A 72,089-nucleotide genomic window follows, 5' to 3' on the forward strand; every position below is an offset into this window, starting at 1 on the left:
ATCTTGGTTAGTCTACTGAGCCCAGTGGTTTGGTCCACTGCTAGTCTAGATATTGCTGTAAAGCCAGGAGTTTGAGACTATAGTGAGCTATGATCGTGCCCCTGGACTCCAGCCTGGGTGACAGAGTGAGAACTGATTAACGTCTATAATCAGTTGACTTTAAGTAAAAAATATTACCCTTGATAATGTGGGTAGGCCTCACCTAGTCAGTTGAAGGCCTTAAGAGCAGACACCAAAGTTTCCTGAAGAAGGAACGATTTTCTCTCAACTGTAGTAAGGAAATCCTCCCTGAGTTTCCAGCCCGCTGGGCCACCCTGTGGATTTTGGACTTACCAGCCCCTACAGTCACATGAGCCGATTCCTTAAAATAAGTCTACATTTCTATCCATTCCCTCCTGTCAGTTCTGTTTCTCTGGAAAACTGTAATACAACTGTCATTCCCATTTTACAGATGGGGAAGCTGAGGATCAGAGAAATTTGGTCTCATGGGCAGTGTCATATGCCACTCAGTGGCAGGGCTGGGACTGGAACCCAGGCAGCCTCTCTAGGACCAGCATTACAGATCACCTAGCTGATGCTGGGATCCAGGTCTTTTCACCTTCTTCAGGTGTTTCCAGGTGCCTAGAGCCAGCTTCCTTAGCCAAGGAAGCTAATGAGTGAAGCAGCCTCTCTTCAAAGTGCCCTCTTCTGTGCACCGTGTTTTCCAGAGAGACCTGGGGAAGCTTCTCTAGGTGTGAAAAGAAAAGAGAAGGGGAGGGCTGGGCGCTGTGGCTCCCACCTGTAATCCCAGCACTTCAGGAGGCCAATGCAGGAGGATCCCTTGAGCCCAGAAGTTCAAGACCAGCCTGGGAGATAGCAAAACCTTGTCTCCACAAAAAAAAGTTTTTAAAAAATTAACCGGGTGTGGTGGCATATGCCTATTATAGTCCTGGCTACTGGGGAAACTGAGGTGGGAGGATCACTTGAAGCCAGGAGTTCGAGGTTATAGTGAGCTATGATCATGCCACTGCACTGCAGCCTGGGTGACAGAGTGAGACCCTGTTTCTACAGAGAGAGAGAGAGAGAGAGAGAGAGAGAGAGAGAGAGAAAGAGAGAGAGAGAGAGAAGGGGAGGACCTGGGGACCTGGGAGTAAGTCCTTCTTTTCACTTCCTGTCTGTGTGACCTTGAGCAAGTACCTTTGCCTCTCTGAGCTTTGGTTTCTACAGCCTAAAATTATCTCCAGACAGTGGGACAAAGTCAAGAGATTCTCTGTGTATTGATATAGAAAGACCTTTAAGACAAAATGTAGAGGGAAGAGCAAAGTGTAGCACAGTGTTTGTCTTTTGTATAAGTAAAGGGGGACTTTTTTTTTTGAGACAGGGTCTTGCTCTGTTGCCCAGGCTGGAGTGCAATGGCATGATCATAGGTCACTGTAGCCTTGATCTCCTGGGCTCAAGCAATCCGCTCACCTCAGACCCCCAAATAGTTGGGATTACAGGTGTGTGCCACCATGCCTGGCTGATTTTTAAATTTTTTTGTAGAGACAAGGTCTCACTGTGTCACCCAAGCTGGCCTCAAACTCCTGGGCTCAAGCAATCCTCCTGCCTCTGCCTCCCAAAATGCTGGGATTACAGGTGTCAGCCACCACGCCAAGCCAGGGGGGATTTAAGAATATATTCTGGTATTTACATAAACAGACTCTCGGGGAATATACTAGAAATTAATAAAAATTATCCTTTAAAGGAGGAGAATAGGAGCAGGATGAGACTTCTCACTGTGTTCCTTTAATTTTTGAAACGTGATTAAATTATGTAGCAGAAAATAAATATTAATAGTTTTAAAATGAGGATAATGAGAGTATCTCCTTCAAATTGTTGTATGGTTAAGCTTAAATGTAAAAATAAATGTAAAATGCAAAGCACGCAGCAGGTGCTTAAAAATGGGAGCTGGTCATCTTGCCACAGTGACCCCCCAGGATGTTTCTCCAGGAAAGAGCAAGATGATTATAATGATGCTTTGATGTCCCAGTTGAACCCAATACATGCTTTCTGCTGAGCTGGGTCCCCTGGGTGACAGAGGAAATAGTCCCCATAGGCCCTTGCTCTCAAGGCTTTAATAAGCCATCTGGGGATCCTGGACTAACAGTCATGGGCTATGCAGTGCTCACCATTCATTCACCAAAGATTTGAAGAGAAAGAAGGGTCGCTAATGGGCAAGGGGAGGGGCTTTATCGGATAGGAACAAACATTCGTTGGGCTGTACCGGGTGTTCCTACATACATTCCTCCTGTAATCCTCATATCAACTCTGGGAGGAGCAGTGATTGTGTTCATTTCACAGAGAAGGAAACTAAGGCCCAGAAACTTGAGCTAGTGTGTGCAAGAACACACAGCTAGGAATTGGCAGAGTTAGGCTTTGAGGCCACATCTCTCCAGTTGCAGGTCTCCTTGTCTTCCTACTACACAACAATGCCTGGCCAGGGTCTAGAAGGATCCGGTGGGTTAAGTGAAGCGTGGGTAGGTGGTGGGATGGGAGTGTAGTTGTAGCAGCAGCTGAGAGCGATCCCATGATCCCCTCTGAGGACCACTTAAACTTGCCAACAACCCTACTACACAAGCAGAAGACATAGTGCTATCTTCCCCATTCCCTCAGGGATTGATTCATTCATTCATTCATTCATTCATTCATTCATTCATTCAATTCCTCAATTTAGCCAATCATTAACATTTTAGTGAGAACTAGTCCTTCCCAGGCCTTATGCTGAGAACTACGGACATCAAAATGAGTGGGTCACAGCGTCTGCACCCAAGGAGCTTATAGTCTAGCAAGAGAGAAAGACCCACAAACTGAGGTAGACAATTGAATGCTGGGATGGGAGATGAACATAGAGCCTAGAGCCTAGAGCCCAGAGGAGGTGACATTGCAGGGCAGGGGGTCTTGGAACATGTATGGGAATTTTCCATGTGTGGAGTGGGGCTCAAAGGGACAGCACATGGTAAGGACCAAGGGGAAGAAAGCACAGTGGGTTTGGGTAACAGCTAAGGCCTGGAGTGATTGGTGGGGTGCAGGTGTGGAGGGAAGAGGCTATGGATGAAGAGTTGGTTTGGGAAGAGTCAGACCATGAGGCATTGTGACAGAGACTGGACACCATCTTGTAAGCCACAGAGTTAAGCAGGGCAGCGGAGTAGCCAGGCCGATCTGGGCTTCGGAGCAACCACGCTGGGGGACCTGGGAGGAAGGGCAGGGACTGGAGAAAGAGGTCCTTCGTTCATCCTAGGGCACTCTCCAGTGCCTTGGGGTCTTCCAGGGTCTTATTTGTGCTACTTTCTCCAGCTTTTGTGTGTGTGTGTGTGAGACAGAGTCTTGCACTGTCGGCTGGGCTGGAGTGCAGTGGTGCAATCTCAGCTCACTGCAACCTCCGTCTCCCGGGTTCAAGCGATTCTCCTGTCTCAGCCTCTTGACTAGCTGGAATTACAGGTGCCCACCACCACGCCAGCTAATTTTTTGTATTTTTAGTAGAGATGGGGTTTCACCATGTTGGCCAGGATAGTCTCGAACTCCTGATTCACCCACCTCGGCCTCCCAAAGTGCTGGGATTACAGGCATGAGCCATCGTCCCCAACCACTCCCTGACTTTTGTATTGACAAACTTTGAGATAACTGCAGATTCACAGTCACAAGAAATGACTCAGAGAGACTGTGCTTTGTGCCCATTTCTCCCCAGTGGTCACATTTTGATTCCTTTGCTGCTTTTGAGAAGGAGGTGGTGGTGGGGGGTTGGGGGTGGGGGGCGGGCGGGCACCAGTATGTTGAAGGAGAAATGCCCAGAGAGCTCTGGTGAGAGTTGCCTCCTTCCCCATCACCCTCCCTCTCTGTGAGACAAGACTGTTTCATAGGTGTATCATGGAGCGAGTTTGGGAAGCCTGGTGTACGCAACTCACAAGTTTATCCTATCAACCCCTTACCAACCCCTTTGCCATCTTCTCACAAGAGCCCAGGCCACTTCCCTAGGGCACCACCCTTGACATGGCCCCACCCAACACACAGTGGATGTAGCTGAGAAGATCAACTGACCAACAGAGGATCAAGTTCCCTTTACACCATCTGTTTGGTTGCGGAGCTGGCTGGTAGGTTCCTGCCCAGCCGGGAACTACATTTCCCAGCACTCCTTGCTTCCCACATGACTAGTTTTCACCAATGCAGTGTGAGCAGAGGGATCCAGGTGCTGTCAGGACGCGGGGTTCAGTAGTGGCTATGCCATCTTCTCTTTCTTCTCCCAGTGGGCTGTTTGGATGACACCAGGACAACCTTGGGGCCACAAGATGGTAGAGGAGCCTCAAGATAGAAGTGGTCTGTGTCTCAGGGCAGCCATTGGAGGAAAACCACCCATGAGAGCCACGAGCCAGGGACACCAGCATTGGACTTTGTATGAGGGAGAAATAAACATGCATAAAAACTTCAAATATGCAAAAGAAGCAGAGAGCACACTAGAATAACTCATCCTAACCATCTATCATTCCGTTTCCAGAAATTATCAACATTTTTCCAAGTCTTCTTTAATATACCACTCTGACCACTCCCTCCCTCCACCCTTTTTATTTTATTTTGTTTTTTTGACCGAGTCTTGTTCTATCGCCAGGCTGGAGTGCAGTGGCGCCATCTTGGCTCCCTGCAACCTCCGCCTCTGGGATTCAAGCGATTCTCCTGCCTCAGCCTCCCAAGTAGCTGGGATTACAGGCACACACCACCATGCCCAGCTAATTTTTGTAGTTTTAGTAGAGACAGGATTTCACCATGTTGGCCAGGATGGTCTCAATCTCTTGACCTCGTGATCCTCCCGCCTTAGCCTCCCAAAGTGCTGGGATTACAGGCATGATCCACCGTGCCCGGCCTCTGACCCCATTTTAAATTGTTTGCTAGAGTATTTTAAAGTAATTACCAGACATCATGCACAAGGGCAAACAAAACCAAAAGGTAAACACCCTTTATCATGCTAAGCCACTGAGAGGAGGGGCCATTCATCACGGCAGTTAGACAGCCCTGACTGATGTGGTGGAGACTCTCTGTACCCAGCTGTGGAATTGGACATAACGGGCCTGTTCTCCTGGGCTGTGCAGTGCGCAGAGGAGTGTGTCTGGGCCCAAAGCAGCAAGGCTGCCAAGCCTTCCAGCCCTCCGAGAAGGAGTTCTCTTTGTTCTTCTGGCCCAGCTGCACCCAGCCCCTACCGCCCACTTCTTCCTCCTTCCAGGCTGGGGCTGCCCAGAGGAGAAGCAGACGAAAGGTGGGATGAGAAACAGAGTGTTTTGCAGACCGAGTCTGGCTTGGGCTGGGCTGGGTGTGGCGGGGTGAGGCTGTGCTAGAACAGAGAGAGCAGGCAGAAGGCATGGATATTGGAAAGCCAGGGCCTATAGCAGGGGCTGGAGCCAGGGGAGCAAAACCATTTTTTTGCCTTTTGGCTTGGCCTGTGTTCATGACCCTGAAGCTCAGAAGCTGGATGGAGCTTTGTGGCCAGAACCTCCAGAGAGCTTGAGTCCATGGAAGAAGGCATTACCGGGCACCAGTGGGGCAGCTCTGTGCTGTGGGCTGCATCCTGGCTTAGCTACTCTTCCCAGCCTCGTGACTTCAGACAGGCCCCTTCAACCCACTGAGCCACAGGCTCTCTGTATTGAAAGTGAGGATGGGAATATCAATTTTACCTGGTCCTGGGGAAATTAGACTTAATGTACATAGAAAGCCTGATACACAGCAGGTTCTCAATGACTCATAGCCATGGCTATTGATCTCTGTTAACAACATGACACAAGTATAGGAGTGCAAACTTGCATCCATCCACAGAATGGACCAGGGCCCCAGGATGCTGGGCCTCACCCTCTTGGGAGCTGTTTTCAGAGGAGGAGAAACACAAAATGCAGGGAGCCAAAGGGCTTGCCCTGGGAGTGGCCAGGTCTGGTTTTGTATGTCAGAGGATCAAGGGTGGGTGGAATCCTACAGTTCAGGGACTCTTTCCTGGAAGGAGCTGGATTGGCAACAAAAGACTCCCTCCCTTGGAAAGTAGCCCCACAGCTGTCAGGAAAAAACAGCTGTGTGGCTTCCTGTCAAGGAGGTAAGACCTCAGTCCTGTGGGGAAGCAGAGCAAGACATGATGGAAAACAGGAACTCCCAGGCCGGTTCTCTAGCAGCGATGGACCGGGTTCAAAGCCCAGCTCTGCTGCTTGCTGGCTGTGTGACCTTGGGCAAGTCACTTCACCTCTCTGAGCCTTAGTAACATCATGTTTTAAATGCGGATAATGATGCTCATCTCACAAGGCTACTGGGAGAAGAGGAAAAGATATTAAATCGAAAATGCCTTGCTCAGTGCCTGGTACCCTGGAAGCACTTAATAAATCGTCATTGTAAATCACTCATCCCTAGGGCTTAAAATGAACCCCTGTTTCTTCTCTTAAGAGACTTCTAAATATGGAAGACTCCATCGTCTCTTGTTTTCTCTGCATCGACTCCCTGGATGGGCTTGTCCTCTTCCACAGCATTAAACACTGTTCCATGACATCGGCTCTGGAGATGGCACTTGAAACCAGACACCCTTGCCATTACCCTAAACGGCACCCCCACCCCCAGCCCTTCCCATTTTGGGAAGGGGCCTCCATTTGGTTGTAAGATCTTTTTTGTGTGTGTGAGTACATATATATATATATATATATATATATATATATATAGAGAGAGAGAGAGAGAGAGAGAGAGAGAGAGAGAGAGAGATGGGGTACAGGAGATGTTTTGATACAGGCATGCAATGTGAAGTAACCACATCATAGGGAATGGGGTATCCATCCCCTCAAGCATTTATCCTTTGAGTTACAATTCAATTATATGCTAACTTATTCTAAAATGTACAATTAAGTTACTATGGCTATAGTCACCCTATTGTGCTGTCAGATAGTAGGTCTTATTCATCCTTTCTATTTTTGTTGTGCCCAGTTAAAGGATCTTGATTATTGTCTTTCCCCCAATCCCTCAAGTCCAACCCACCAGGAGGTCCTGATGGCTCCATCATCAGCATGTATCTCTCATCTCACCCCTCCCCACCTCCACCGCCACTGCGACGGTCCACCCTGCCATGCTCCCAGACCCCTCCCCACGCTCCCTGCTCTCACTCTCGCCCCTTCTACAGTCAGCTCGCCACACAGCAGCCTCACCTTTTTCTTTTAACTTTTAACAGAAATCCTAGACTTACAGAAAAATGGCAATAGTACAAAGCCTTCCCACACAGCCTTCCCTCTACTCCCCACATTTGCTTGTCTCTTTCTATCTACAGAAGTATTTTTTCTAGAACATTAGAGTCAGTTGCAAACATGATGCCCCTTTGCCCCTAAATACTCTAGTGGGACATTTCGACACACAAGGACACTCACATGGCCGCAGCATGGTGATCAAAAGCTGCGCTTGTGACATGGTCCTGGCAGCGGATCTGCAGCCCTGTCTCCCAGAAGGAGCGTCTGGCTCACGCATCACCTTCTGTCCTCCTGCCTCTTCAGTCTCCTTTACCTGGGAGCAGTACCTTTGTCTGTCTTCACCTGTCACGACCTTGGCATTTTGAGTACAGTCCAATTATTTTACAGCACATCCCTCAATTTGGGCTTGTCTAATATTTCCTCACACAGTGAGCTTTTAAAAGGAATAGGGAGCTGGGCATGGCGGCTCACACCTGTAATCCCAGAACTTTGGGAAACCGAGGTGGGTGGATCACTTGAGGTCAGGAGTCCGACACCAGCTTGGCTAACATGGTGAAACCTCGTCTCTACTAAAAATAAAAAAAATTACCAGGCATGGTGGCACGTGCCTGGAATCCCAGCTACTCAGGAGGCTGAGGCAGGAGAATAGCTTGAACTCAGGAGGTAGAGGTTGCGGTGAGCCGAGATTGTGTCACTGCACTTTAGCCTGGGAGACAGAGCGAGACTCCATTAAAAAAAAAAAAAAAGTGAAATAAATAAATAAATAAATAAATAAATAAATAAATAAATAAGGTATAGGAGATCTCCTGACTTGCTGGCTCTCAACCCTGCAATGGCTGGCTACCACATCCTGAGAAAATGCCAACTCCCCATCAGGCCCTTCACCAGGAGGGCTTTGCCCAACTCTCTCCCTCTGCTCTCTCGACACCAGCAATCTGACCTCTGTCCTCAGTGCCCTGGTCCTACCACTCCTCTCTGGGGACTGATGGGAGGTTTAAGGGGGCTACCTGTCTTCTCACTTTTCACTGACCATTGGCTCACATGAGTGCCCCCTCTCTCCAAGAAATTATCTTAACCTATCCCATGTGATATTGTAGAATTTGTCTTGAGCCCTGGTGTGTGACAGGGAAGACCCAGAAGGGACTCCTTTGTATGACACAGGTAGACCTGGCGTGTCATGCCCTGGTGTTACTTTTCAGCTGTGTGTCCTTGGACAAGTTACTTAACATCTCTGATCCTCTATTTCCTCATCTAGAAAGAGGGAATAGGAAGAAGAATTGAGATAGTAAACGTAAAAGTACCTGACACGTAACAAGTTTGTCTTGTCTCCGGATGGTGAAATTAGACCCACTGCGTCTTCTGGAGAAACTGGAAGGGGCTTGTAGTGGGTTGAATGGTGGCCACCCCAGAAGATATGTCCCTGGAACCTGCTAATGAAACCTTACTTGAAAAAGGCATCTTTGGGCCGGGCACAGTGGCTCACACCTGTAATCCCAGCACTTTGCGAGGCTGAGGACAGTGGATCACCTGAAGTCAGGAGTTGAAGACCAGCCTGGCCAACATGGCTAAATCCCATCTCTACTAAAAATATAAAAATTAGCTGGGCGTAGTGGTGGGTGCCTGGAATCCCAGCTACTCGGGAGGCTGAGGCAGGAGAATCACTTGAACCTGGGAGGCGGAGGTTGCAGTGAGCCAAGATTGTTCCACTGCACTCCAGCCTGGGTGACAGAGTAAGACTCTGTCTCAAAAAAAAAAAAGAAAAAAGAAAAGAGAAAGAGGCATCTTTGTCAATGTATTTAAGTTAAGGATCTTGAGATGAGATTATCCCGGGTTGTCCAGTGAACCCTGAATCCAGTGACAAGTGTCTTTAAAAGAGACACACAGAGGAGAAGACAGACACAAAGAGGAGATGGTGATGTGAAGATGGGGGCAGAGATTGGAGGGGCACATCTACAAGGCAAGAAAACCAAGGATGGCTGGCAGCCTCCAGAGGCTGGGAGACAGACCCGGGCAGAGACGGCCTCAGAGCCTCCAGAGGGAGCCTGGCTCTGCCGACACCTCAGTTTTGGAGTTCTGACCTCCAGAACTATGAGAAAATAAATTTCTGTTGTTTGAAGCCACCGAGTTTGTGGTAACTTCTCGTGGCAGACCTAGGAAATTAACACAGGAATGAATTTGGGCAGAACAGCGGGAAGGTCCTCGTCCAGTGGAGCCCTTCCTGGATGGCACTGTCCGCACCCAGGGCTTCATTCCTTCTCCACAGAGGCAGGAGTGGAGGGGGCCCTGAGGACTGAGAGTAGGAAGTGGCCCAGTCAGAAGTCTTCTGAGCCAGGGGTCTCCCAGTGCCCCCTCCTTCTCTCCCTGGAGTGTCCCTTTGAAAGGGCAAACATGAGAGAGTGGCTCAGTCCCTGGAGCATCCCAGGCTGCTTGGATCCAGGCGGAGTGGAGTTGGGGAGATGGCTGTTTGCAGAGGTTGTTCGGGGATGCTGACTGCCAGCACCCAGGGGTCTTGGGGATGTTGGGGGCCAGTGGGATGTTATAGTTCCCCTGCCGTGGTGGTGGGAAGAGGGGGCCATTAATCTGTGGAAACAGGGTGGTCCTCCTGTAGCTCATTGCTTAGACAACATGGGAAGACATTCTGGGGTCCTTTTCAGACAGTTCTGCTCATGATACCCATCTGTCTCCAAATCTTCACCGTTTCCACCACATTACACACTCTCCCAGACAACGCTGGCCCAGAGAACTCGGCATCCTTAGCTCGAATCTAACACTTGACTGCATGGCTCATGCCTGGGCTCAATAATTTCTGTGGAGCTCTAGGAAGCAGGTGCAGGCAGCATGGAGCCCATGGCCACAGGTCCTTGGTGTAATCTGTTGCCCAGGCTTAGGTTTACTGTCATACAGGGATGTCCCCCGAGTCTCTGCATCCTCTAAAGGAAGGCTCCAAAGCTCTGTGTGAGTAGCTCATAGGCGAGGTAGGGCTTGAGACCCCACTTCCTTTGCAATGTTCACTGCCTGAGCTTTTTTCCCCCTGGGAAAAGCCACTCCCCTCTTGGTGCAAGTCAGCTGCGTCAGAAGCAGGCTATGGCACCCACGGCAGCCTCAGATTCTCCCCACCGCGCCCCCACCTCTGTCAGGGCCGGCTCAGGGGCTGCTGCTGAATTCCCATGCGAGGCTCACTCGGCGGTCAGGAAGAGGAAAGCTGCTCTGGGAATAGCAAACTCCAGGGAGCCAGGATTACAGGCACGTGGGGGAGGCAGCGGAGGTGGCTGTTTCACACTCTGTCACAATGGAGGTAGCAGTTTCCTTTTGAAGGACTGGAAATGTGACCTACTTCCTTGTAACAAGGATGCTGCGTCAGCACTTGGATGGAAAACACAGGTGAAGGATGTGCTCCTCCCCAGACAGAACAAGAAAGAAAAAGGTCTGTGCCCTCGTTTTCAGCATGCATTGTTCTCCCTGCCTGAAACACTCCTGCTCAGCTTTTCCATCTGCAAAACCCCTCTTTGTGCTTTGTAAGCCAGCTGGAGGAATTTCCCTAGGGAAGCCTGCCGTGACCTGTCCATGCTCTGCTGCCCATGCTGGGGGAAAAGTCAGAGCCTTTAGAGTTGGATACTGGGCTGTTTTGGCCATCTGAGAAAGGGGCCATGTTTGCTCTGAATGTGGCCCAGCCCCTAGCACTGTGGCCTGCACACAGCAGGTACTCAGTAATGTTTGCTTATCAGCTGTGGAAGGTGGGCAGGTGGATTAAACTCTCTGAGCCTTGGTGTTTTCTTCTGACCATAGGACTAGTATATAATAGCTGCCTTTATCAAACCCTTTATATTGACGCATTTAGGAGGTAGGGGCTATGGTTAGTCGCATTGTGCAAAAATGTAAAAAACTTATCCAAGGTCTCACAGCTGGTAAGTGACCAGTATACCTCCTCATACCTTGTTTGAGGACCAAATGTGTGTGTGTGTGTGTGTGTGTGTGTGTGTGTATCTAATTCACAGCAGTCAGTGTTTGGTACATGGTAACTGCCCAATAAATGGTAGTAGTTTTGTTTATTACCGCTGCTGTCCTACTACTGCTCCCAGCATCTCCCCAGGCACTGATCACATCATGTCATACAGTCTTGTCCAATTCTCCCTGAGGCAGGAGATCTCTGTGCACAGGTCTGCCCAGACTAGATGCTAATTACATGCTAAAGGCATGAATATAATGAATGAGGAGGTGACTTTAAACCCAATTTCAACTCCTTAACTAAAAACGTAGTTCCCAGTGAGTATCGAAGACACTTCTATAAAAGCTCATTGTCATTGCTAAGTAAAATTTCATTGTAATCATCTCTGCAGTGTGCAGAGAATTTTTCACATTGGAAAATTCTTTCAAAACTGTAATGTCAGTTGATCCACCCAGACATGTGGTACAGAAGGGCATTGTGACTGTTTTGCAAATATAGTTGGCACCTGTTTTGTGAAGGAGGTGGTTAATGGAACTTTTGCTAATTGATGTCCAATTCATGCTCTACAACATCCTCTGTGCTATCTGGGGCAAGTCATTTCTCCATTCTGAGCCTCAGTTTCTACATTAACAAAATGTAAGTAATCCTATGTACTCATGTTGACCTAAAGGAAGAAATTTAGGCAAAATTAATATAAGTAGAGAGTTTATTTGGGTTAAACTTGAGGACTGCAACCTGGAAAACACTTCCACGTTACCTTGGGAAGTGCTCCAGAGAATAAAGGAGAGGCCCCAGCTTTAAAAGAAGACAGGGCGAATCAGGAGATGGGGTGATTCCAAAAGGTGTTTCTTGGGAATCCTCATAGGTTAGTAGAAATAACATTGATTAGTAATTGGCTATATATTAATGTAGGCTATGAGTTATAATGTCAATGTGCAACATTGTTAGGTTAATTTATAGTTTCTTGGGGCATTAGTGAATCTAGAGTCCAAATAACAAGTGGCTTCAGGAGATGATTATTTAGCTCAAGGGAGTGGGGTGGGATGTGACTACTGTCTCATTCCAATGCCTCCCTGGGCCTGATAATTTAAAGGGGGCTCACATTCCTCAGATAAAAAAGTTTCTTTGCTTTCTCACCCAATAGAGCTGCTGCGAAGCTTGGATGAGACACTATATATATAGGAGGGCAGTTAATTAGGACCAAACCATCCAAAGAGGATGATGGGAAAAGCTATATGGAAAATAACATCTTAAATGTATCAAAGAGCTAATAAGAGAATAAAGAATTAGCTGACTAAAATCTAGTAAAAAATGAGAACCCAGAGAAGTAAGCTTAATAGGTAAAGCTGTATTTTCCCTAAGGACATTTACTAATCCAGAAGAAACAGTTATAGTCTTGATGGCCTCAGGAAAAAAAATAAGGTCCAGAGTCTACCAAAAGTGGGGCCTGTGATAACTGTTCCTCTTTCCTCCCTTTCAGCTGGGATCCCAAATGGCTACCTCTGAAAGTTATGATGAAGCATAAGTAAATGAACTCCCACAGACTTATAGGTTCTAGTCATCTGGGTCATCCAGAAAACCACAAACCTAGAACTTGAATTAAGGCGGTTCCATGCTGGTAGAGTTCCCAGACTCTTGGTAAAAGCAAACAAAAATCCTTTCTGCAGAAAAATAGTACCATTTTAGGTAACAAATCATTCTTACAAATAATTTTTCAAATCAAATGTCTGGCACACAGTGAAAAATAGTCAGGTACTTAAGGAAATAAGACACCTGAGTGAGAACAACAGAAACACACACAAAACTTTAGTTATTAGAATTGTTAGACACAGACTACAAGGAAAGTGTGTATCATGCTTAAAGAAATACTGGGGGGCAAAAAACTATGAGAAACCATACAGTAAATTAAGAAAAATAAAATAAACTTTGAAGGCTAAATAATAAAAAATTAAGAACTTACAGTCTGTTTACTGGTACAATAGATACAGCTGAAGAGAAAATTAATTAACTGGAAGGCAGATCAGAAGAAAGTATCCAGAATGCATCCTGAGAGACAAAAAGACTAAATATATTTAAGAAAGAATGATAAAGCACAGTGAGAACATCTAACTATTGTAATTGGAGTGGAGTTCTAGAAAGAAAGAGAAATATAAAGAGATGATGGCTGAGAATTTTCAGGTCTGTAGAAAAAAACCAATTTGAATATTCATGAATTCAAGAAGCCCAAGTAGGATACAAAAAAAAAAAAAAATCTATATCTAGGTATATCATAGTGAATCTGAAGAAAACCACAAAGAAAACAATCTTAAAAGAAGCTGGAGAAAAGGGATAGTATTTTCAAAGGAGTGACAGAACAGCTGACTTTTCTCAATAGCAACAATGGAAGCCAGAAAACAGCAAAATAACATCTTTGATGTACTGGGAAAAGTACCCCAAACCCCTAACTTAGTATTCTATACCCAGGGAAATATCCTATAGAAATGGAAGTAAAATAAATGCAATTTTTGAACAAACACCCTCCAGATAATTGGTCACCAGTAGACATTCACTAAAGGTATTCTTCAGAGGAAATAATCCCAGACAGAAGATCAGAAATGAAAGATGAGCAACAAAAGAAAAAAATAGGTAAATTGGGTTTCATAAAATTGAAAATATTTTATGCTTCCAAGAACACTATAAAAAAGAAGACAACCCACAGGATAGGAGAAAATATTTGCAAATCATATGTCTTATAAAAATGTATATTTAGAACATATTAAAAACTTTTACAACTCAATAATAATAATAATAAATAACCCAATTAAAAAATGAACAAAGGATCTGAACAGACATTTCTCCAAGGAAGATATATAAGTGGCCAATAAGCACATGAAAATATGTACAATTTTATCAGTCATCAGGGAAATACAAATCAAAACCCTTCAGATACCTCTTCATACCCACTAGAATGGCTAAAATAAAGTGAAAGAATAACATGTCGGTGAAGATGTAGAAAACTGGCATTTTCATACACCGCTAGTAGGAAAGTAAAATGGCACAGCTACTTCAGAAAAAGTTTGGCAATTCCTCAATAATTAAACATAGAATTACCATATGACTCAGCAATTCCACTCCTAGGTATATGCCCAAGAAACGAAAATACATGTTCTCCCAAAAACACGTACACATATTTATAGCAGCATTATTCATAATAGCCAAAAGGTAGAAACAACCCATATGTCCAGCAATAGATGAATGGCTAAAAATGTGGTATATCCATACAATGGAATGTTGTTTGGCCATAAAAAGAAGGAGGGGGACTTCTAGTTTCTAGTCCATCATATAAGGAGCTTAGAAGTTGCCACTCTGTCTTAACAAGTAAAAAGCTGAACAAACTGAAAAATAACTCTTTGTGGATCTGTAAGAGAAGTGAGGTCACTGGGCAAACTGCTGCCCCCAAACTGGAGAGACAGATAGGTGAATATAGAGAATCACAACTTACCAGAGCAGAAACCCATGAGTAGAAACCTCCGTGAGAGTCAGTGCCAGGACAGGAAAAACTGTAACTGGTGAATTGCTGGAGGCTTAGTGTGGAGTCTGACTTTGACAGTTAAAACTCCAGGGGAACCCAGTCATAGAGGGACCACCACACTTTTGGGAGTTTTATCTCCAGGAGTTCTACTAGGTCATCACAGTAAAAAATCAGAGAGAAAATCCCCTCATGCTTCCAGCAGGGGAGGGAGAAATGAACCATTTTGAAATACCCCAGAGCAGGGGTCCCCAACCCCCAGACTGTGGACCAGTACTGGTCCATGGCCTGTTAGGAACTGGGCCATACAGCAGGAGGTGAGCGGCAGGTGACCAAGCATTATGGCCTGAGCTCTGTCACCTGTCAGATGGGTGGTGGCATTAGATTCCCATAAGAGTGTGAACTCTATGGTGAACTGCTCATGCAAGGGATTTAGGTTGCATGTTCCTTATGAGAATGAAGGCCTGATGATCTGAGGTGGAACAGTTTCATCCCAAAACTATCCCCTGCCCAACTCTGTCTGTGGAAAAATTGTCTTCCACGAAGCCTGTCCCAGGTGCCAAAAAGGTTGGGGACCACTGCCCCAGAGCATTATGCTCTTAACAGGGGTTACCTGCAGAAGAAACTATTTTACCAGACTCTAATCTGCTGGGCTATGTCAGAGCCTAATTGGCCTGGAGAAAGAGAAATACCCAGTTCCAGCCAGCTTTAGTCATCTTGTCACACATGGGGGAAAACACAAAACTGAGAGGCACTGATGAAGTTCATAGTCCAGAGGTACACGTTCATTAAAAGACTGAGACCTACACCACATGTGGTGGATCGCTCCTGTAATCACAGCACTTCGGGAGGCCGAGGTGGGTGGATCACCCGAGGTCAGGAGTTCAAAACCAGCCTGGCTAACATGGTGAAACCCTGTCTCTACTAAAAATACAAAATTAGCTGGGCGTGGTGGTGCATGCCTGTAATCCCAGCTACTTGGGAGGCTGAGACAGGAGAATTGCTTGAACCTGGGAGGCAGAGGTTGCAGTGAGCCGAGATCGCACCACTGTACTCCAGCCTGGGCACCAAAAGCAAAAAAAATAAAAAAGAAGATTGAGACCTAATTATGGAACTATAGAATAGTTCCCCTCCCCCACACCTTATTGCTACATCATTAAAGGCTGATTTACTGCAGTTACTTTTACCTAGTACATCAATCACATCCACCTTTCAACAAGAAATTACAAGACATACTAAAAAGCAAAAACACATTTTGAAGAGACTGGACAAACATCAGGACAAGAGTCAGATAGGGCTGGAATGTTAAAATTATAAAACAAATAATTTTTTTAAAAATATGATTATGCTAAGGGCTGTAATGAAAAAGGTAGAAGGTATATAATAACAAATGGATAATGTAAGCAGGAGGATGGAAATTCTAAGAAAGAATAAAAAAGAAATTCTAGGCATCAAAACCTGTCACAGAAATGAAGAATGGTTTTGATGGGCTCATTAGTAGACTGGACATGGTTGAGGAAAGAATCTCTGAACTGAGGGTATGACAGTAGAGACTTCCAAAACTGAAAGGCAAAGAGAAAAAAAAATACTGATTCCCACCCCCCACCCACCCAGAACACACTAACCAAGAACAGACTCTGAAGAACTTACAGAAAGGTGTAACATACATGTAATGGGAATATCAGGAGAAGAGACAGGAGCAGAAGCAATATTTGAAGCAGCAATGACTAAGAATTTCCCCCAAATTAATGCCAGACACTAAACAGATACATAAAGCTCACAGAATACCAAGTAAGATAAACTTCAGAAAAATGGCACCTAGGATATAATACTCAAGTTTCAGAAAACCAAAGATAAATAAAAAAACTTTAAAAAAAGCCAGAAGGGGAAAAATGCCTTACCCAGAGAAGCAAAGATAAGAATTACATCTGACTTCTCCTCAGAAACCATGCAAACAAGAAGAGAGTAGAATGAAATATTTAAAGTGTTAAGAGAAAAAACTCACCAACCTAGAATTTTTTACCCTATGAAGTTATTCTTCAAAAGTGAAAAAATAAAAAAAATAAAAACTTTCTCAAAAAAAAAAAAACTGAGGGAATTTGTTGCCAGTAGACCTGCCTTGCAGGAAATGTTAAAAGAAGTTCTTCAGAGAGAAAGAACATACATAGGTTGGAAGCTGGATCTACATAAAGGAAGAGCATCAGAGAACGAATAAGTGAAGGTAAAATGAAAACTTTGGTTTTTCTTAGTCATAACTGATCTAACAGATAAGTTTGTCCAAAATAATAATAGCAACAATGTACTCAGATATATATATGTGTGTGTGTGTGTGTGTGTGTATATATATATATATGCTTATGTATGCTTATATGTAAATGACATGAATGACAGCAATGGTATCAGTGACAGGAAGACAGAATCAGGAATATTTTATTACTATATAGTACTTGCACTATCCACAAGGCAGTATATTTTTATTTGAAAGTGGACATGGATTAGCTGTAAATGTATATTGCAAACTCTAGGGCAACCACTAAAAGAGGTAAACAAAAAAGTATAAATGATATGCTAAGAAAGGAGAGAAAATGGAATTATATAAAATGGTCAATTAAAATCACAAAAGGCACTAAAGTAGGAACAAAGAACAAGGGCAACAAATAGAAAACAGAAACAAACACAGTAGATATAATTCAACCAGATCAATAATTACTTTAAACATAAAAATTGGTCTAAGTACACCAATTAAAAGACAGATTGTAAGAGCGAACTAAAAACAAGACCCAAATATATATTGTCTGTAAGAAAACTACTTTAAATATAAACACACATAGATTAAAAGTAAAGGGATGGAGAAATACATATCATGCTCACACTAATCAAAAGAAAGTGGGAGTAGGTATATTAATTTTAGACAGAGCAGACTTCAGAGCAAGGAAAATTATTAGGATAAAGAAGGGTATTACAGGCCGAGCGCAGTGGCTCATGCCTGTAATCCCAGCACTTTGGGAGGCCGAGGCGGGCAGATCACGAGGTCAGGAGATCGAGACCATCCTGGCTAATACGGTGAAACCCCGTCTCTACTAAAAATACAAAAAATTAGCCCAGCGAGGTGGCGGGCACCTGTAGTCCCAGCTACTCGGGAGGCTGAGGCAGGAGAATGGCATGAACCCGGGAGGCGGAGCTTTCAGTGAGCCGAGATTGCACCACTGCACTCCAGCCTGGACGACAGAGCAAGACTCTGTCTCAATAAATAAATAAATAAATAAATAAATAAATAAATAAAAATTATAAAAAAAGAAAGCTATTACATAACGACAAGAAGGCCAATAATCCAAGAAGACAGGAATCTGTAATGTATATGTAACTAACAACAACAAAGTGTTAAAAGACATGAGACAAAAACTGATAGAGCTGCAAAGAGAAATAGATGAATACAATATTATAGTTGGAGATTTAAACACCAGAAATTGATAGATCCATCAGGTAGGAACATTCTTGAATTTGATAGCACTATCAATCAACTGGATATAATAGACATCTACAGACTACTTCATCCAACAACTGCAGATGATACATTCTTCCCAAGATCACATGAAACATTCGCCAAGATAGACCATATTCTGGGTCACAAAACACACTTGAACAAATTTGGAAGAATGAAAATCATACAATATCTTCTCTCAAACCACAGTGGAATTAAACTAGAAATGAATAACAAAAAAGATAACTAGAAAATTTCCCCCAAAACTTGGACATTAAACAACAAACTTTTTTTTTTTTTTTTTTTTTTTGAGACAGAGTCTCGCTCCGTTGCCCACACTCTGTTGTGTGGCACAATCTCGGCTCACTGCAACCTCCGCCTCCTGGGTTCAAGTGATTCTCCTGCCTTAGCCTCCTGAGTAGCTGGGATTACAGGCGCATGCCACCATGCCTGGCTAATTTTCATATTTTCAGTATAGGCATGTGCCCCCACGCCTCGGCCCCCCAGAGTGCTGGGATTACAGGCGTGAGGCCCTGCGCCCAGCCTAACAAACTTCTAAATAACATATGGGTCATCGAAAATATCATGAGAAATTGATTAATTGATTGATTGACTGATTGATAAAGTCTTACTCCATCAGGTTGGAGTGCAGTGGTACCATCATGGTTCACTACAACCTCAGCTTCCTGGGCTCCATTGATCCTTCTGCCTCAGCCTCCTGAGTAGCTGGGACTACAGGGGCACACCACCACACCTGGCTAATTTTTGTATTTTTTGTAGAGATGGGGTCTTGTCATGTTGCCCAGGCTGGTCTCAAGCTCCTGGGCTCAAGTGATATGCCCACTGTGGCCTCCCAAAATGCTGGGATTATAGGCATGAGCCACCATGCCTGGCTTTCATGAGAAATTTTAAAAATATTTTGAATGGAATGAAAATGAACATACAACTTATCAAACCTTGTGGAATACAGTAAAAGCAAGGCTTAGAAGAAAATTTATCATATTGAATACATACGCTAGAAAAGAAGACCTAAACTCAATGATGAAAACTTCCACCTTAAAAAACTTGAAAAAGAGCATATTAAATCCAAAGTAAGCAGAAGAAATAACAAAAATTATAATAGAAATCAGTGAAATTAAAAACAGAAAATCAATAGAGAAAATCAAAATCAAAAGCTGGTTATGTGAAAAGATCAATGAAGGTTATAGACCTCTAGCCAGGCTAACTAAGAAAAAAGATAGAAGATACTTGCTAATATCAGAAATACAGGAGGGGACATTACTCCAGATTTCATGGACATTTAAAAGATAATAAAAGATATTATGAAAAACTATGCCAACAAATTTGATAACCTGGATGAAATGACCAATTCCTTGAAAGACACAATCTGCCACAACTTACATGAGCAAAAAAGGACAATCTGAATAGGACTATATCTGTTAATGAAATTGAATCAATCATTAATAACCTTGCAAAACAGAAAGCACCAAGTCCAGATGGGTTCACTGGTGAATTCTACCAAGCATTTAACGAATAAATTATATAAATTATCTACCATCTTTTTCAGAAGATAAAACTAGACAGAATACTTCCTAACTCTTTCACTCACTCTAGGTGGTCAGCATGACCTTAATACCAAAACCAGACAAAGACATTACAAGAAAACTACAGACTAGTATATCTCATGAACATAAATGTGAAAATCCTCAACAAAACATTGGCAAATTGAATAAAAAATGTATAAAAATTAAATTTATAGCACACCACCAAGTGGAATTTACCCTAGGTATTCAAGGCTGGTTCAACATTCAAAAAAATCAATTAATGTAATAAACCACATCAACAGGCTAAAGAGGAATATCACATGATCATATCAATAGGTGCTGAAAAAGCGTTTGACAAAATTCAACACCCATTCATGATAAAAACTTTCAAAAAAATAGGAATAGAAATTTACTGAACTTGATAAAGAGCATTTACAAAAAAACCTACGGCTACTATCATACTTAATGATGAGAAACTAGACACTTTTCTTCTAAGATGAGGAACAAGGCAAGAGTATCCCCTCTCCTTTTCAATATCATACTGGAAGTCCTATCTAATTCAATAAGACAAAAAAAGGAAATAAAAGGTATATGCACTGGGAAGGAAGAAATAAAATTATCTTAGTCCATAGATGATGTGATCATTTATACAGAAAATCCTCCCTCCCAAAATTGACAACAAAACTCTTGAAACTAATAAGCAATTATACCAAGGTTGCAAGATACAAAGTTAATATACAAAAGTCCATTTTTTTTATATTGAGCAAAAAACAAGTGGAATTTGAAATTTTAAAAATTACTATATGCATTAGCACCAAGAAAAATGAAATGCTTAGACATAAATCTAACAAAATATGTACAAGATCTATATGAGAAAAAATAGAAAACTCTGATGAAAGATATCAAAGAAGTAAATAAAGGGAAAGATATTCCAAGTTCATGGATAAAAAGACATAATATTGTCAAGATGTCAGTTCTCCCCAGTTTGATCTATAGATTCAATGCAATCCCAGTCAAAATCCCACAAATTATTTTGTGGATATTGACAAATTGATTCTCAAGTTTACATGGAGAGGCAAAAGACCCAGAATAGCCAACTCGATATTGAAAGAAAAGAACCCCATCAGAGGACTGACACTATTTGACTTTAAGACTTGTGATAAAGCTACAGAAATCAATATAGTGTGATATTGGTGAAAGATTAGGCAAATAGGTCAATGAAACAGGTTAGAGAGCCCAGAAATAGACCCACATAAATAGTGTCAACTGATATTTGACAAAGGAGCAAAGGCAATACACTGGCACAAAGATAGTCTTTTCCACAAATTGTGCTGGAACAACTGAACATCCACATGCTACAAAATGAATCTAGACATAAGTCTTACATCTCCCACAACAACTAATTCAAAGGATCATAGAAGTGAATATAAAACACAAAACTACAAAACTCCTAGAGGGTAATATAGGAGAAAAATCTAGGTGATTTTGGTTATGGCAATGACTTTTAGGTCCAACACCAAAAACATAATTCATTAGAGAAATAATAAGTCAAACTGTATTAAAATTAAAAACTTCTACTCTCCAAAAAATAATGCCAAGAGAATGAGAAGACAAGCCACAGACTAGAAGAAAATATTTGCAAAACACATCTGATAAATGACTTATTCAAAATATACAAAGAACTCTTGAAGCCCAACAATAAAAAATAAACAACCCAATTTAAAAATGGGCAAAAGGCCTGAACAGACATCTCAACAAAGATATATAGATAGCAAGTAAGCATATGAAAAGGTGTTCTACATCATGTCATTATAAAAATGCAAATTAAGACAATACTACTACCACTACATACCCAATAGAATGGTCAAAATGCAAAACACTGACAATACCAAATGCTGATGAGGATGTGGAGCAACAGGAATGCTCATTCATTACCGGTGGGAAAACAAAATGGTACAGTCATTTTCGGAAGACAATTTGGCAGTTTCCTCACAGAACTAAATATACTCTTACCATACAATTCAGCAGTCATACTTCTTGGTACCTCCTCAAATGAATTGAAAAGTTATGTCCACCCAAAACCTGCACATAGAAGTTTATGGTAGCTCCTATACATGGAAGTTTATGGTAGTTTTATTCATAATTGCTAAAACTAGGAAGCAACCAAGATGTCCTTTGGGAGGTGAATGGATATATAAACTGCTATATATCTAGACAGTGGGATACTTATTAAACACTAAAAAGAATTGAGCTATCAAGTCATTAAAAAACATGAAAGAAACTTAAATGTATATTACCAAGTAAAAAAAACCAATCTGAAAAGGCTATATATTATATGGCTCCAACTACATGACATTCTGGAAAAGACAAGGTTATGGAGTCCCTACAAAGATTAGTGACTGCCAAGGGCCTGTGTGGAGGGATGGACGAATAGCAGAGCACAAAGGATTTTTTTTAAAGGCAGTTGAAACTACTATGTATACTACAATGGTGGATATATGTCATTTTACATTTGTCAAAACCTATAGAATGTACAACTTCAAGAGTGAATCCTAATATAAACTATGAACTTTGGGTGATAATGATGTGCTAATGTAGGTTATTAAATTGTAAAAAATACACCATGGTGGTATGGGATGTCACTAGGAGGGGAAATTTTGCATGAGTGAGAACAGGCAGTGTATAGAAATCTAGGAACCGGGACTAAATGAGAATCTCTATACTTTCTGCTCCATTTTTCTGTGAACCCAAAACTGCTCTAAAAGTAAAGTTCATTATTATTATTATTATTTAAAAAGAAATGAAGTCCTGATACATGCTACAACATGAATGTACCTTGAAATGGTTTTGCTAAGTGAAAGAAGTCCATCATCAAAGTTCACATATTATATGATTCCATTCATATGATAGTCCAGAGTAGGGAAGTCTATGGAAACAAAAGGGAGTGGTGGAGAGTAAGGGGTAATAGCTAATGGGTGCAAAGGTTTTTTTTGTTTTTTTTTTGTTTTTTTTTTTTGAGGTGATTAAATGTAATAAAATTGGCTGTAGTGATGGTTGCACACAGAAATCTACTGAACTTTACACTTTAAGCGGGTGAATTTTATGGCATGTAACTGAAACTCAATTAAGTTGTTTTAAAAAGGTAAACATAACCTTAACACTAGCATAACACAAAGGAAATGAAAGAAGGAATGAACAGCAAACAAAGTGGTAAATATAAATGAACACCAATGGAGCCTTAAAAATATGTGTAGAATTAAAATACACAGCAACTATAATACAAAAGTTAGGCGGGGGACAAATGGTGTTAACATGTTCTAAAGTCTTTCTACTATTTGTGAGGAAGATAAAAATACAAATCAATTAGACACTGATAAGTCAAGGATGCATGGGTAAGCACTAAAAAGGTATATGACTTCCAAATTAGAAGAGAAAAAAAAATCCCAAAAAAGTCAATATATAAGAGAAAATGAAACAGTTATAGGCAGGAAAAAGAACTATTAGCAATTATATTAAATGTGAATGGACTAAACTATTCTCTTAAAAGATTAACACTATCAGACCAGGGAAAATATAAAACCTAACTATATGCTATTTATAAGGGTCACATCTAAAACATAAGAATACAGAATGGTTAAAAATAAAAAGATAGAAAATGAAATACTATAGAAGTGCTGAGCAAGGGAAAACTGATGTAGCTGTGTTAAATTCCTATAAAATAGGCTTTAAGAACACACACAAGTGTTCATAGCATAATTTGTAATACTCAAATATGAAATCATCCAAATATTCACTGAGAGTACAATGGATAAATTGTAGTATATTCATACAATGCAAATCAATGAACTACAACTACTCACAACCTTGATTCTTAAAAATATAATGTTGAGCAAAATGGAGTAAGGCACAAAAGAATACATATAGTATGAATCCATTTTTTAAAGCATTAAAAAAACAGGCAAAACTAACGATTTTATTTAGGGAGGAAGAACTAGGTGTTTATGAAGGCCCCATTCAGCCTGTCCACATTAAGGGTTCTTCCTGCAGAAATACAAGATTTGTGGCAGGCTCTATATCTGGATGGGCTCTGCCCATGGTAATGAAGGGCCAGGGTAAGGAGGGGAACTTTAAAGGCCAGGATGAGCCTAACAACCACATAAAAATTGAGGCTTCTTTGACCACTTATTGCTAAGGGCAGAGAAGGTCTCAAGGGAAGGGATGATAAGGGTGAAGCCAGAGAGGAGAGAACAGAGCCCTTCTTACCTTCCTGGCCTGTACTGTCTGGCCCCAAGGTGCCAGTACTGGGTGCCTTCTTGGGCCACCCTTTGGGCTGGTGTGGCCATATTTAGTATCATATGACTCTCATTCCCAGCTGACTCATCCACTGCAAGCTTGGGATCCTGGACTCCACAGCATGTAGAATTAAAGGTGCGTGGGCCAATTTACCTGCTAGTGCATTGAACAAGGGAGATCTCAATACCTGAATTGCAGGAGCAATTAGGATAATACAATCTCAGGCTATTTCTATAGTTAGGTTGGCTCAGAGTGGAGTTTCAGTAGGAACAGGATTTTCCAATAGTGGCTTCAGCTGAGTCCCCCAAAGCTGATCTTTTCCCTTATCTCCTGTGTCTGATTTTGGCTACATCTGCAGCTGGTTGGGGAGTGTGCCTAAGTGAGTGCTTCCACTCAGACCATCTGATGCTTCAAGTGGCAAAAGCAGAAACTGCTGGTGACATTTTATTTGACCTAGTGATTCTTACAGGGTGAAAGTGATGCATGGCTTCCCTCCCTCCTGCTCTCCTGCATTATCTCCTTTCTTCCTGCCCTCTCTTCTTTTTTAACTCTTGATTAGCATTAGGATCTTAGTTGCATATTTGCAACTGTTATTACAGAAATCAGTCTGGACTTACTTGTGCAAAAAAAAAGGGTTTATTGCAAGGATCCTGGCTTGGCAGCTTGTAGAAGGACTGAGGGAAAGGCTGGTGGGTCAAGGACACACAGAGATGTCATCCTCAGATCTGTCCTGGCTGCCACTGGCCACTGGTCCACTGGTCCACTGGACTTGCAACTCCATTCTGCTGCAGCCCAGTACTCAAGATCCCAGATGCCACCAACTTTGTGATAAAATAGGAAGGATTTCTGCTTCTCTCTGTCCCACATAAGTGTTTGTGTCCCAGATGGAGTCACTGGACAGGCTGGCTGAATTGCAGGGGCCAGGAAAACATATGTCTGGCCCATTCGGCTTCTGCAGAGAGAGGTGAGGCTCAGTAGGACTTACACAGTGGCTGTTTCTTCAAACCCAGGAAGGGGCTCTGATGTTGGGCACACAAAAAAGTGATAAGCACAGACTACAGTGTGGTACTTCCAGTGCTGGGCACTGAGGGTGAGAGGAGAGTCAGGCACAGCCCCTGCCACCAGATGGGATACCGATGCATGATACATTGCAACATGGGGATCAAAGGGCCACCAAGTTAGCACAAAGGACAAGGAATCCAGCCTCAGTTTCCCCATCTGTAAAATGAGAGTAGTAGTCATAGTGCTTGTCTCATATCGCTGTTGTGAGGAATAAAAATAGTGTATGTAAAGCACCTTCTATTGTATGGGCATGTGTGGGGCCCTGGACTAATGGCAGGTGTTGACATTAAAGAGGTCGTTCAGCACAGCGGTTGGGAATGTTGTCATTCTCGCTTTGAGGCCCCACGGCCCTTCTTCAGATACAGAATAGTGGAGCAGTAAAGACCATCGGCTCTGGAGCCAGATTGAAACCCAGTTCTCACTCATACTAGTTAGGGGGCTTTGGCTGACTAGTATGTGGCCGTGTCTCAGTTTCCCTATCTGTAACGTGGGAGTGGTCATGATATCTCACACAGTTGCTGTGAGGATTACACAAGTAGCAGCTTTAAAAGGTCTCTGAGGCCGGGCACGGTGGCTCACGCCTGCAATCCCAGCACTTTGGGAGGCAGAGGCGGGTGGATCACAAGGTCAGAAGTTCAAGACCAGCCTGACCAATATGGTGAAACCCCATCTCTAGTAAAAATGCAAAATTAGCTGGACCTGGTGGTGTATCCCTGTAGTCCCAGCTACTTGTGAGGCTGAGGCAGGAGAATCGCTTGAACCTGGGAAGTGGAGGTTGCAGTGAGCCGAGATTATACCACTGCACTCCAGCCTGGGCAACAGAACAAGACTCCTTTCCAAAAAAAAAAAAAAAAAAAGTCTGTGAATAGTGCCTGGCATGTGGTTACAATCTTAAATAAATGTTAGTGATTTTTATTTTTCAGAGACCTATTATGGGCACAAAGCCCTGACAAACTCCAGACAGCCCTGTTTTGGATGCAGACAACAATCACACGTGACAACTCAAGAGGAGTGAGGCATGGAGCTAGTGAAGGCTGAGCATGCTGTTCCGACTCTACGTCAGCAGCCTCAAGCCTCCGGGGCACAGCCCGTGTGTGCCTGCAACCCCGCTGGATGCTGCCAGCTTCCACCAAGGTCCTACTGATCCCTACCGGCCTGTTCCGCACCCAAGCCTGCCATCTTGGTTTGGCCTTATCACAATTTTCACAGCACACCTGTCTTGCTCAGCATTTTGAATTCCAACAAAGACCTGAGGGGTAATAGATTCAAGTGCCAGCTGGCCCTCTGCCATCTCGCTCAGTCCCGTTCCCCAGACAGCCCTGGGCTCTTTCCTTGTTGGTTGCAGGGCAGTGTGGTCTAATCTTTCTTTCCAAGTCTTTTCTTGGGAGCAGCCTTGCCATCTAGTCTGCCTTCCCCTTACTCTAGGACAGTGCTTCTCAATCAGGGATGATCTGGTATTCCAGGGGACATTTGGCAGTGTCCAGAAACTTTTTTTATTGTCACAATGGGGGCTGGAGTTAGGGAAGTGCCACTGGTATTTGCAGGTAGAAATTGGGGATGCTGTTAAATATCCTATACTATGCACAGGGCAGTCTCCTACGAGGAAGAATTTTCCAGTCCCAAGGCGAAGAAGCCCCATTCTAGGAACCGTACTGAATGAAATGGTCTATATCTTGTTACAGTACAAAAGTATAAAGAGGAAAGCAAAAATGTCCCCCAATCTTACTATCCAGAGACAACCAGTCTTCATTTTGGTATCATCCCTCCGATCTGCATATTTACATGTAGATTTATGGATGTGTATAATTTGACAGAAACATGCTCATGCTATATGTGCTGTTTTGCAACCAATTTTTTTTTTTTCACTCAGCAACATATGATGGGTGTCTTTCCACTGTAAACAAATGTAAATTTGCAACATCTTTTTTAGAAGGCTGCACGGCATTCCATAGTAGGGATGTAACACTTTATTTAGACAATCCCTTATTGATGGATATTTAGATCACTTCCAGTATTTTGCTGTTATAAACAACACTGTGATGAATATCCTTGTATATACATCCTAGTGCACTTGTCTGAGTAAATCCTTAAGATAAATTCTAAGAGTGGAATTGCTGGCCAAAGAATAACATGCCCTTTTTGGACTTTTGATACTTAATGCAGAACTGCCACTTTAAGGCATATTAACTTACACGACTTCCAGCAGGGCACTGGAGTACCTATCTCTCTGCTCCTTCCTCCACACTGGATATTATAAATAGTCTTAATCTGCAAAAGCAATTGTTTAAAGCATTAGCAGAGAAGAGCCAGGAATGTTCAAAGCACAGTGTCTGCATTTCTCTTTGGCTGTTGAATCCTGGGATTTGAGGTATCCCTTCTGGAGCCTGATTTTATTTTCTCTCCCTGAGCCCCCCTCCCTTTGTGGACTCCTCAGCCAGGCCAGAGCAGAAAGAGGAATTTGGAGAACAGACCGGGGGCCCCACTTTTGGGCTACTGCTTCCTGGTCCTGTGGACCTCTCTGTGTGGCTGAGAACTCTCCTCTCTTCCTCGGTGGCTGCTCTGCTCCCTGGCAGTGAAGGAATCAGGGGTGTGTTCCCGCTGGGGCCTCCTCTGTCTATGGCCTTAACCATCTCTATCTATGGGGCCACCTCTATCTATGGCCTTAACCATCTCTATCTATGGGGCCATCTCAATCTATGGCCTTAACTATAACCATCTCTGTCTATGGGGCCATCTCTATCCATGGCCTTAACCAACTCTATGGGGCCATCTCAAACTATGGCCTTAACCATCTCTATCTATGGGGCCATCTCCATCTATGGCCTTAACCCGAAGCCTCCCCCATTCTTTGTGCTCAGCGGGGCTGCTCCCTATTCCTGGTGAAGTCTTACATAATACTGGCTCATATGGACACAGCGGTTTCAAGCTTAGAGTGTGTGGGGTTTCTTTTGTTCCTGGTTTCCATGATTCCTCCGAAGAGCCACACGAAGTGGTTATAATTCTTGCCCTTAATTTTCTCAATGCAGTAACTGAAGCTCAGAGAGAGGAAATGCTTGACCTAATCCCACTGCAGGTGAGCAGTAGAGCAGGTGGGATTTGAACTTGCACCTTCTGTTTTAACACATACCCAGGATTTGTTTAAATAAGGTATGGTAAGACCCACAGCTGTCACGAAGGACGAAGTGTTTACACTCACACAGCTTCCAGCAGGGCGCCGGAGTACCTGTCTCTCCGCCCCTTCCTCCACACTGGATAGTATAAATTGTCTTAATCTGCAAAAGCAATTGTTTAAAGCATTCTAGGTCCCTAGAAACAGGAGGCATCGCACGCCAGGCAAGGCCACATGGGGAAAAGCCAGGGTCCAGCAGGAGGTAGAAGGAATGAGGGAAGGGGTTGTCCAAAAGTCTTGATTGTGGTTTCCATGGGAAAAAATGGGTGAGACAGGTTAAGCAGGTTTAGGACTAGCCGGTTTGAATAATTTCAGTGGGCTCCAGGGTGTAGGGACTGCCCCTTGTAGTCTGATACTTGGCCCTGGATTGATTAGGGCAGGAGGATATGGGAAGAGGGGGCTTGATATGGGAAGAGTTTGACGGGTAGCTGGAAAAAAATAAAGCCCAGTTGGGCTAAATTGATTGATATGCATATGGAAGGAACACTTGCAAAGAAGGCACACTTGTTTGCTATTTCCAAAAACTGGCTAGCCCTGGGAAGGGCAGCCTCTCCCCACTCAGTGGGGCCACAGATGCCAGAGCATCACGCATACAGAAAATAAGAAAATACGCACCTCCCAACTCCGTGGTGCTAGGCTGAACCAATCTCGGCTCAGCCTGCGCACTTTTCTGCTCCCCACACCCATTCTGTGGGTCTGGGATAGCTTTCCTAGAGAGAAACCTTCACTCCAAATGACCTCCACATATTGAGAGTCTCCTGGGGTGGAACGCTATCAGTGTACTATTTTGCTTCATGCTGGTAATGACCCTGGAAGGAAGCAGTCATTATTCCTGTTTTTCCGGTGAGTCCTGAAGAGGGGAAGTGGTTGGATCCAGGGCACGCAACTGAGTTGGACCAGGTGTCCTCACTCCGGGGCTTTCGCTCAAAGAGAAGGAGCTTGCAACGAATGCCTGTTTCACATAGAATAGGAAAGAGGGGAAGGTATTTAAGAAAGTTACCTTGCACATTTATCACAGCTGCTGATAGAGGAGCTGGTTTTAGCTGACGGAACTTCTTGCTGTTTGGCTTTGAGGCTCTCACCAACAAAAGCCTGTAGAGAGGCTGCTTGGTTTGTCCCCGGTCTTGTCCACACCTCCAGCCCTGTCTCCCTCAAGTCCATGCCTGATATCTTCCCTCTCCCCTAAACTTATCTGTCCAATGCTCTGCCATTTCAGGAGCTTGTGTCAGTAGGAGCCAACTGAGGTGAGGTTGTTTGCAGGGAACAGAAACCAAACTCAAATGGGATTATGCCAAAAACACGGACATTATTGGCTCCTCATAGCCAGTCTGAGGAAAGGTCGGGAATGCAGCTGGCCTTAGGGCCTCATGTGCCACTCGCTACTCCCAACTTTGCCTTTCTCTCTGGCTCTGGCTCCAGCTCTGGGCTCTGTGGCTTCACATCCCTCCAGGTCCATGGCCCAAGGGACAAGAAGAGTTTCTTCAGCAAATCTTGTGAGAAAAAAAATCCCAGAGAAGACCTCTGATTGGCCCACTTTGGGTCACATGTCCTTCTCTGGACCAGTCAGTGGCCAGGGGAATGGAATGCTATGATTGGTCTAGACTGAATCACAGTGCTACCTTTATGGGGAGCAAGGCTAAGATTTGTTGCCAAGAGAAGAAGTTCCTGGGGGTATAATTTGGATAATTGAAGACAATATGCTTTTGACTGTCTTACTAAGTAACATATTCACACTTTCATAAGGGACTTCTGAGGATAGAATGCCCTAATGCAAGGAAATGGAATGGTGGGAATTTCAGGCACTATGACAGGAATTTAATGGAAATATTTTTGGCTTGGGAGAAACTTGGCTTCTAAGCTTGAAAATGACTCCATCCTTTTTTTTTTTTTTTTTTTTTTTGCCAGCAGTGCCCCACCAGCAAATTACCAGAGTGAAAACTAGTATGTATATACTGTATTTTAGAATGGTGTGGGAGTTTATGTTTCTGAAATTAGAATGCATCTTATAATTGAAGTGCATATTTAATGTGTTACCAGGCAATAGACTGTATTAGTTAAAAATGAGAGATCTTTCATTGGATGAATTTAGTTCAAATCTTGGTTCTACCAGTTCCAAGCTGTAGAAAAGTTAAATCAAATGACTTAACTCTGCAGCAACCTCCATTTTGTGTATGCAAAACGATGCTGGTAACAATATCTACCTCGCCTAGTTATTGTGAGGAGTAAATTAAAAAACAGTATGATTGAGCATAATGCCACACACACAGAAAAGCCTCAGCAAATATTAGCTGTTGTGTTATGTATCTAATATTTGTAAACCTGCAAGCTAAAATTGTAAACCTATAAGCTAAACTCAAATTAATGGTTTAGAGTAAGGGTTCTTGATTGGAAGCTGCAGAAATGGACTTTTAAAGAGAAAGGGGACTTTTAGAAGGCATATCAGGGCTCATAGAATTGATGGGAGGCTGTAGACTCAGGCTTGATAAATGGGCAGAACAAAATAGATCTAGGAGGGGATAAAGAATCAGGAAACACAGTAACAGTCAGAATCAGAAACCACTCTAGATATCTCAAACAGTAGGTATTTACTACAGGGAATTCATTACAAAGATGTTGGAAGGGCTGACACACGAAAGAGAAGACTCACAAGGAAGAATAAGGCTGTTTCCTACAGGACAGGAAGCTGCCACCACTCCCTGGGCTGGCGCCTGAGAGCCCACATGCCCCACTGAGCTGCTGGAGGTGCCACTGTTCCTGCTGTTAAAACCTCCTTACTGTAACTGGGTTGGAATCCCAGGGCCATACTCCTGCAGATACAGCTGCAACTACATCGATGCTACTGGAAGTCCCCTGCAGTTATGCTCAGTTGTTTGCTGCTGCTGCTGAAAGCCATTGCCAGAAACCTGAAAGAAATGGCTTCTCCCTTCTTCTACCTTCCAACTGCCTGTGAATGTGTCCCATTGGCAGACCCTAATAAAAGGTCATTGCAAGGGAAACTGGGAGAGAAAGTTTGCAGATTCCCAACCCTGATGGTACAGAGGAGGTAGCACGGGGCAGTGAGGAGGTGAGAGGCATGGACACCACTTAGTTTTTGTCCTTATCAGGCATAGGGTGGCCGAGGCACTTTTGTCCTGACCATGGGTGTCCCTCTGGCACTTGGCACTTTGAATGCCAAGCTCTACATAGGGGCACTTCACACACCCTGGCCAACAGGGAGTGGTGAGAGGGAGAGTAGATCCCCATTTAGATTTGGGGGAGGCGTGGGGGCCCTGAATCTTCCAGGAGCATACACAGTGTCGGGGGGTTCCCAAACTGAGGTGGTGGGCAAGGTTCTGAGAAGCCTCCCAAAGGACAAATATTCAACTTGATGAAGCACCTCACAATCAACAGAGATTAAAACACTAGGGATGGTGCTGCCATCTTTACTAGAAGGACAAAGTAGTGACAAGACATTGGGTGAATGTCAAGAGGCAGGAGCTGGCTAGTGACCCCCTAGGAAAGTGGCGAGGGTTAGAACTGCCACTACACAAGTCCTTCAAACCTGCGTCTGGCTTCACTGTGTGTGCAGAGCGCTGAAGGAGGGGCCAGAGGAGCTGGGTCTGCTGATGCCCACTCCAGAGGCAGGCTCAGGGCAGGCCCATCGGCACCACAGCAGGAACCAATAGCAAGCCCTCGGCGGGCACCAGGCCAGTGCTTGCCACGTACTCCTCAGGTAATCCTCGTAGAACACGTCAAGCACACACTATTACCATCTCATTTTATAGAAGTGGAAACTGAGGCACAGAGCTGTGAGATAAGTTATCTAAAATCACACAACCGTTAAGAGGAGAAGCCAGAAGTCACCTATAGAATCTGGAATCTGTTTGATTCCAGAGCCTGTTTACTGATTTTAAGGGTTGGGAAGGTTCAGTAACTCCTTTAGGGTTTTCTAACCTATGGGTGGAGAAACGTGGACATCTTGGTGGGGGTGGGGAAATTCAGCCGACCGATCCTCAAAAATGCGTTTGAGTCCTTTATTCATTCAAGTAATAAGAAGTGAAACTGAAAATTTCAGATGAAGCTCCATGACACAATAAATATCAGAAACTAAATTACATGGCGAGATGAGTTCCCCTGGGCACTTATGAAATGATTCATCCAGCTCTGGTGACCTGACTCTTCAGCCCCTCACTCACATGGAGGCTGTAAAAAGGGAGGGAACGAAGCTTGAGAGAGGAGCTGGGGCCAGAAGCCCCACTCTATCCCAAGAGTACCTTTTCTTTTACTTCAGGTCGAGAGAGAGGAATTTCAATAGACCACTTGGAGGGCTTCATCCCTGTCCCTTGCAGTCAGGGGATACAGTAGTGGGCAGTGTCTGGCTCTCGCTTGGAAAATCTACAAGTTAAGACTATCTTAGTGATTTCACTGACTGCCCTGACAGCAGACGTGAAGAGAGGTTGTGGGTGCATTGGGATTGGCCACCGTCTCGAGTTTCTTGGGGAAGGCATACATGGACATTTTCCATGGATTAGATGGGGGCCACAGGGCAAAAGGGCTGGAAGGAGACCATCCGAGGTCTGTCCAAAAGGCCCCCTCCCCAGGAGAAGGTGAGCTCTTAGCAGTTTGAAGCTGGAGGGGGCAGCTGATTCCGAAAGGCTATCAATAGAGGAAGCCATGAGACTCAAGAGATGACATCACCCACATTGAGGGCCTAGCACTGGGGGGGTCTCTGAAGAACTCACAAAAGCACTCACACGAGTCAGCTTTAAGCTTGCGAGCAGAGGACAGTGTCAGGCAGTCCGCATCAAGTGGAACCTCTCCTGCCCCCGTTTACCTCCCCTCCCTTCTCCCTGCCATCCCCATCCTAGTGCAGAACAGTCACAGCAGCTGGCAAGGGAGATGGGGGTGAGCGGGAAGGAAGAAACGGGCCTACCTTACCCTCTTCACAGAAGCCAGGCAGTGTTTCTGCAGCGGGAGGCGGCTTTCAGCCAAGCATCCTGTAAGCATTTCCAGGGCACCTGGTTGACACCAGGCCCAGCTTGGGCGTGAAGTAGGGTCATGGGTGAAAGTGAAACGAAGCTGTAACTCCAGCAGAGCCCCTGCCATCTAGAAGCTCCCATTCTAGCCTAAAAGGCTGGCATAGACAAGGCACTTACAGAATGGTGGGATGCACAATAACAAAGGCTCATCTTCACTGAGTACGTACTCTATGTGTCGGCACTTTGCCTGAATGCTAACTCAATCCTCCTAACAACCTCTAGATCAATAGTGCTGTGCCCGTTTTACAAAAGAAAACCTTGGAGCTCAAAGAGGTTATGTGGATTTGAACTCGGTGCTGGCTGACTCCAAATGTGTGGTTTTTTTGTTTTGTTTTGTTTTGTTTTTTTGAGGCAGTCTCACTCTTTTGCCCAGGCTGGAGTACAGTGGTGTAACCTCTGCCTCCCCGGGTTCAAGCCATTCTCTTTCCTCAGCCTCCCAAGTAGCTGGGATTATAGGTGCCCACCACCACCCCTAGCTAGTTTTTTGTATTTTTAGTAGAGACAGGGTTTTGCCATGTTGGCCAGGCTGGTCTGAAACTCCTGACCTCAGGTGATCCACCCACCTTGGCCTCCCAAAGCGCGGGGATTACAGGCGTGAGCCACTGTGCCCGGTCCAAATGGCACGTTTTTAACCACTCTGCTATAACAGTGCACAGAGGAGGCACCCAGGGTGGGTGGGGTGTGGAAGAATGGGGTTTAGGAGGATGTGCTGATAACAGAGAGAAGTGCATTCCAGAAAAGTGAATCAGCATTTTCAAACGCTGTGTAATTGTGTGGGTGCAAGACACTGTTTGTGTAGCTGCTAATTAGCATTGATTGAGCACTTACTGCATTTCAGGTACTTTCCTTGCATTTAATCCTCACAGCTTGCTGTGTATTCTCACCGACATTTTTTTATAAAGGAGGGATCTTAGGCTCGGGGAGTTGTAGCCCAGAGACCCACAGACAGTAGAGGAGAGAAACCAGAACTAGCAGTCAGGTCTGTCTCAGACTAGCCGTGTTCTCTCCACTACACCAGCCATGTGGCTGGAAATTAGCATCAATAGGAAAGGACGGGGATAGCTGACTTTTGAGGGGAGTTCTGGCTGACCCATTCAACCCCTTTTTTGGAACTAGCCCCGTAATTTGTTTTTAGGAAACCATAGCTCCCCAATCGTCCATCCTCTTGCTTTGAGGGGGACCCACCTGGGGACCCACCCTACTCTCTGCCAGTCAATATACTGACTGCCCCTGGCCACACGACTGATTGGGTCAGAGATGGGCACGTGACCCCAGCTGGTCCAATCACAGGGAGTTCTGGGGCTTGAAAAGGTGCTTCTGGGCGGAGGATTTCTTCCTGCCTGCCCTGGGGGGGCTGGGCGTGAGGTTCTTTCTTTCTTCTTCTTTTTAGCTTGCAAGCATTTATTTTATTCTATTCACACTGTACTGTTGTTATACAACCTGCAAACAGTACAAAAGACTAATCCATGTTTCAATGCCAGGTCAGAGCCAAGTTGCAACAAAGGAAGACAGCACGGACAGATACAAGAAGAGCTTAGGTGTCCCGTACAAGCCACAAGCCTCACTGTCACGTGAAGTATTTAAAGCTGTAAATATCACCACAGGAAAATCTCTGGTCTTTGCAGGAACCACACAGAGGTAGGGGTGGGAGGAGGCCTAGGCTACAGCTCAACTGGTGTGCAGAGTGGGGGAGGGGGGCCCATGAGTGGGGGCAGAATCCTGGGTCCTAACATGGGCATCTGGTGGGCAGCAGGGTCCCTGACCGAACCCGGCAGGCAGAGCCACTGTGGGGGGATCACGTGTTCTCTTTAAGCCGACAGACCATGCTATAAATGAAACTAGACAGAGTCAGGGACTACTTGTACTTTCTCTAATAACCGCCCACCAGACTCACAGACAGAGTGTCCCAGGTGGGTCATCAGGCAACTGCACTTCATGTCACAGTAATAAACAGGAGGCTGATATTACAGTGAAAAATTCAGCGTGGACGTTTCTGTGGGATGGCACAGTGCTTATCACTCTGAATAATGAGGCATTCCTTTCAGTATCTCGAAATGCCAAGTCCTTTCCAGCCTGGGGCTTTGGCACACCCAATTTTTGCCTGGACTGTTTGTTCTTGCCCCATATCTTCCCCCAGATCCCGTTATCCAGACCCCCCATGAATTCTGCTTTTCCCTGGAGCCTCCCTGCACCCCTGAGGCTGGGCTGGCAGCCCCTGCCCCTCGGCTCCCATTGTTCCTGGCTACCAAGCAGAGGTCAGCCTGCCTTGTAGCCAGGCTGTGAGCTTTCCAAGAGTAGGCACACCTTCCCTCGTGGTCTCTCCTCTGTCTTCGGTGCCTAGCCTAAGTGCCTGACACATGCTTGTTGCCTGATTACATAAACACAGGGCAGGAATTGTGGCTGATTCATCACTGGGTGGGCATCACCCAGGGCTGGCTTCATGAGCTTGTGACCAGTGCCATCACATAAGGCCCTAGAAAGATGGGGCCTTGGTCACCACGTGTGATGTCACCATCATTGTCTTGAAATTTTTAATAATTTTTTTGAATTTGTGTTTTTTAAGTGAAGTCTGATGGGACCCCTGAGCATGCTTTAGGGACTTGAAGCCTCAGCTCTAGCACAGTCCTGCCTTCCATCACCTCCCCAGGGTGGGTCAGATACCCATCCTTCCACCTCCACCCGCCTGCCCCTGCCCTATGACTGCGGCTGTCCTCCACTCAGCAGGCACGTAGAGGATTAGGGGCAGGCATGCACACTTGGTGGCATCTTTCAGTGGGGCATGGCCCGGGGTTAAGCACCACAGTGCATCTGGTGAGTGGCCAGCTGGAGGCTGTGTCTCAACAAGGTCCAGCCTTTGGCCCACCCTGATCCAGGTCCCCAGGGCATGTTGGCCTGGAGCATTAAAGATTCCCAAGGATCCCTGTCTGCGGTGGGTTGGAGAATAGGCTGTGGGAAGAGGCAGGCTTGGCTCAGCTTCCCCAGACCCCGCCCTAGCCAGGGCAGGTCTTGTCAGTCCAGTCACTGGCTGAGGGTGAACCCAGCTGCCCTCAGACTCAAACAAGCCTGTGTGTCCCATGCGGCAGGGTAAGGCCCTAGGCACTTGTGAACTTCTGTCCTCTCCCCGCTAGTATCCCCCATACCAGAGAGAGTATCCCTGTACCCAGGAATGCTCCAGCAGCTGGCTCCGTGTCAGGTGTGTGTGTGTGTGTGTGTGTGTGTGTGTGTGGGTGTATGTATGGGTGGGTGTGTGTGTGTGTTCCGCTTCTCCTTTCAGCCTTCTTGTGTCTGGCTCATTTGTCTCTTGTGGCCACTTAAGGCACCCCCATAGGGTTGAGCCACATAATACAAACTGTTAATTTCAGTGATTTTGATAAGGCATTAAATGCTTGCTCTTTTGCATTGAAAACTGGAATTTCACAATATAAAGCTGAACAATAAATTCACGCCAGTAATAAAAAAGTTTATTCTTTTCTTTACTTAGAACATCAAATAGCAAATGAATAGCATCATAGGAAGTCAAGAGAAAGACCATGGAAGAAAGAAGAAACTTTAACAGCGCTTTTTTCATGATCTTTGAAGAAGGAGCTCTAAATTGTTATTTTGCACTGGCCCTGTCCCAGCTCATGTTTGTTGAGTGAAATAATAAATAAATAAATGCATACATGCATATTTATTAAAACGTGGAACACACTGATTATCTTCCATTTCCTAACAACACTGTGTGTAATCAGGATTGCAGGCATGTTATGAAATACTAGAAGAGCTGAATATTAAAATTACTCTGGAATCATATATGCTTATTGTTGGGGTTATTTGTCACATCTCCAAAGTCATCACAGTTTTCTCAGCATCAATGTCCTCATCTCACCCCAGTCCTAGTTCTAGTCTTAGTGGAATAGATTGTATCAGACTAATCCTCTGACAGACAGCAATGGTCAACTGTGGATGAAATTTTAAAACAACTATGTAAAGATGCCAGAGAGCAAACAAAAGCAGACAAGTTAGGGAGATTTCAACCCATGAAATCAATAAACATACTGACTGAGACTCATGCACACACACATTACAGAGGGACCGAAGCTCTATGGGAGGAGGACCCTAGTCCATTTTGTTGATGGCACATAGTAGATGCTCAATAAATTTTTGTTGTCAAATGAATGTTTTGTTTGGCTGACCACATTTGTTGTTTTTTCAGTTTTACTGAGGGATGATTTATGTAAAATAAAATTCACACTTTTTAATTGTACCATTTTATGAGTTTCACAAACATATACAGTTGTGTCTGCCACTATGATCAAGACGTAGAGTATTTCCAACACCATAGAAAGTTCCTTTACGCCCCTTTGCAGTTTATCCTTTCCCAGCCCCAGCACCTGGCAATCGCTGACCTGATTTCTATAGCTTTGCCTTTTCCAGAAAGTTGAATAAATGGAATCACACTAAATGTAGCCTTTTGTGTCTGGCTTCTTTCTTTCTTTTCTTTTTTTAAAGTTATTATTTTTTGAGATAGAGTCTCGCCCTGTCACCCAGGCTGGAGTGCAGTGGTGTGATCTCGGCTCACTGCAACCTCCATCTCATGAGTTCAACCTTCAAGCAATTCTCGTGCCTCAACCACCTCAGTAGCTGGGATTACAGGTGTGCGCCACCACACCTGGCTAATCTTTGTACTTTTAGTAGAGACGGGTTTTCTCCATGTTGCCCAGGCTGGTCTCGAACTCCTGGCCTCAAGTGATCCACCCACCTTGGCCTCCTAAAGTGCTGGGATTTCAGGCATGAGCCACTGTGCCTGACCTGTGCCTGGCTTCTTTCTTTCACTTGTATAATACCTTTGAGATCCATCCATGTTGTTTGTGTGTATTAATACATTATTTCTATCATAGCTGAGCAGCATTCCATTGTGTGGCTGTATCTCAAATCGTGGATTTTTGGGTTGTTTCTAGTTTCAGCAATGATGGATTAGGCTGCTATATTTGCCTGTGGGTCTTTGTGTGGATAGATTTTATTTTCTAGCAATGGCATTGCTGGGTCATATGGGTAAGTGCATATTACATAAGTGCATAAGACACTGCCAAACTGCTTTCAAAACTGCTTTCAAAACGGCTGTACCAGCCATGTAATGAGAGTTCCAGTTGCTCCACATCTTCACCAACACTTAGCATTGTCAGCATTTAAAGAATTTTTTAGCCATTCTAATAGTATGTAGTGTTATCTCATTGTGGTTTTAATGTGCATTTATCTAATGATTAATGATGTCAAGCATTTTTTTTATGTCCTTATTCACATCTCTTTTTTGATGACGTATGTGTTCAACTCTTTTGCCCATTTTAAAACTTGGATTGTTTATTTTCTTATTACTGAACTGTGAGAGTACTTTATATATTTGGGCTACAAGTCTTCTATCAAATCTGTATTTTGCAAATATTTTCTCCAGCCTGTGACTTGTCTTTTCATTCCCTTAATAATGTGTTTTGTTGGCCGGGCATGGTGGCTTACGCCTGGAATCCCAGCACTTTGGGAGGCCGAGGTGGGCAGATCATGAGGTCAGGAGATCAAGACCATCCTGGCCAACACGGTGAAACCTCGTCTCTACTAAAAACATAAAAATTAGCCAGGCTTGGTGGCAGGCGCCTGTAGTCCCAGCTACTCAGGAGGCTGAGGCAGGAGAATTGCTTGAACCTGGGAGTCAGAGGTTGCAGTGAGCCAAGATCGCCACTGCACTCCAGCCTGCCAACAGAGTGAGACTCAGTCTCAAAAATAAATAAATAAATAAATAAATAAATAAACAAATAATAATAATAATGTGTTATGTTTTGGTTTTTTTTTTGAGACCAGGTTTCACTCCATTGCCCAGGCTGGAGTGCAGTGGAGGAATCGGCTCACTGCAGCCTTGACTTCCTGGGCTCCTGCAACCCTCCCACCTCAGCCTCCTGAGTAGTTGGAACTAAGGCACTTGCCACCACACCCGGCTACATTTTTGTAGAAAAGGGGTTTCACCAGGTTGCCCACGCAGGTCTCAAACTCCTGGGCTCAAGTGGTTCATCAGCCTTGGCCTCCCAGAGTGCTGGGATTACAGGCACCTTAATAACATCTTTTGAAAAGCAAAATTTTAAAATTTGATAAAGTCTTATTTATCAATTTTTTTTCTTTTCTAGTTTGTGCTTTTTGTGCCCTAAGAAATCTTTGCCTAACCCAAAGTCACAAAGAATGTTCTCCTGTGTTTTCTTCAAGAAGTTTTAGAGTTTTAGGTTTTATATATTTAGGTCTATGGTTAATTTCAAGTGTTTTTTAATATATAGTATGAGACAGGGGTTGAGGTACTTTTTTTTTTTTTTTTTTTGCATTTGTATGTATAGCTGTTTCAACACCATTTGCTGAAAAGACTGTTCTTTCTCCATTGAATTGCCTTTGGAACTTTGTCAAAAATCAATTGGTCAGGCCGGGCGCGGTGGCTCAAGCCTGTAATCCCAGCACTTTGGGAGGCCGAGGCGGGTGGATCACAAGGTCAGGAGATCGAGACTATCCTGGCTAACATGGTGAAACCCCGTCTCTACTAAAAATACAAAAAACTAGCCGGGCGCGGTAGCGGGCGCCTGTAGTCCCAGCTACTTGGGAGGCTGAGGCGGGAGAATGGCGTGAACCCGGGGGGCGGAGCTTGCAGTGAGCCGAGATCGCGCCACTGCACTCCAGCCTGGGAGACACAGTGAGACTCCGTCTCAAAAAAAAAAAAAAAAAAAAAAAAAAAAATCAATTGGTCAGCTGGGCTTGGTGGCTCACATCTGTAATCTCAGCACTTTGGGAGGTGGATCATCTGAGGTCAGGAGTTCGAGACCAGCCTGGCCAACATAGTGAAACCCCCTCTCTACTAAAAATACAAAAATTATCCAGGTGTGGTGGCACTTGCCAGATACTCAGGAGGCTGAGGTAGGAGAATTTCTTGAACCTGGGAGGCGGAGGTTGCAGTGAGCCAAGATCGTGCCACTGCATGCACTCCAGCCTGGATGACAGAGCTAGACTCCATCTCGAAAAATAAAACAAAACAAAAACCAAAAAAACATAATTGGCCATATATCTGTGGATCTGCTTCTACAGATTCTAATCTGTTCCATTGATCTGTGGGTCTACCCTTTTGCTAGTCCCACATTATCTTGATTACTGCAGCCTTATAAGAAGTCCTAAAATCAAGTAACACAGTCCTCCAGTTTGTTCTTCTTTTTCAAAATTGTTTTGGCTATTCCAGTTCCTTGGCCTTTTTATATGAATCTTAATTTATCAATTTCTAGGCTGATTTGGATTTTAAATGCTATTGCATTGAATTTTTGGATCAATTCAAGGAGAACTGACATCTCAAGTATATTGAGTCTTCCAATCCATGAACACAGTATACTTTTCTGTTTAGGTTTTCTTTGATATCTCTCAGTGATTTATAGTTTGATAGTTTTCAGTATGCAGCTCTTGCACATATTTTACTAGACTTATCTCTAAGTATTTCATGTGTTTTTGATACTTTGTAAATTGTGCTTTAAACATTTTTTAAGTTCCAATCGTTCATTTTTGGAGTATAGAAGTTAAATCGATTTTTATATATTGACTTTGTATGCTGTGACCATGCTAAATTCATCTGTTAGTTCAAGTTGCTTTTTCATGGATACTTTGGAATTTTCCAAGAGCAACTGTGGCACTGCACATCAGGATGTCGAACCCTTATACTTCTGTATATCCTTATATTTGCAGGACTGTCCTCATAAAGTGTAACTGTGGAGAGCACGGCTTTGCAGTCAGACGTGGTTGGATTCTGGTCCTTCCATTTCCCAGCTGTGTGACTGTGGCCTAGTTATTTGGCCTCTCTGAGCCTCCATCCCATCACTTGTAAAATGGGGGAAAAAATCACCCCTCTCTGAGATTATCATTAGAGAATCGTTAGTTTCCAGAAGTGGGATTGTAGGTTAGCAGGCAGTCACAATTTTAAGGCTCTTGGTATCTATTGCCAAATGTTTGAATTGAAGTGCAACTCTTCGCCAAGCCCAGCAACACTGCCACTGCTGTAGTCTGAAGTTTTGTGTTCCCCAAAACTCATATGTTGAAATCATAACCCCGTAAGATGATGGTATTTGGAGGTGGGGCCTTTGGGAGGTGATTAGATGATGAAGGTGGAGCCCTCGTGAATAAGCTTAGTGTCCGTATAAAAGAAGCCCCAGAGAGCTCCCTTGCCCTTTCTGCCATGTGACAACACAGGGAAAAGACAGCCATCCACGAACCAGGAACCCTCATAGAACACTGAATCTCATAAAACACAAACCTGCAGACTATAGCAGTGGCAGTGTTGCTTGGGTTGGTGAAGAGTTGCACTCCAATTCAAGCATTTTGGCAATAGATACCAAGGATCTTAAATTGTGACTGCCTGCTCACCTGCAATCCACTCTGAACACTGACGATTCTCTAATGATAATCTTAGAGAGGGGTGATTTTTTCCCATTTTACAATGGGATGGAGGCTCAGAGAGGCTGAATAACTAGGCCACAGTCACACGGCTGGGAAATGGAAGGACCAGAATCCAATTCACCTTGATTTTGGACTTCCTAGCCTCCACAACTGAGAGAAATAAATTTCTTTTGTTTATAAACCACCCAGTCTATGATATTTTGTTACAGCAACCCAAATGGACTAAGACAGACATTTATAATTATGTGTGCTTTAAAAGATTTGGAGAATAATGTATACATATACAAAACATCATGTTGTACACCATAAGTATATACATGTTTTTAATTGTCAACTTAAAAATTAATTAACCAATTAATTTTAAAAAGAGAGAAAGACTTGGAGAGACAGTCTTACCCTGTTTGCTCATAATTGTCAGCCAATTGATCTTCTTACATTTCTTGTCTGTTGTTTCTGGCCCATAGATGGCCATCACTGTTGGTTTACATATCTTATTCTTTGATGTTTGAAGTGTTTTCCTTTTCAAACTGGAAACCTGATAACCACGAGAGCAAAAAGAATTGACCTTCAGGGAGCACTTCCTCTGCGCCAGGCTGCGTTTCTCAGGTATTAACAAATCCCCATGACAACCCTATGGAGTCTCTTTTCACCTCTATTTTGCAGGGGAGAAACTTGAGGTGAGAAGTCACTTGCTCCAGAGCACAGCTAGAAAGCAGCAGAGTTGGGATTTTTGCCCGCTCCCCGCCCACCCCCTCATTCGGTAAACCTAGATCTGAGCAAACTGGCCAGGGCTGAGACCCATTCCTGTCCTCATGAGCTGGGTACCCGTGAGCTAAGCACTCAGTCCCTCTGACCCAGCTAGCCCTCTGCTCACAAAATTGTGATGAGTCTTCTGTGTCAGGCTCTCTGTTAAGTTCTAAGCCTCAGTTTCCTCATCTATAAAATGGGCCAAATGATTACGTCTATGGCACCTGCCTGTTGTGAAGACGGGATAAGATGCTGGGGCCACGAAGGCTTGTTGATGAGCTTATGAAGGTTGGAATCTCGGAAGTTCCTGGCCATGAGTGGGGACCTTTGAGGCATGATCAGGCTCCTTGACCTTGGTCTGTGCCTGACTTGTCTCTCCACCATCTCTTAGTATAAAAATGCCAACTCTGTTCTTTCCAATTCTCACCTTGGGCGGGGGAGAAAAGAAAAGTAGTCCAAGTTTCTCTTCCTTGTCCTGAACTGGGAGGGCAGGAAGGTTACCTCCAGCAAGAGGCCGCAGTCAGGAGAACCAGGTTCTCATCCTTGCCCCCCCCTTCAAAATCTGCCTGGCTTTAATCAAGTGACTGCCTTTCTCTGAACTTCCCGTTTCCTCTGCCGCAAACTGGGGAAGATTCTTCTGTTCCCCGCACCAGGGCTGAGTGAGTTAAATGAGATAATGAGTGGGAACACTCATTGTAAACTACAGGCTAAATGCGTTTTTATCATGGGTCTGCTTTGTGTCTCAGAGGCTACGTGTGGTCGGAAGACGACGGGGCTCTCGGCTGGTTTGGCTCTGGGCTCTGTTACGTATCAGCTGGGAGCGTGGCTTTCACCTCCCACAGAGCGGGGATAATACTGGGGTAGTCTGCCTGTGCGGCTCTCCGCCTCCTGTGTACCTGGTAGGATTACATGTGCTGGCCTCCCTGCGATTGAGTGGGGCCATATGACTAGCTGTGGCCGATGAGCTGTGAGCAAAAGTGCCATGTGTCACTTCCAGGGGGAACAGTTAACTGCTTGAGATGAATCTTCTCTTTGTGTGTCCTGGTAAATCTGCACATAAATGGGGCCTCAATCTGGACCTCTGAGTGAAGCCCCTTAGGTAAAATATGTATCATCAGCAAAAGAGTAAATAAGCAAACGAACGCAAGCTTTAAAATTTGAAGCTGTTAAAATTGCGGAGGGTTATGGGTTATCATAGCATAGCTGTGCCTATCCTGGCTAAGACAATCTCTCCTTCCCGAGGTGGCTGTGAAACTTCAGTGTGAGGATACGTGTGACACTCTTGGTTAAGAACCTGACAGGTAGTAAGCGCCCGTTGAATGGGAACGGTAATTATTTCTGTGGTAAGAATACAGCAAGAAATGGTTGGATTCCAATCCCAGCTTTGCTCTTAGCCCTCTGGGTGACCTTGGACCGAGAACTTAACTCTACACAATCTGGGGCTCAGTGGGGGGATCACAGGAGCTGAGCTGACAGCCAGCGTTGCCTTGTAGTTTTAGGGCGCTGGGGCCAGACTGCCTGGCTTCAAATCCTGCTATGACCATTCATTAGCTGCTGTATGACCTTGGGCAAGTCACTTAATCTCTTTGTACCTCAGTTTCCTCATCTATGAAATGGTGATAATAGAAGTACCTACTTTAGAGGGCTATGGGGGGAATTAAATAGGCTAATGAATGCAAAATGCTCAAAAGATTTCCTGACACATGGAAGCACTCCAGAAATTTGAGATCTTATTTATTGTTGTCCATTGGACAATATAGAACTGTGTTTGGGAGCCCTGGCTGGATCCCAAACCTGTGTTTCATCAACTGTGTGATCTTGGGACCGTCATATTACTTCTCTGAGTCTCACTTTCCTCATTCATAGAACAAGGGTAGTAATACCTACTCATAGCTATTTTGTGAGGGTTAAGTGAGATAATGTATGGCACTGGTAATGTATGCAGTGCCTGGTCCTGCGAGAGCTCAGTTGGTACCAACTGTGATGATTAACACAGGAATGAACACCCAGCACCAAGTAGGTACCTGGTCAGTATTTGTCCCTCCACCATCCCTCATCTCGGACCTTCTCTCCAAGGGAAAAACAAGGCTCACCCAGGCAAAGCAACAGCCTCCTGACTCAGGTGTGCTGGTGACCATGTTGGGGCAGAGCTCCATTCTTTGCACCCCCCACATCCCCCACCCCAGCTGGAGAGGCCACCATCCTGCTGGCGCTCCGGCAGGCCGCTGCTGCCCACCTGTGCTTTGCAGTGGGATGGTGAGTGGCAGCTGGACTCCGAGGGCCAGGTGGCAGAGGGGCGGGTCTCTCCCCTGGGCATTGCAGCCACTCTAGTTACCCTCTTGGATTTCCTCACTCTCCAGGCTGCACGCTGGGTGGGCCTTTGGGGGCTGGTGAAGTGTTCAGCGTCTTCCCCGCACCTTGCCGTTTCTGAGCCCCAGGGGTGCTGCCGGAGCTGGGCCCTTTACCAGGGCCACCATGCAGCGAGCAGGTCCCCAGAGAACCTCTCCCCACAGGCTATGTGGGGGTTGCGAGACCCTGTCCCTGCGGAGTGAGCTGAAAGCTGGGAGCTGCCAGCGGCTGCAAGGTAGGGAAAGCCTCCCAGGCCCAGCAGACAGCTGTCCCCAACATACATGCCTGGGTGCTCCCATCTTGGGGGAAGATTTGGGGGGAATGAGAGGGATCACTTGTTTCTCTCAACCTACCCAAAAATGCACATGGATTGAACCCTGACTCGGACCTGGCCTGATACTGAAGCTTGAGCCCAGCTCAGAGCACAGCTACAAACCCAGGGTCCCCACAAACCCAGGGTCCCTGCAAACTCAGGGTGGGGGAATGAGGGATGGTGAGGAGGAAGGGCTGTTGGAACCTTCGAAATCCTCTTTAAAATTTCTTTATTGGCATATAATAGTTGTGCATATTTTGGGGGTTCATGTGATATTTTGATATAGTTATACAACATGTAATGATCACATCAGAGTATTAAGGATAGCCATCATCTCCAACATTGATCTTTTCTTTGTGTTGGAATATTATAACTCTTCTTTTCTAGCTACAAAAATTCTCTTTTTAAAAATAGTGTGCACCAAACTAGATCTGTGCAGCACAACAAAAATGTATTGAGCACTGTATTAGTCAGCTCCGGCTGTCACCACCAATTACCACGGACTGGGTGGCTTAAACAACAGAAATGTATTTTTTCACAGTTCTGAAGGCTGGAAGTCTCAGGTCAAGGTCTGGGCTGGGTTCCGGTGAGGGCTCCCTTCCTGGCTTGCAGACAGCCACCTTCTGGCTGTGTCCTCACTTGGACTCTTCTCTGTGCATGCATGGAGGGAGGGCAGTGAGCTCTCTGGTATCTCTGTTGATGAAGACACTAACCCTATTGGATCAGGACCCCACCCTCATGACCTCATTCAACCTTACTTACTTACTAAAGGTCCTGTCTCCAAATACACTCACCACGGGGATTAGGGCTTCAGTATGAGTTTGGGGGAGGGGCATAGGCATTCCGTCGGTAACGAGCATGTATTTGAGTCATGTGCCAGCAACAAGACATGCGAAGTTCTCATTAGCATGGAGTTTACGCTCCTGAGGGATGTGTGTGTAGGTGTGTGCACAGAGCATGCATGTGTGGACCACTACCAACCAGATAAATAAGCACATGAGTTCATGGGCAAGCTGTGGCCAGGCCTCTGGTTTGCAGTGCCTGAGCGGAGTGGTGAACAGGGCAACATCTTGAGCTGGAAGGACCAGGCTGACTCATCTCCTGGGTCTGACACTTCAAAGTGGCGTGTCCTTGGACTTTCCCTCTCTTTATGTCAGCTTCCTTATCTGTGAAGTAAAATTAGCAATACCCACCACAGAAGGCTGTTGACATGACTAAGAATACTGACTAGTAAATCCTCAGTGCAGGGTTTGGGAGGTGGGTTATGAATAATAGATGGTTGTTATCATCATAAACAAGGAGATTACCTCTAATTGAGGTGGAGGCTTTGAGCTAGAGGCAAACTAATCTTTGAGATCATATGTTGGAAGGTCTTAGCCACAGAGTGGAGTATATCAGGGAGAATAGGCACTATTTGGGTCTGATACGTGATGCTTTTATTGGGTATGTATCATTCATTCATTCACTCATTCATCATATTTTCATCAAATTTATCCACTACCCCCACAAAGCCATTTACCCACTACCCTCCCAAAGCCACCAAAATCAGCTAAGACCTTGTCCACTTTGCAACCTCTACTTTGTCACACTGATCTGGCTCAGATTCTTAGAGGTCAGGCACGGGCTGAGAAGTTTTATTAGCGCAGCTGGCTGCCCACCAGATGCAGACAGATGGAACCTACTTGACACCCATAGCATTGTCCTTGGCAATGCCAGGAGGCTCTAAAGAAGATGCCAACTGCCTGATGGGGCGACTGAGCCCACTGTGAATTCAGGGTTAGCACGCAGATGTCTGGGCAGGAGACGACTTGTCATGCCTTCCAACCCAAACTCTTTAAATATCCATTCAACATATTGAGCAGACTGTGTTCCCTGTGTCGTGGAAGGCAGGGCCCTTCTGGTGGCTGCCATAGCGTCTCCTGTACTGTGGTTGGCATTTGGGCTGCAGCTCCCACTTGGACACTCAGCCACAAAACAAAGCCCCATTATTCACCTGCTGTCCCTGGTCCCTTCAGAAAGCCTCTCTGTAGTTACAGAGGCTCTCATCTTGAGGACCCAGGCTGGGCGGGGGTCTAATCTCCAACCAGAGGAGTCTGTAGAAGGATCCCTCCCAACCCTTCCAGTCCCTGCCTGAGAAGAGGTCTGTGCTCCCCTGTCCCCATCTCATTACATCTTCAGGGCTGCCTGAGCACCCCTTGGAGACCAGCACCTCAGGGCCCAGCCTCTCAACCTTTCCTTCCTGACCTGGGGCCCCTGAGCATTTGCAGGGCAGCCTGGTGCCTGGGAGGGGTGGTTGGGCTGGATGGACCTGCAAGTTCCTTTCCTCTCGGCTGTTCTGAGGTTCTGAACACCCACCCCCTGCCCTTTCCTGGGCTTCTCCCTGGAATTCAGGGAGGGACCAGGCTTGAGCCTGCCCCTGGGAAAAGCACAGCATTGTGTGCCCTTAGCCCACAGCGGAAGCTTCAATTTTCCTCATCTGTAACATGAGGATGACCACAACAGCGCCTGCCTTCCAGAGCTGTGCTGAGGATTAAATGAGTTAACTCAAGTGCAGGGCATAGACTAGTCCTGGCACATGGGGCCAGGATGTAGAGCTAATACAGCTGTTAGCTCTACACCTGGTCTGGGATTGAGCCCATCCAGGAACCAGCAGCGGAGCAAGATGGGCGCGGTAACATTCCAAATTCTATTGGCGACTGCATTTTCACCTTTGGATTGAGATCTTCCAGCCAAAGTGCTGGGGGAGTTTTGGATCAACACAGTATACAATGGCTAGAGTTCAATCCTTTCAGAGCTTGAGAGTCTGGGTCACACAGATGCATCCATCTACAAGTATTTATTGGCATACCTGCTACATGTCAGGCACTGATTTCAGCACTGGGAATACAGCAACAAAAACATTCCTGCTCTTTTAAAACTTACAACCTAGTAGGGAGGCAAATAGCCAATAAATCTATCTCAGAGGGTGACGAAGGTTAAAAACAAAAGTAAAGCAGAATGAGGGCACAGAGAGGGATGGGGGCTACATGGGGCTCTATTTTTTACAGAGAGGTCTAGGAAGTCCTCTCTGTGATGATGTCACTTGAGTAGAGGCTGGAGTGATAGGGGCACTGAGCGATGAGGGCATTGGGGGGAAGGGCATTCTGGGCAGAGGGGACAGTCAGTGCACAGGTCCTGTGGCAGGAGTGTATCTGGCACGGATGAGGCACAGCAAAGAGGCTGGCATGACCCGAGCAGAGTGAGCGAGGGCAGGGGGACAGGATTTAAAGTCAGAAAGGTGTGGGATTCAGATTGCAGAGGGCTTTGAGGGCTGTTATAAGATCCTAGCTTTTATTCTGAGATGGAGGGCTTCTGGGGTGGGGGATGAACAGAGGAGAGACAGGATCCAATGTATATTTTAGGTAGGCTGAAAAATGCACCCCTAAGACGTCTACAGCCGATCTCCAAACCGTCAGTATGGTTAAAAGAACTTTGCAGATGTGATGAAGGTCAAAGTCCCTGAGATGGAGAGATTACCCACTGGCATAACCACAGGTGTCCTTATTAGAGGGAAGCAAAGGAGATGCTGGTCCAGAGGAGGAGGGGAGGTGATGGCAGAAGCAAGATGTGGAGAGACGCAAGCCGAGGTGGGCAGTCTCCAGAAGCTTAGACAGGGCAAGGACTGGATTCTCTCTGAAGCCACTAGAAGAAACCAACCCTGCTGATGTCTTGACCTTATTCAGTGAATCTGATTTTGGGCTTTGAGCCTCCGAAGCTGTAAGAGAATAAATGTATGTTGTTTTAGACCATCAGGTTTGCCTTAATTTGTTACAGCAGCCGTAAGAAACTAATACAGATCCCTCCAGCTCCTCTGCAGAAAATAAGCTAAAATTAGTCTTGGGAAGAAGCAGAAAGACCAGTCGGGAGGCTTTTCAACCATCCCCCAGAAAGGCAAGGGGGAGGGTGTGAAAAGGCAGCATGGAGGGTGTGAAAAGGTGGTGGAAAATAGCTGGATTCTGACTCCATGTTGAAGGTAGAGCTGAGGAGAATTAGATACAGGGGGGCCAAGGAAAATCAAAGATGGTCTTAAGGTTTTTGGCCAGAGTAACTGGCAGAGCAGGTGCTGTTTCCTGAGATGGGGAGGGGCAGGTTTGAAGAGGGTGGGGGCAAAATCAAGAAATCAGCCTTGTGTGTATCAAGTGTGAGCTGCTAATTAAACCACCAAGCAGGACATCCAGGAGATCATCAAATACGTGAGTCCGTTTCTGGGGCGAGGTCCAGGATAGTGACATAAATGTGGGGGTCTTCAATCCAAGTTCTTGCTCTCTGCCTGAGACAAGGGTGCACTTTTCACTGAAGATGGGCTTTGGGCAGTGGTCCTACAGAGCTGCGTTCATCCGATGACTGCCCTGCTCCAGGCCCTTTGCACATGATGTCATCTGTCCCCACCAAGCCTTTGAGGCACTGTTATCACAATCCGTGTGCTACAGATGCAGACATGGAGGCTCAGCAATGCGATGTGAACTACGTGAATGGCCCACAGTCATCAGGGAGGAAGGGGCAGAGCTGAGATTTGAACCCAGGTCTGCAGGGACACCAGGGAATCTTCAAGGGTTAAGCTGGAGACTGGCCACTTAAATTCCTCCCACTACAGTCTGGGAAGGTGAATGCCATTATTTCCAAACTGTGTGGGCAGCATGATACCCCTTGCAAAGGGAGCCAGGCTTGGAGTGTTTGCCAGGAACCACCAGGAGGAAAAGAGAAGTTGCATGGCCAAAAAACCTTGAACTTGCTGAAGCCCTGATATTTCTGTAACTTTTGCCTTAGGCATCCCAAAAATTGATCACTCAGGAGAAACTGAGGCAGCACATCAGCCTTGTGCTCCCTGAAAGCTGGGCCCAGGTCAGCTCCATCTCTGCCGTCCTCCCGGCACTTAACATGCAGTCCCTTACCTGCAGGAGGTGAAGGGCTTAGTTCTATGGAGCCGCTTGTACTATATTTGGGAAGGGGAGTTGGTCCTCCAGCCCTTCTCTTCTTTGTCCCCTGGTACCCTCACTCTTTGGGCCTTGCCAACTGTCAGGCTGCTGCACACACCGGCACTCTGATGTCCTCACACCTGAGCAGAGTAAGCCAACAGCATGTGCGAGTAGCTTCAGGCAGAGTGGTGGGTGGGAAGTACAACGAGAACTTCACTATCCAGATCCCGTGTCTTGGACAGATGCATGAGCCGCAGCTATCCACTGAGGATGCCTGTCATCTCCTCCAAGAGCTGAGCTGCCGCCCAGCCTCTGACAGCTAGAAAGAACCTTTTGTTTCTTCTGTGCCTGGAGGAAGGCCTTGTGTTGTCTGTTTGTTCAACGAATAGACTCTGCCTGATTGTGGGCCATTAATAAATGCATCTGTTTGGATTTCACAAGTATATTTGAATTCCCAAGTCTTCCACGGCATACCAGGAAGCAAACACAGCCAACACTTTCAGAACTAATACCCAGCGGGAGATGTGAAGGATTAAACTGGAAACCAAGGACTTGTTGTGTGTTGGGTGAGGTGGGTAGAGCTGGGCTGCGGACTCAGACAGATTGTGGTTCCAAACCTGTATCTGCCATTGACCAGCGGTGTGACTGTGCAAGGGACTGGCCTGCCTAAGCCTCGGTTTCTTTGTGTGCAGCTGAGAATTTCAACCCCTAATTGCATGGATTGTGTGGTATAACACGTGTAGAGTGGCCACACCATTGCCTCACTTATTCCTTCCTCTCTAAGGCCGGTATTAGGCATCACCATCTTGCAGATGAGAACACTGAGTCTCGGAGAGGAAATCAATTGCCCCAAGTCCTACAGCCAGGAATGCTCTGTTGGGTTACAAAGTCACTGCTGACTGCTAGTCTCTGCCTTGGACTAGCCGGTTAGCTCTTCAGTCCTCGTCAACCTACACAGGGACTGGAGCTGTGGGATGATCTTGCCTAGGCCTTGTTATGGGCCAGGCGGGTGGCTGCTGGTGGGCTGGGTTAGGGACTGCGTGGCCTTCCCCTGGAACCCAGGACTTTCCCAAAGGGCGGCTTTGAGCCTGACGGCAGCTCGGCCAATTGTTTCAACACGGCCTGTCTGCTCTCAGCTTCCTGGTCGCAGTTTGAATGGCTCGGTTCCTCCTGATACTGGGCGCCTGCTGGGGGCTTCTCGCCTGCCTCTGGGATGGCCCATCCTGGTGGATGTGGATTTCCATGTATGGACTCAATACGGCTCTTCCCTGACCCTGGGCTGACTGCACACGATGTCTTTTTTTTTTCTTCCTCTCCTGTAGCTTCCTGGGAGATGGCCTGTTTGATTTTTACAGGAGCTGTCACTGTAATGAAACTTCCTTGAGTTCTGTGTGGAGCCTGACTCAGGCTTTGTCCCGGAAGGAAGGTGAAGTAGTGTCTCATTTCTGCCTCTCACTTGCTGAATGAGCAACTTACACGAGGGGGTTTTGCACTTGCCCCCCCACCGCCTCAGTTTCCTCCTCTGCGACACGAGCACAAGGAAACTCAAAGGAGCCAATGAGATACCATTAACTTCGTGTTTGCTAGGAGGACAGAGATGGCCTGCACACAGGCCGGCACGGTGAAGGGCACATCCGTGGATGAGCGTGAACCCCATGAGGGCAGGGCCTGGGTTGGCCTTGCTCTCGGCTGTGTCCACAGTGCCCAGGACACTTCTGAGCTCCTCATGCGGCTCGGGGAATGTGTGCTGAATGAATAGTTCTTGCCGTCACCTGTCTCTAGGGGCTTCCACTTAGAGCATCATAGTCTCAGGAGAGCGCCATGAGAGAAGGCGGCTGGAACAGTTCACAGGCAGAGATGCTGCGAGGAGGAAAGGGTGTAATTAAATCGCTATTTAAGGAGCAGCTCGTCTGCATGCTGGCAGCATCCCTGCCTGGGTCTGGGTGCACATGGCGGGGAGCGGGGCAAAGACCTGGTGCCCCCTGCGTGCCAGGTGCCGTGCGAGGCAATTCGTACACCTTAACTCATTGAACGCTTTCAAGCATTCCTCACAGGTGGGAGGTCATCCGTGTTTTGCTAATTAAGAAATTGAGGTTCAGGACGGGAAGTGACTGGTCCAAGGTCACATGGCAAAGAGGAGGGGGGCCACGAAGCCCGATAAAGTCCCCGAAGAGTGTGTCTTTATGTTTCTTCCCATTGGCCTCTCCTCCCTTTGGGGAAACACCTTCCTCTGCTCCATGACCCGGGCTTGGCCACTCAGAGGGCCACCCCTCTGGAGGCTGGGGAAGAGGGCTCTATCTGCCGGGGTGGCTGAGCTGGCACAGTGGGGTCTGGGGTGCTTCTGCCGGCCATCTTGCCCCTGTGGGGAGGGCCTCCTGAGACTGGAGCCCCACAGAGGCACAGCCACAGGCAGAGAGGCCCTTCCTGACGACGTGGTAGAGGCCCCGAGGCCAGCTCTGCCCTTGGGCTTTTCGGTCTCGGGAGCCAATAAAGGCCCATTTGGACTAAAGCTAGCTGGAGTTGGGCTTCTGCCACTTGCAACCAAAACAGTCCTGGCTTGTGTCATCTGGGGTGGGAGACCGGATAAGCTCTGTGAACTGAAAAACGTGGAGGCCACGGCCTCATGTGCTGGACTGGAGAGGGGCTTCCTCGGTGGGAAAGGATTTGAACCGTGCCTCCAAGATCTAGGGGAATCCAACCAACACAAATGGCGCTGGCTTTGGTTCGCTCTCTCATTGGGGCAGAATCTGTCATGGACAGTTGGGTGAGAGTCTTTCCCTTGACTGACCGTCAAGCCCACCAAGGTAACACCCTATGAGTAGACTCACTCAGAGCTTTGGGAGATAAAATTACGTCTTTCTTCTCGGCATGAGCTGAGGACTCCATCAACCTGCCGGCTTCCTCCTGCCTCTGCCTGCCCGGCACTGCCTTGCTCTTTGAGAAGAGACTGGGCAAGCTGACTTCCCTTGTGACTGGGCCCCCGAGTCCCTAACAGGGAGATCTGATATCCGGGAAGACCCTGCATTCCCGACCTTTCCTTCCCAGGGTCCCCAGCCAAGAGCAAGGAGAGTGAGTAACAGCTTGGAACACCCCGGCCAATACCAGGGCTCACTCCCGCCGGGGAGAGCTTGCTCCCTGGAGCCCAGGAAATGCCAGGGCAGCATTCTTGGCCAGCGACCTTCCCCTCTACCCCTCCAGGCTTCCCTCATTCTTCAGCCCCTCCTTCCCCATCACTCAGAGGCCAGAGCAGTGGTTCTCAGAGTGTGGTCCCTGCACCAGTGGCATCAGTGTCATCCACATACTTGTCAGAAATGCAACATTCCAGCCCCCATGCCAGACCCAGTGTAATAATTTGCTAGGGCTGCCATAACAAAGCCTGTGGTTCATGGCTTAAACAGCAGAGGCACTCTTTTCTTCATTCTGAGGTTACAAGTGCATGGGACTACAGCTGCCCGGGTTGGTTTCTCTCTCTCTTTCTCTCTCTTTCTTTCTTTCTTTCTTTCTCTTTTTCTTTCTTTCTTTCTTTCTTTCTTTCTTTTCTTTCTCTTCTTCTTTTTCTTTTCTTTCTTTTTCTTTTCTTTTCTTTCTTTCTTTCTTTTCTTTTTCCTTTTCTTCCTTCCTTCCTTCCTTCCCTTCCTTCCTTCCTTCCTTCCTTGTTCTTTTTCTTTTTCTTTTTCTTTTTCTTTTTCTTTTCTTTTCTTTTTCTTTCTTTTCTTTTTCTTTTCTTTTTCTTTTCTTTTCTTTTTCTTTTTCTTCCTCTCTCTGTTTCCTTCCTTCCTTCCTTCCTTCCTTCCTTCCTTCCTTCCTTCCTTCTTTTCTTTTTCGAGATTAGATTCCTCGTCTACATCTGGCTATTGAGGAGGGAGACGATCTTATTCACTCATAACCTGTCTCCCAGGGTTCAAGATCCCTTGTTCTAGCCTCCCATAGGCTGGGACTACAGGTGTGGAGTTTCACCATGTCCACACTTTTTAGTAGAGACGGGGTTTCACCATGTTGGCCAGGATGGTCTCGATATCCTGACCTTGTGATCCGCCCACCTCGTCCTTCCAAAGTGCTGGGATTACAGGCATGAGCCACCGCCCCCAGCCCAGGCTGGTTTCTTCTGAGGACTCTCTGCTTGGCCTGCAGATGGCCACCTTCCTGCTGTGTCTCAGGTGGTCATCCCTCTGTGTCTTGTGGCTGTGTCCTGATCTCCTCTTCTTATAAGGACATCAGTCATATTGGATTAGGACCCACCCCAGGGACTTCATTATACCTCATTTACTTCTTTAAAGGCCCTGTCTCCAAATACAATCACATTCTGAGGTACTGGAGGTTAGGGCTTCAACATGGGAATTTTTTTGGGGGGATGCAATTCAGCCCATAACACCTACTGAATCAGAAACCCTGGGGTGGGACCTGGCAGTCTGTGTTGTAAGGAACCTCTGGTGATTTTGCTGCCTGCTCAAGTATGAAAACCACTGGACTGGAGTTTAGATCACCGATGAGGTAACGCCCTGTGTTAGTCCCCAATCAGTCAACAAATGGTGTTAGCTCCTGATTAATGGATGCTGGGTCACACATAAAACTGCCTCCAGCCTCGTCCTCCTGGAGGGCACACACAGTTTGGACAGGGGACAGATGCAACAATTGATTTTAAACATTCCATTAAATGATTACAAGAGAGACCAGGGCTGGAAGATGCTCAGGGTGCCCTGGAGCAGAGGAGGCTTCTTGGAAGAAGTGAGGTGACTGCCTGGATCCGAAGGAAGAATGATGGTTACCAAGGTCGGAAGCAGTGGCTTCAGACAGGTGCCCCAGCCTAGGGATAGCATAGATCAGAAGCCTTGAATGTGACCCTGGGCACCCCAGGGAATGTGCACAGTAATTCCTTGGGGTGCAGGAAGAAATCATTACATTTTTAAAAATCTTGATAAACATTCAATAAAAGGATCAAAATGAGGATCCACCGATGAGGATCAGTGGCTCTCGCTGGGTTCCTTGGGACCCTGGAATTCTGTGGAGATGCCCCAGGGGGAGTGGTGGACTGAGCCTTTTCATTTTCATTTGCCTTATATGTCTATGTTTTATCTTGCCTTTCATTCATTTCAACTATTGAAGTATACTTTAAGTGTATGCAAAAAATATGTTAGCACAGAAGTACAGGTAGATACTTTTGAAGATAAAAAGCATACCAGTATTGGGGGTGTGCTGAAAATAGTTCTATGAATGTGGTGCTTGTCAACAAAATGTGGAGACCACTGCTATATATACACAAAGGCGAGGAGGCTGGAAAGAACCAGGAAGGCTGGTATGGTTGGAATCCAGAACGGAGTGGGGCAGTACATTGACATGAGGCTGGAGGGGTATCTTAAGGGACAGTGGGGAGCCACTGAAGGTGCTTGAGCAGGAGAGGTGCTCCATATCAGATTTGTGGTTTTATTTTCATTTTTTAATTTTTGAGATGGAATTTTGCTCTTGTTGTCCAGGTTGGAGTGTAATGGCATGATCTTGGCTGACTGCAACCTCCACCTTCCGGGTTCAAGTGATTCTCCTGCCTCAGCTTACTGAGTAGCTGGGATTACAGGCATGCACCACCACACCTGGCTAATTTTCTGTATTTTTATTAGAGACAGGGTTTCACCATGTTGGCCAGGCTGGTCTCGAACTCCTAACTTCAGGTGATCCACCCTCCTCGGCCTCCCAAAATGCTGGAATTACAGGCGTGAGCCACTGTGCCCAGCCAGACTTCTGGCTTCTCTGGGGAGGATGATGTGAAGGAGGCAAGGGCAGCTCCAACTTAGAACCTCTGTGCTCTTGGGGTAGCAGTCTGGAGGGGCGGGGAAAGGATGTGTTCCGGAGCCCCTCGCCCTTGTTTCCAATTCCCTCTCTACTTCTTTTAGTTGTGTGACCTCATTTACAGTGTCCAACCTCTCTGTGCTTTGTTTCCTCCCCCTGAAAACAGGAGTTACTGCAGGGCTATAGTGAGGATGAAGCCACATCGTACAAATCAAGGACTAAAAACAGAGCCCAGCACAGAGAAGGCGCTCTGTGTGTGTTCGCTGTTTTTACTGTTGTTATTGTTACTTCGGCAATTTGCCTGGGCCCTCCTCCAAGGCAGGAGACTTATCTGTCCATCCCGTGCCCTCAGCAGCCCAGGCTGCTCCTGGTAATGCTACCAACTCTCTGTGTGCCTTGGGGCAAGTCCCATCTCTATTTGGAGCCTCAGTTTCTCCTTACGCAAAATGAGGACCAAAATGAGGATCCACCAGTGAGGATCAGTGGCTCTCGCTGGGTTCCTTGGGGCCCTGGAGTTCTGCGGAGATGCCCCGGGGGAGAGGGGGACTGAGCATTTTCATTTTCATTTGTCTTATCTCTTTGGATCATGTATAAAATTTCATTTGAACAAAGAAATCTGTTGCTTCTAACAACCTTTTAAAAGCTTGAACACAAATGGATGAGCTGTTCCGTAAAGGTCTTCCAGGCCCAGAGTTGATGAATCTTGTTGCGAAATCATAATGGGGTAGCGGCTTAAGTCGCCCGTTATAAATGTCTCCCTGGCACAGAGTTCGAGTTTCTCACGTATAATCCCTGCCCCCATGAGGCCCCGTAATGCCTGTGCACCAGGATGTATAATGCTTCTCCCCCTTCGACTGCCAGCTGGCCCTCAAGATTTATGTGTGGCTCCTGTTTTTCCTCATGCAAACGCTGCCCGTCGGTTCCTTCCATCTTTCCTAATAAGTCATCTTCCTCGCCCTTGGTAATCTCTCTCACTTTTCCCTGGACCACCTCCAGCTGGCCTTCGTTTATGTAGCCGGCAGATGCCAGTCGGCAGCATCCAGGGGCTCCGTGTGAAAGGGGCCGCAGTTTAGTGGGGATATTTGAGCCGAGCTTAGGGCTGCAGGTCTCAAACTTTGGTGAACATCAGAATCTCCTGGCGATGCAGTTTTCTAGGCTTCGGGTCTTCTGACCAGAGGCTGCCATGGAGTCCAGGAACCTGAACATTTAACGAACCACATGTGGGCTTCTGAGGCAGCGTTCCTGACAGTGTTCTGGGGGCTAGGCCTCAGTGTTCTAGAGACAATGTCTTTAGATTAAGTTGCAAATCACTCCCCCTTTCACTCACATCCCTCCTCCATTCATTCATCCGGCCAGTCCGCAAGCCCTCACTGAGCACCCACCTATAGCCAGCGTTGCACTGAGAATAAAAAGATAAGCCAGACCCCGACTCTCCCCTTGCCAAATGCATGGTACAATTTGGGAGCTTACAACTTTATGTCTAATAGAACGAGGCATGAAAGCAGCAGGTTAAAGAGGAGATGACCCAGGCTTTGGAATGAGACGGGCTGCTCACCAACTTACCGGCTGTGATGGTTAATACTGAGTGTCAACTTGATTGGATTGAAGAATACAAAGTATTATCCTCAGTGTGTCTGTAAGGGTGTTACCAGAGGAGATTAACATTTGAGTCAGTGGGCTGGGAAAGGCAGAGCCACCCTTAATCTGGGTGGGCACCATCTCATCAGCTGCCAGCATGGCTAGAATATAAGCAGGCAGAAAAATGTGAAAAGAGAGACTGGCTTAGCCTCCCAGCCTACATCTTTCTCCCATGCTGAATGCTTCCGGCCCTCGAACATCGGATGCCAAGTTCTTCAGTTTTGGAACTTGGACTGGCTCTCAGCCTGCAGACGGCCTACTGTGGGACCTTGTGATCATGTGAGTTAATACCTAATAAACTCCCCTTTATATGTGTATCTATTCCATTAGCTCTGTCCCTCTGGAGAACCCTGACTAATAGAGCGACCCTAGGAAAAAAAACCCTGACTAATAAGGCTTCCTCTGCCATGCTATTATTACAATGGTAATAATAACAGAATGCGCCGCTGGGGGTTATCAGGAAGATTAAACAGGGTCACGGATGGGAAGCTCTCGGCAGATGCCTGGCACATGGCAGTTTTCAATAAACAGTAGTAATTCCATTTTAGGTGGAATTTGCTTTCTTTCTTATTTTTATTTTTATTTTTATTTTTTTTCTTGAGATGGAGGCACGCTCTGTCGCCAGGCTGGAGTGTGGTGACGCGATCTCGGCTCACTGCAACCTCTGCCTCCCGGATTTTCCTGCCTCAGTCTCCCGAGCAGCTGGGACTACAGGTGTGTGCCATCATGCCTGGCTAGTTTTTGTATTTTTAGTAGACATGGAGTTTCAGGCTGGTCTTGATCTCCTGACCTCGTGATCCGCCTGCCTCGGCCTCCCAAAGTGCTGGATTACAGGCGTGACCACTGCGCCTGGCTGGAATTTGCTTTCGGTATTTAGTTTCCTCTTTAATCATCCAAGTCATCTCACTGTTAGAAAAAAAATTTCTATACTTTTTGCTTTTTGTATTTCTTTTCAGATCAAGGGTTCCTTTTCCTAGTATGCCTTGGGCTGGGGCGTGACTAATCCTTCTCTAAACAAGTCCATGACCATGTCCTCTCTTGGGAGAGTGGCTGAGAGCTCAGGCCCTGGTGCCAGGTGGGTTTGAATCTGGTTTCAGCTGTGTGGCCATGGGCAAGCCACTTCACCTCTCTGAGCCTAAGGACAGTACCTACAGCACAGTACTGTTGAGGTGTTACATGCAGTGAGATCTACAAAGCTTATCTAGGCACATATTCAGCAGTCGTAAACTATTAGCAACAACTCGTCATTCACTGAATAGGTGTTTATTGAGCACCTACAATCTGCCACACGTTGGACTTTACACCAGAGACAGCAGTTCATTCAAAAACACGCCCAACAACAGGTAAACAAATACAGACATAGATATGTCACAGTGCTGAGTACCATGAAGAAAAATAAAGCAGGGGAAGGGATAGAGTGCGATGGGGGCATGGGTGGGGGTATTTACCCAGGACGCTGTAGGAAGTCCTATTGCAAATGGGCTGTTTGAGCAGAGCCCTGAATGAAGGTGGGGAGAGGGCAAGCCTCTCTGTGATGTCTCCCGACCAGGGTCTGGTGGTGGGAGAGACTGGGACTGCAGCCCCGCATTGGCAGCAGGTCTTCCATGACGGGGTGCTCCTCCCAGTTCCCAGCCTCCCTCCTCCTGCTTCTGCTCCCTTTCGGCAACCTAAGAGGCTGTCCTTGGCCACGCTGCTCCCTGGGGCCAGGGTTGTCTCCCCAAGAAGGAACCCAGTCCCTGTGAAGCTCATGACAGTATTCCCTGGGAACACAAGCCGTGGAGACGCCCCAGGAGTTAACAAAGGCACTGAACTATTTAGCTTAATCTCTGACTTCTCTCTCTTGACCTCTCCTCCAACCAAGTAGATAAATGGCTGCGCTCTGTTCAGTGCTTGGCTCGGGTCACAATAAATCAGCTGGCTGCGTATGCGTGCATACTCACCCTCCCGAGCCGAGACCAGCCTTCCTGTGATAAACCACCAGTATTTATTCCAGCCTGTCCTGCGTGTGTCCTGGAAACAGAAATAATTTGGGGTTGGGGTGTGTTTTCAGGTTCATGCTCTGCTCTTCTTATCCCCCAGAGTTTGACAGAGCTAAGCCAAGCCAGAGTTACGCTGACAGACAAAAATGACACAGGCTAAACCACAAACCCTGCAAAGGCTGCTGAGTTTCATCATCCCCGTCCCAAAGGCAAGCCCCTCTTCCCTTGAGTAAGGATACCTGATGTGCATCAGGGGACTCTCCAGATGCAGACAGGAACCAAGCCCCATCCTGCCCTAGAAGAGCCTGCAGGCCGGTGGGGAGGGCAGACAACTTTCACCCAGGACAGAAGTTGCTAAGGGAATAGACATCACATTTTCCTGAGTACTCACCATGCACCAGGAGTTGTTCCAAGCTCCCAATTAGCAGTAACGCATTTAAACCTCAGAGCAGCTCAACATGGTACAGGTGTGTTCCCGTCCCTAATACTGCACTGACACCACACAGCCTGGGAAGGCCGTGGGAGCCAGACTGGGTATGACCCTGTGGCCTGGGGTCAGATGTCTGCAGCTTCCCAAAGAAGAACACACTTGATTGAGCCTTGTTGGGGTGAAGAAGCACCTGACAAGTGGAAAATTCTTCCAGGCAGAAGGATAAGTGTAGGCCACGAAAGGCACGTGTGGTCGTGTGGTGTACTCTCAACCACCCCAGGTCCTATTATCGTGCCCCTTTTCAGAGATCAGTGAGGTTGAGCAAGTTGCCCAGGGACACACAGGAGACACTGTTCAGATTTCCACTCCTGGTCACCAACCATTGGGTCTACTGCCTCCAGACAATGCGGGTCACAGCGGCACATCATATGGGGCCTCCTGGTTCTCATCTCAGATGTCGGAGGCATGGCCCAGAACGTGCAGGGCCCTGAGATCTGTGCTCAACGGCTTGCACTGGAGGCTGAGTGGACCAGTTGTAAGCAGGCTCTGGAGGCTATGGCCCCAGTAGCCCTAGCGGCTTAGCAGGAAGACCACAGGCTGCACCAGCCACTCACTTCCAGACCCCACACCAGGAGCCCCTGAAAGGGGGCAGGATGTGCCTCTGGACTCCCAGACACCCACCCCCTAAGATAGTCCTCCAGAGGCCCGTCAATCCCCACAGCCTCTCCTTCTTCCTCAGGGCCTCCGCCCTCCAAAGGGACTTTTTCGTGAGAACACAGCTGCCTTACCCCACCCCTTCCACAACGGGAAAGCCGGACTCAGACTGCAGGGAGGGATGGAGAAGCCGGAGCTTGAAGGCTGTTGGCATGAACTGGGCTGGGGGTGGGGGACATTCCTGTAAAGGAGGACTCGAGGCCTCCAGGGGCTGGGGCAGGAGGCAGTCAGGCTGCTCGAGATTCTGGCCACTTGGCGCAGTCATGTTTCAGAGCCTCGGCTTCCTCACCTGTAACTTGGGGACAGTTGTTCCTTGAGTCACGCCAGGAGGGGAGAATGAAGCGGAATACAGAGAGGGCCTGCCGCTGTTCCTGGCACAAGGGGGTTGCGTGCTGGGTCCCCCCGAGGACCTGTTTACTGTTAGTATGAGCCATGATAGCAGTCATGTAGCAATGCCTCCTGCGGCACGAGACCAGAATGGCGGACACGGTGGAGGAAGGCAGCCCCGGTTGTACTCAGCCGCACCGGGCTGTTTTCCTTCTGCTTGTGGCTGCGGCTGGGGGTGGAGGGGGCGGGTGGGGGCTGAGCTCAGCTCTTAGCTGGAGATGTCTCAGCATCTGATGTGACACTGCTGTTGTTTTTGGCTTCACATCCAAGACTCTTTCGCGGCTAATTACTCACTGTCTTGGGAGACTGGCCCAGGAGCCTGAGAAAGGAGAGAGGAGAGAGCGCGCCGGTTTCTGTTTTGCAACCGGTTAAGGAGGCAGCAGTGCTGGGACCCATGGACCTGGCTGGAAGGAATAAAGTCTTCTGCATGCTCTCAGCTTTACTGAGATATAATCTATGTACAATAAAATTCACAGTTTGGATAAACCTACTAAAAACCTACAAACCCATAAAACCAAAAAATCACCATCCCCATCAAGATTTAGGATCTCTCCAATAACATTTCCTCTTGACCCATCTGTCAGTACCCACTCTGCCTAACCAATTACTAATCTGCCTTCTGTCACTATGTGTTGGTTTCACCTTTTCTAAAATTTCATATAAATGAAATCACCTAGGATGGACTCTTTTGCATCAAACTACTTTCAGGCGACGAAATGTTTCTGAGATTCACCTACATTGTTGAGTGAATCGCAGGTCCATTCCTTTTTTTTTTTCTTTTGAGATGGAGTCTTGCTTTGTCGCCCAGTCTGGAGTGCAGTGGCACGATCTCGCCTCACTACAATCTCCGCCTCCCAGGTTCAAGCAATTCTCCTGCCTCAGCCTCCCGAATAGCTGGGATTATAGGAACCCACCACCATGTCTGGCTAATTTTTGTATTTTTAGTAGCTGGGATGACAGGGGTGTGCCACCACACGCAGTTAATTTTTGTATTCTTAGTAAAGACAGGGTTTCACCATATTGGCCAGGCTGGTCTCAAACTCCCTACCTCAGGTGATCCACCCCCTGGGCCTCCCAAAGTGCTGAGATTACAGGCGTGAGCCGTCGTGCCCGGCTGAGTCCATTCCTTTTTAGTGCCAAGTGGTATTGCATTTATGTGGACATGACACAATTAATTTATCCATTCATTTACTAATAACCATTTTAGGTTGTTTCCAGTCTTTGGGTGAACATATGCTCTCATTTCTCTTGAGTAAATACCAGGAGAGTAAATATCAGTGGAGTTATAGGCGCATATTATAAATGTAGGTTTAGTTTTATAAGGAACTTCCAGACCTTTTCCCAAAGAGGTTGTACCATTTTACATTCCCATCAGCAATGTCTAAGAGTTATAGTTACTCCATTTCCTTGCCACCACTTGATATTGGAAATCTTTTAAATCGTAGCCATGTGGTTAGTAGGGGGTGGGATCTTACTGTGGTTTCAATTTGCATTTCTCTGGTGATTGATAATGTTATGTATCTTTTCACAGGCTTGCATCTCTTAGGGGATTTTGAAAATGATATGTGGGGAGTCTTGAACCAAGGCCTTGACACTCCCATGAGAAGACCTTAGAAATTTGGCAGGGGATTAGAGGATCATGTGCCGTTATCCCTACCTCTCCTAACCTAACTTTTAAAACTGGAATGGTTTATCACATGAGTAATACACACAAATGCATTCATCTTGCAAGAATAGAAAAAATGCCTACTGTAAGACTGGAGACTCCCATGACTGCACAGAGAGTTCCCTTCATGACCCCCTATTTCTTCTCAAACGTCCTTCTTTATTTTTATTTTTTTGAGACAGGGTCTTGCTCTACAGCCCAAGATGGAGTGCAGTGGTGTGATCACAGCTCACTGCAACTTCCAGCTCCCGGGCTCAAGCGATCCTTCCACCTCAGCCTCCCAAGTAGTTGGGACCACAAACGCATGCCACCATGTCCAACTAATTTTTGTATTTTTTTTTGTGTGTGTGTGTGTGTGTGTGGAGACAGGGTTTTGCCATGTTGCCCAGGCTAGTCTTGAACTCCTGAGCTCAAGCGATCTGCCTGCCTCGGCCTCCCAAAGTGCTGGGGTTACAGGCGTGAGCTACCATGCCTGGCCCCTTCTTTATATTTGCAGACACTTCCCCCCCACCACAAATACCGGTATGTGTTTTTATGGGTATGTTCTTACATGTATGATAAAATGCTGTACAAATGATTCTTCAGCTTGCTTTTCTCAATCATCAAACTCTCTTAGAGGTCTTGTCATGTCAGTACATGTTGATCTGCCTTGTTCTTTGTATTGGTTAGAACTCCATTGTAAGGATGAATCATAGTTTATGAATCAATTTTCCTACTGCTGTATACTTAGGTTTGCTTGTGGTGTTTTGTTGTTGCAATGGTGCAGCAAACATCCTTGTCCTTGCTTCCTTTGCTGATATGTGTGTGTTTCTCAAGGCAGATTCCAAGGAGTGGAACCATCAAGTTTTTATATCAGTCATCTATTGCCACAACAATGCTGTGCAACAAACAACTCAAGATTTAGTGGCTTAAAACAACAATCATTTATTCTCATCAGTCAACTGTTGGTTGGGTAGTTCTGCTGATCTGACCTCAGCTTAACTGATCATAGCTGAGTGTTACTTATGTATTCAGGGCTGGCTGGTGCATCAGCTGGAGGCTGGCTGATCTTGGAGGGCCTTAGCTGGGAAACTCATCTCTGCTTTATGTGACCTCTCTTCCTCGGTCAGACTGGCTTGGGTTCATTCTCATGGTGGAGATAGGGGCCTGAGAGAGAGTGGAATTACTGAGGGCTTCTTGAAGTCTGGGCTTAGGACTGGCTCACCACCACTCATGTTCCATTCTATCAGCCAGAGCAGGTCAGGAGACCACACAGATTCAACAGATGGGAAAATAAAATCCACTACAGCCTGTCTCCTGGGCTCAAGTGATCCTCCCACACCAGCCTCCCGAGTGGCTGGGACTACAGGTGCTCATCACCACACTTGGCTAATTTTTAAATTTTTTGTAGAGTAGAGGTCTCACTATATTGCTCAGGCTGGAAAACTTGCTTCTTGATAGGAAGAATGGCAAGTCACATTGCAAAGGGTATGAACACAGGGAGGGGAGGAATGGGGCCATATTTTGCAGTCTACCATGGTTTTGAATATGTACATTTTCCATTTTATTGGATGCTGCCAAATTGCTCTCCTAAACGGTTGGTTCAGTCTATACCCCACGGGCAGTGGGCAGGAAGGACCGTTTCCCTATAATGTGTCATGCATAGAGTCTGTGCACTTTGCCAGCATGTGAGCCAGATCTGTGATTCTCCAATATAGTGCAAGAGTTTACAAGGCTACAAGAGACGTGAACTGCACCCTCCAAGAGCCTTCGTTTTACTCATCTTTATGGAGGCAAAAATCCATTTCAAAAAATTAAAACAAACATGGAGATAATGCATGACCATGCAAAATTCATGTGACGTTTAAAGATAAACCATAAAATTTCAAAGAAACATCCTGCTAGCAAGGCCAGCTACTTCAGACTTGACACTATACACTCAGAACTTCTGCATTTGTTCATTTGTGTGCCCAGTTAATACTCAGAGATTGCCTCCGGCATACCATGCATGGTTCCTCGTATGGGGTCATAGCAGTAGATATGAGAGTCAAGGCCTCCGTCATATTGGAGCTAAACAGATAGGGGGAGGAAAGAGATTCTAAACATTAACAATTTCAGAAAGTAATAAATGCCATGAAGAAAATAAAACAGGGTGATATGATAGAGAGCCACCAGGGCTGGCGGCTGTGACCTTAGTCTGGGAGGTCAGGGAAGGTGATTTGAGTAGGTGACATTTAAGCTGAGCCCTAAGTGACAAGAAGGAGACAGCAGACTTGAAGAACTGAGTTTGGAAGTGTGTACCAGGCTGGGGAAACACAGTGCAAAGGCCCTGGGGTAGGAACAAGCTTGGTGTTGCCTAACAACAGTGGGGAGGCCAGCGAGGCGGAAGCCCGGGGAGCCCAGAAGAGAAAGGCGGGAGAAGAAGACATAGAGGGTGGCAGAGGCCAGATGGCTATTGAGCACGCACTTGTGCCAAGCACTGTGTTAGCTACCTTCACCCTCTTCTGCCCTTGGGGTAGAGAATAAGTCAGCAGACCCTCTGCAGGTCTGCTGTGAGCTGGTTAAAGTGGATTTACATCACAGGCAGCAAGCACCAGGGGATGGCTGGCAGTGCTCACACTGACAAGATGGTGGTGATCTCCTGCCAGCATTGACAGGGGAGAGGGTGGACTTCAGGTCATTGTTTGCTCCATGGAACTGGAAAGAAAAGGGATGGGTTCAAAAGCAAGCAAGCGGGTTCCAGGAACAGCATCAAAGGCCACTGGGAAGGGGCTGGCTGTGGAGACCCAATGTCAGGTGAACCTGGGAGTGAGGCCAACTCACCCGGACTCCACCAGCCAAGCACACATGCCCACACTTGACCACTTGGGGAACGGAAAGGAGAGCCCTGGCCAGCATAGGCCACTCCCAGCAGTGGCACATCCCAGGCAAGCCCACACTCCCAGCTGCTGTCCAGGAGAGATCTGCCTTCTGAGACTCCGCTACCTCAGTCTAGTGGCTCTGGGACCCAGGGCAAGCTGCCTCAACTCCCAGCTTTGGTTTTCTTAGTATTCTCAGCCTCAGTGAGAAGACTGTCTCCAACCACAAAGGTATCCTACTGCAACTCCCCTAGAGGTCTCTGTTCAAGTTTTGCCTCGGGTCAGTCAGTAAGCCCTTCTTTCTGTTCAGCCATGGTCTCTCTTGTGGGATCAGAAGCCCTGGGCTTGCATGCTGCCTTGGTTTCTCATTAGCTGTGACTGCCTTTCATGGGCCTCAGTATCCCATCTATCAACTAAGGAAACTTCCGACTCCTAGATCCCATCATATAGGAGACCAGCTACCCTCCCAAGGAGATTCGGGAGGAGTGGGGACAGATATGAGCTGATGACAACCTCCTCCCCTGTCCCTCCCATCATGCACAGGGTGGAGTGGGGGGAACAGAGCCAGCAGATGAACATCCTAGAAGCTTATAAGCCAAATAAACAAGCAAAGAAAACGCCACAAGCTTTGCATACCCAGCCCAGAACCACTCCAAAGGGCTCCTTTGAGGTTTGTACTGGGACTGCTGCTGCCAGGTAGGTCTTGCTCCGGCAAGACACTGCCTGGGAGGCCCCTCACCATTCCTGAGAGATAAAATCCTTTCCTAATCGATTGCCTGAGTAAATGCACGCTAAGCAGCCTGGGTGGGTGAACCGACACGAGCAGCGCTCACATAGGCACACACGGTCTTAGGCAAACACTCGACTTGTTTGTTCAGGCTCAGACGCTGGCTGGGCACCTGCCATGCGCCGGGGGCTTTCCCCTGCATTGTTTCATTTGATCCGCTCTGTGAAAGCTGGGGAGCAGCTTGGCAGCAGGAGATACTCTTGGTTTGTTTGTAAATTCCAACCAGTGACCAGGCAGCAACATATGCGTTTCCTCATTCAAGTCTTCCAACAGCTCTTGGAGGTGAGGATTCCGTCTCCACCGTACAGATGAGGACGTGATGTGCTGTGCTGAGCACAATACGTGCATCCTTTCATTTGCTCCCCCTCAACGGCCCTGTAAAGTGGGTGCTCTATTTACCCCTGTTGTACCAATAAGGGAATGAGGACTCAGAGTGACAATGACTTAGTCAGGGCCACCCAGCTAGCAGAAGCAAAACCAGGATTTGAACCCAGCTCTATGGACATCAGACTTGGTGGCCGACTCCCCAACTGGGGCTGGGTTTGGGGAAGGAGCTGGCAAGAGCAAACTGGGAGAAATAAAGAGTGCAGAGCCCACGGAAGACACAGCATTTCTCTTAAGACGTCTCTCTCTGCAGAGGAATAGAGGCATGTTGCTTGTGGCCCAGGGGCTTTGCAGGAAGTGAAATCCAGGGATGAGGCAGACAGCCAGTCTGAGCCCAGTGGGCCCTGCTACACTGATGGCAGCTGGTGGCTTTTCCCAGGCAGCGCCTGGCTCCGGGAGGGCTTTAGGAGGACTCAGTGCACCAGCTGTGGGCAACTTCCCGGGGAACAAGGACAGCTCTGCCTGGATTGCCACTGTCACGCCCCTGGATAACAGGAGAGCGTGGTGGTTCTATCTTTGGCCCGGAAGAGGAGGGAATTGGATCTGAATCCCAGTTCTGCCACACCTGAGACAGAGACCTGTTTTCCTGTTTTCCCATCTGTAAAACGGGGGCAATCACCAACCCCTCTAAGGTTGGCAGGAAGATTGAATGAGGACTGAATGAGGATGCTGGGGACTGTCACAGGCTCTGTCTGGCCTGGAAGACTTGCTCTCTCTGGGACCGCCTTGTCTCCTGTGGTCTGCCAGGGAACATTCCAGAAATGGGGTGGGAAAACCCAGATTGCTGGCAAAGAAGGCCTGCCCCTCGCAGAGAAGACCGTTCTCTCCTGCTGAGGGCTTGCGGAGAAGTACGAGTTTATGAGGGCTGCTGTAGCAACGTGTGACACGCTGGGGACCCTAAACTGCACAAGCGCATTGTCTCACTGCTCTGGAGGCCAGAAGCCCGGGATCAGGGTGCTGCCAGGGTCGGTTCCTTCTGAGGCTGTGAGGCAGGACCTGTTCCATGCCTCTCCCCGAGCTTCTGGCGGTTTGCTGGCACTTGGCGTTCCTTGGCTTATGGACATGTCACCTGATCTTGGCCTTTATCTTCACATCTCCCTGTATCTGTCTCTCTGTGTCTGCGTTTTGTGTTTTTATAAGGACACCAGTCATATTGGAGTATAGCCCACCCTAAAGACCTCATTTTAACTTGATGGCCTCTGTGAAGAACCTATCTCCAAATAAGGTCCCATTTGGGGATGCTGGGGGTTAGGACTCCAACGTGTAAATTTGGGGATGACACAGCTCAGTTCCTGACAGCCGGGGAGGGAAGGAAATGGCCTCTTCCATCTGCTGTTCTTGGGAAGCTGCAGCAAGGCCGGGCTCCCGTCTGTAGCACCATCCCCCAGAGACACCCTCTCCCCATGAAGGGGAAGGTGAGGCACTCCGACAGGTTGGAGGAGCTGCCCCACGGCACCAGTGCAGGGAGGTGGGGCCAGCAGAGCTGGGCTGGGACACTCCACCTCTCTGTAGACATCGCCACTTGGCTTAGCAGCTTTGGAAGTTTGTTAAAAGGGGTAGGCAGGCCTGGGTTTTCTGAAACACCTTTCCAAGAAAAAGGCCACCAAATTCTCCTCAAGGTCACCTCCCTGCACCTGGAACACCTCTAGGGAAAGGCCTAGACCTCATTCACACGTGAATCGACACCAACTGGCACAGGGCCTGGCTGGTGAGTGTGAGGAGCTCTGGCTTCAAGTGCCTGTCCTAACTCTTCCTTGCTGTGTGACCTTGGGCAAGCTGCTTGGGCTCTCTGAGCTTCAGTTTCACAACTAAAAAAAGAGGAGGCAGGAATTGTACCTACTTTCCAATGTTGTTATAAAGATTAGCTGAGAGAGTGTGTGAGAAAGCCTCAGTGCAGGGCTGGGCACACAGTAACCACTCGAAAAATATTGACTCTTCTTATAACCGATTATTGCACTGGATGGATGGATGGATGGATGGATGGATGGATGGATGGATGGATTGATGGATGGACGGAATGGTTCTTAAGTTGATTGGTTTCCTGGACATTCTCTCTGTTGAGAACTCATGAAACCTGCTTCTGGCATCAGATCCAAATACCAGCCCCATCACCTGTTAGATGTGGTCTTGAGCAGTTACTACCTCCTGACCCTCAGCTACCCATCTATAAAATGGGGAGAAGAAGAGGCCACCCACAGAGAGCTGATGTGAGAATAAAATAACACGATGATGTCTGGAATGAGCTTAACCCAGTGCCTGGCACGTGGGTGCTCTTGGAAAATGCCTGCTCTATCTTGGTGGCCGAACAGGCATTCAGACGAAAGCTGCTTTCATCGACAGGCGGGTGCAGAAGGCCACGCCTCCTCCTGCAATAGTGTTTCCATGGCAGGCCCAGGCGCATTCTATTTTCAGATGGCGCTCAGTGACATCTTAACAATGCTGGAGCTAGATAGGACCTGCCGAAACAACCGTTTCCAACCAACATCAGAGCCTTGATGGCCAGGGAGGGAGGTGTCCCTGGTTCTGGTGCAGTCCTGAGCTGGGTTCTAGCAGAATAACAGAGTTCGGGCCCTGTGGTCTCTGCAGATGACCTCCTGGACCTCGACTCTCCCTGTGTGGCTCTGGACTCACTTTCCACTCAGCTCCCTGACCTGAGCCCATGGAAGCCGACCTCCATGGCCTCTGTAGCAGCTCCATTGCATGGTGACTTCTAGCTGGGTCCAGATGACAAGAGTGTGGCAGGGGCCCGGGCACTGTTGCTGCAGTTGCGTCCCTATAGGGCCACCACAGGCTGGCTTCCGCCCAGGCAACACTGCCTGCAGTCCGGGACGTGACCAGCTTCCCCACTGCCCAGCTCTGGCTTGTACTATGCCATGCTGACTTCCCTACACTCTGCCCACCCCTTTGAAAATAACTGTTCAGATGACCAGATCGAGTATACCTTATCTTCCAAATCCTATCTGATGCATTACCTTCATTCACTGCTTCCTTCCTCCCCACCTCTCCTCCCCTCCTTCCCTGCCACTTCCCCTCCCTTCCGCCTTCTTTCCTCTTTCCTTCTGCCATAAATATTGATGGAGCATCTACCCTGTGCCAGTATCTGTTCCAGGTGGCACAACAGTGAACGGACACGGTCCCTGCTGCCCCTGTGGAGTTGACATTCTAGTGGGGAGACAGGCGAAACCTGCAAATAAAGAAACCATTTCAGAGAGTGATTGCTAAGAAGAAATCAAGGAGGGGGTGGGCAGAGAGGGATTCGGGGCAGGAGAGGTGCTGCAGCGGGTGGCTGGGGAAGGTCTCTTTGAGGAGATGTAAGCTGGACCAGGAGCAGGCTCCAGCCATGGGAGGCTCTGGAGGGAGGGCACTCTAGGTGGGGGAACAGCAAGTGCAAAGGGGTTGAGGCAGGCTTGAGCTCAGTGAGTCTGAGAACAGAATAAAGGCCAGTGTGCCCTTCACAAAGAGCCACGTTCCTTCCTCCGCTGGGTCTTTGCCTGAGCCATTCCCTGGTGTCCCTTCCTCCAGGCCAGGTGAATGCCGACTAATCCTCCATCCCCAGCTCCAACGTCCACCCCTTCAGAAGAGGGGGGCTCTCTCTCCTCTTGTCAACAGCCTCATGGTCCTCTGCCACTAAGTCCTGGACTATACTGTCTGCACTGTCACGTCACAAGCCGTGGATGCCCGTCTCCCATAACAGGACAGGGAGGGAGCTCCTTCCAGTCCAGCCTAGACCCAGTCATCTTTGTGTCTTGAGTCCAACAAGATGCTCAGGGTGGATGCACAGCAAACATTTATTGGGTGAAATAAATGTACTGATGGAAAATGTCTAGGGAGTTCAAAGGACAGGACGGTCACAAGGAGCAGAAGCAGTAAGGGAAGCCTTCCTGGAGAAGGGGGGGTTGACCTGGGCCTTGAAGGAAGGATATGGAAGGGACCAGTGAGGGAGTTCCCAGCAGGGAGGCAGTTCCCAGCAGCAGGGATGGCATGTGCAAAGGCCCAGAGGACGGATCAGGGGCCAGTTAATGGCTCTATCAGACCCCAGGAGAAGCTCGGGAGATAAGTTAGAAAAAGAAGGTAAGCTCCTTCTAAGCCTCAGTTTCCCCATTTGGAAATTGGGATAATAATCTTGCGTGTGTTAAATGAGATTGTACACATGAGGCACTTGGTATGCTATAGGCCTGGCCCATGGGAGGTTATCAGCAAATAACATGGGGTGAGCCGGTGTCACCCCAGCAAGTGCAGGACCCCAGGTCCTGGGGCACTACATGTGCCCGAGTGAGACTCTTGCTTCTCGGGAACTCAGACTGCTGGGCTTCCTGGATCTGACTGAGCTCAAAACCAGCAGGCTCCTGATCCGCCTGCCCTAATCCAGCCCCCATCCACACTCCCAGAAATTCCCAGCTTCCAAGCCCCAGCCTGTGTGGGAAATGCCGATCTCAACAAGGCTTCCCCACAAACACGTAGCAGGAGAGAGGTTCTCCCAGGTCTGCTAGACTTGATTCCACAGTGGATGTGAACTCCCACAGCTGAGTGTTGGAAGCATCCAGGGACCCCGCGGGTGGCCTACCCCCCGGCACTGTACAGCACTTAGAACCCACCAGACTTGCAGGGGCCACAAAAGTGTTCTGATTTACTGTAAAATCACAAGAGAAAATGAATATAATGTACTCTGGATATATTCATCTCTATACCAATGTATTCATAATTTTCAACAATTTTTTTCTGGAGTAAGGGGCCATGGAAATAAATGCCCACAGAAGTCATAACAGAGCCCTGCCCATTGGAAGGTGTGGGCAAACCAAGGGGGGACATGGAAACTGAGGCTCAGACCTGGATAGCCCAAGGTCACACAGTGTCTTAGTGTTGGAGTTGGGATTTGAACCCAGGGCAACCTGGCTCCTAAAATCTTTGATGGTTGTTTTTCTTCAGAGGTCCTATCAAACCTACATGTTCCAGTCTTATTTGAGGCCTCGGATTTCTGACTCCAGTGATCAGGAGGCGGTAGACAGCTTCCTCGCCACCCACACATGCACACAGAAGGTTGCCCCCTCACACCACAGGTATCCTAATGGGGAGAGCTGGGAAGAATCCTTCTGGAGCATCTGGTCTACCCGGCTCACTGCACAGCTGGGACTCCAAGGCTCCACATGGGGAGGTGCTCTCGTGGTGCTGGGGTGGGGTGGGATCGAGACTACCTGTCACCCAGCGCTCCCTTCCACCCACCACCGCGTTTACATTGAGTCTGAGTTAGACAAGAATCTGATGTTGTCCAGATGGAAAAGTCCCCCTGATTTTGGCTGAAAAGCTCCTTGCTGAGGGAACTATTCGAGGCAGGTGTACTACAGCCCAGACCCTGCTGGAAACACTCACCCGGGGTTGGGGTTGGAGATCTGCTTTCTCTCCTGCCCCCGCCCCGCCCCGCCCCGTCCCACCTGTCTCGTCAGAACAGCAGGAGCCGGC

At 46.8% G+C, this 72,089-nt stretch overlaps 1 long non-coding RNA gene across 1 annotated transcript; it reads left to right on the plus strand.

Moving 5' to 3' along the window:
• Positions 1-10,134: 10,134 nt before the first annotated feature.
• On the plus strand, positions 10,135-37,380 carry LOC108586536. Its single transcript, XR_002522875.2, has 2 exons — positions 10,135-10,629; positions 36,708-37,380. It is a non-coding gene; the product is annotated as an uncharacterized LOC108586536 (long non-coding RNA).
• Positions 37,381-72,089: the final 34,709 nt, after the last annotated feature.

This window comes from Papio anubis, chromosome 5 (genome assembly GCF_008728515.1).
Source record: "Papio anubis isolate 15944 chromosome 5, Panubis1.0, whole genome shotgun sequence".
Classification (NCBI taxonomy): Eukaryota; Metazoa; Chordata; class Mammalia; order Primates; family Cercopithecidae; genus Papio; species Papio anubis.